Source organism: Vicugna pacos, chromosome 28 (genome assembly GCF_048564905.1).
Source record: "Vicugna pacos chromosome 28, VicPac4, whole genome shotgun sequence".
Lineage (NCBI taxonomy): Eukaryota > Metazoa > Chordata > Mammalia > Artiodactyla > Camelidae > Vicugna > Vicugna pacos.
In genome coordinates, this window is record NC_133014.1 from 3170136 (window position 1) to 3241217 (window position 71082).

Sequence of the window (71082 nt, forward strand, 5' to 3'; positions counted from 1 at the left end):
AAGACAAAACATGGAAAGGGGGTATAATTGCTATTGGCTTTCAGGGACTAGGGGACACCACTTCCCCCAAAACATTTAAATTGGTTTCTTTTTATTTTTACATTTTTCTAAGGCTTCCAGCCTTTCAGGAGGAGAAATGGTACCTCCCTCTTATAATGCATCGTGTGTTTCCCAGCCAGGAAAGCATCCTATGTGATTATGGGGAAAATTAAACAATTACATTTTCACTGGAGTCTTACAATGCCCCAGTGTGGTAGCTCAATATTATTTCCATTGCTTTGGCAGATGAGGAGCCAGCCAAGGTGTCAAATTATTTCCCCCCAAAGCATTCTGAGGAACCGTCTCAGGAAAGGATGGACCTCCACCTCTCAGGTGCCTGCATTAGAACACCGGGACCTAGTGTTAAATCACTCGTCCACATGGCTGACATGCCCAACCAAATCTTCAGAGGCATGGTGTCTGTCCTTTGGCTGAAGCCAGAGTAGGCTGGATCCAGAGCAGCCATAGGAGGTGACTCACCTGTAATTGCTGGCTGGCGTGTGTGATGAGGCCAGAGGAGATGGATGCTGGTTTTCCCTTCGCATCCGGCAGTGGGTGGCTGCTCCCAGAGGCTCAGGAGCCTGGAATTGCCTTTAGACACTCACTCCTTCCCCTCTCAGAAGGTAAGTCAGCCTGGAGTGCTGACATCTCCTCGTGGGCTAGTCTGAAACCATCTGAGATGAGGTGTGGAGTCCCCTGAGAGCACTGGGACCTGTTCTTGAGGAAGATGGGAACAGGGAAAGCTCTCAAAAAGAGCAGTGAAGATGCTGAAACAAGACCGACGGAAGACAAGCACCCTCCCGAACAGTATTCCTGCAAATCCATAGAAGGAAAAGTCACGGAGCCAGGGCGCCAGCTAAAAGAAGAATTTCTTTTCTTGGGGACTTTAGATTGTGCCAGAATGTGCCAGTGGGGCATCATAGGGACCTTCTAGGTACCTGCTTGGCAGGTGGTGCTGATGCTGCGTGCTCTGTTCGTGGTCCATCAGGCTTGACCAGAACAGCGCACCAGGCTCGCTTCCAGCTGTGATCACTCCTCCTCTGTGCCTGGAGACTTTCTCTGGCAGCTGGATTCTTCTCAGCCAGCATCAAAGAATTAACACCCCTCCCATCCCCATCCCCACCCCCACCCCCAACCCCCACGCACCCTTGAACAGAGACTGACAGGAACTGATGCATAAAACCCTCGCTGCATCATGCTCCGGGCTGAGTGTACGATGCTGGTACCCACGGAAGCCCTGCAGGACTGAGTTCTGGGCGCCCACAATGCTTATTTGCTTCACAATGTGCTCTTTATTGGCTGCCTCCACTTACTGGCCTTCCTTCCCCAACGCCCCTCCCACTGCTGTTTCCTGGGATCACCTCCAAAAACTTGCACTTGTCTCAAGGTCTGCTTCTGGGGAAACCAAACTAAAACACTTGGCAAAGTTATCTGTAAGCAGAGCCTCTCCTCTGCCTAACGGTTGCTGGCTCTGCATTGACAAAGGCTCCCTCTGTTCATAGCGCTCTCTCATTCTCCCAAGAAAGACCCAGGCAGAATAGTTATCTGGTCTAAAGACACAGCTGCCGTCTTGGCTCATGAGTTGATTGTTGACAGAGAACTACTTTTGGGTCTATCATTTTTAACACACCAGAAAAGAACGGCTCTACTCCATCAAACCAACAGAGTCGAGTTGACCCGTATAGGACACTTTACCTAACAATAGAAACAGATTATTTTCAAGCACCCCGGGAACACAGACCAAGACCCTATCCTGGGCTGTGAAACCAAGAGCAACAAATTTAAAATAATTCAATCAAACTAGAAATCAATAAGACATATAACCGAGATATTATCAAAACCTAGAAGTTTGCGACACACTAGTAAATCATCTATTATTCAAAGAGGACGTCTCAAGAGAAATGAAAAATGCTGCTGTGGTGTTTCTTTGTGCACTTGGGTACCAGGGCCCTGAAACTGCGGTGCCAGCCCTGCACCCACAGGGGCACCAACGCCTGAGATGCAGACAGAACCCATCAAGGACTGAGGCACAGAGAAGGTTACTTTCGTACACGAAGGAGAGTTTAACCCCTTCCAGTGAGAACAGTTTGAGAGGAAACAGACTATTTACATAGGCTCCAAGCACCTTCACACAAATGACTTCTTTTAAATCTTATTTTTTATTGAAGTGTAGTTGATTTACAATGTCAGTTTCATTGTTAGCACAGTGATTGAGTTGAGCACGTACATACATATATATTGTTTCTTTTCAGATTCTTTTCCATTATAGGTTATTACAAGGTATTGAATATAGTTCACCGTGCTACACAGTAGGTCCTTTTTATCTGTTTTATATATAGTATATATAAACGTGTGTGTGTGTATTATATATCCTTTCCCTTGATAACCACGGTTTGTTTTCTATGTCCATGAGTCTGTTTTTGGTTTGTAAGTAGAATTTCTATCATCTTTTTTTTTTAGACCCCACACACAAAAGACTTTTAATTGCAACGGAAGGAATAGTAACTTCACTGTGGAGAGAGCTGGCAGACGCCGCCTCAACCGAGCAACGAAGGCCCAGCTCCTCGGTGCTGGAACAAACGAACACAGTGCACAACTCTGAGACGATGCTCTCAGAAGGACACAGCACTGCGGAACTTCTAGCCAAAGAGAAGAAAAGAAAATAGCACAGTCTGAACTGAATTGTGAGGAAACAGCTGACAAGCGCAAATGGAGCGCACGCAACAAAGTAAATAGTCTGAAGTCTGTAAAAGTGTGCAAGCTAAAGAAGCACCCTTCCTGATTAAAGAGACAACTAAATAAGCAGATCAGTCCGGACTGGGTCCTGGGCCTCGCTTTGTGTTACTGTTTGCTCTGAAGGTCTTTACTGGGACAGTTGGTGAAATCTGAAAGTCCCAGATTACATAATATTATCACAGTCTCATTTCCCTAGTTACGTAAGACAGTGTTCCAGTACTAGGAAAATAAAGCAAAGCACAGGTTCCCCCGACTGTCTGAGAGCAGAGCATTCCCAAGAAAGCTTTCGTAGCTGAAATGATGTAAAGTGAAGGAGTTGCCTTCAGACCTGTGCTGCTAACGGGTGCAGAGAACCCAGGGTGCGGAAGCCCAGGTGCTCGCACACATGGTTCACAGCTCTGGACGCCGAGGTGCTGAGATGCTGAGTGTGGACCCAGAGGGAGCTGGGCAGGGCCCCGCCGGCTGCCTTGATAACCAACCGCTCGTGCAAAAACCACACTGAACGCAACTTTCCCTTTTCACCTTTTTTTTTTTTTTTTTGTAAAAATGAAAAATCGTCTTTTTGTTAGCGAAAACAGGTACTAATGTAGGTTTTCCCTAAAAGTGAATAGCTTCAAGTGAATCTATGGAAAGTGGGGGATCCCTGCATTTAGGGGGGAAAGAATGTGAAGAAAGCAGCTCTGTGTCCTCCAACAGTTCAGGGCGGACAGTGAGGGGCAGCAAGCCGACCCAGGCAGGGGCCGGTGTTTGCAGAGTCCGGGGGAAGGTATTAGTCACCCACTTTTGCTGTGAGTCTGAAATTCCTCCAAAATAAAAAAGGTTAAAAAGCCACCCTTGTCTTCTGGTACACTGACACACAAGAACTTTGAAGAGCCATCTATTTCAATAAGCGGTTTGTATCTATTCATTCCGATGATCACAGGCTTTTATTTGAAGTGACACTAGGGTCATCAAATAATGAGTGATGTGGAGAGACTGCTGTGGTGACATAAAAAAAGAATAAATATCAAAATCCTGTTTCTTTTTTTCTAGATAATTATTTAATAAAAATTACCTTCACACTCAAAAAAAAACCCACTCTTGTTATAAGTATTAAATGAACTAATATTTATAAAGGGCCTAGAACATAGCCTTTAAAATATGTCTTAATATGTCAGTAATATCAATATATTATTACTGCCACCCAGTGCAGAAGTGGCAGGGCCACCTCTAGATGGCCTTTCATCCGCTCATGTCTTCCCTCCCTAATTCAGAGTTGAGGTGGGAAAGCCTCTACATAAACTGTGAAGTGCTGTGCCCTGTGACTGTTGTGAGCTCGGGAGGTGACTGTAAACTGGGTTTCGTCTGCATTGCCAACAGTGTGGTTGGGGCGCAGGAAACTCAGGCAGCTTCACTAAGGTGACAGGGTCAGGGGACATCCCAGACCTCCCAGGCTTCAGTCCTGTCTTTTTGACATTAGCTGGTGGACCAGAAGGGAGAGTTCAGGAGAGGGGATTTCTCTCACAGCCAAACTTGTTTTCACCTGGCTCAGTCCTGCAGGTGTGCTTGTGACCCCTGAGCCCTCCTGAGGCCCGGCTTCCCCAGGAAGCTGGGGCATTCGGAAGGTGTGGTCCGGATGCTCCTGTGGGCACCAATCACATTTCAGTGTCTTCTCCTCTCCCTCTGATGCTGGAACGGTATCTTTTCTTCTATAGGATGCTAAAAAAGATCTTTTTCTCTCCATCTGAAAACACAGAAGGAATACGTGTGTGTTCACTCCACAGGCCCAGGATTCTGGTCCCTCTCTACAAGCATCCAAAATTCTGAGGCGGATTCTTCCCAGTAATGGTTGTCTCCCTTCTAACATTTCTATAGACTAAATGACAATTTTTAAAAATGGGTTGCCTAGGGAAAAAAATTGTTTCTTCCTCATCTAAGCATTGTTTAATGGGCTCCAAATAAGTGAACATCCACAATTCATGTTTGCAGTGACCACAGACAAATTTGTTTCACAGATTAAGTGTGAGGAAGAAATCTATAAGTGATTTTCCTCCCTGAAGCACTAATTTCACTTACAGAATGGCACTCTCAGGCAAATCAGGACCTGCAGACCCTATGCTTTGAGAAAACAGTCATATATACATGCACATAAAACTGCCAGCCTCAGTTTCCCCCTCTGTAAAGTAATCTGTGGGTTTATGGTGAGAGCTGAATGGCAGAATAATAGGAGAGAAGTGTTTTCTGTGAACAGTAGTTAACAAATACCCCAGATTCAGCAATGGTATAGCTAGAAAATCTCCACTTTTCACTTCTCACTCAAACCCAGATGCTTCTCAGCTAGGAGGCTCATGGAGCTTCCTGACGTGACTGCTCACCAAACACAAGCTCCCCCAAAACGGAAGGCATGTTCCCTGAGAACACAGCCATCATCAGCCGGCAGTGGGTGAGAAAGGACAGGGGTGGACCCTGAGTTTAAAAACAGAAAAGGAAATGCAGGTTATTAAAAGCACATGGATAACACTAAGCAGGTTTCTGGTGCTTAGGAATAAGGTGTTCTGCTTTTTGGTTTTGTTAGAGGAAAGGAATATTCAAGTGCCAGAGAGCCCTGGAATTTCTCACAGATCTGTAGACTAATAAAAAAAAAAGTTAAATAATCTGCTCCTATTTGGGGTGCCTCCAAGCAATAAAAGTAAAAGATGTCAGAGTATTTTCTTTGCCGTACACTTTTTTGACAGACACAATCACAAGTCGACAGCTGGATGTATGTCAGCTAACTTTCTGATTTCTTCAGGAAGCAATAGATTAAGTCAATTTAGCCCCACTTCACTGAGTACCCCAACCATAAATAGTAAGCTCAATCTACTTAAAATTTTACAACAAGGATTTGCATATTTGCCTTCAGGTGGTAATTTTTCTACAAGCATGAAGTTAATTGGTATTTGGCTGCTCTTATTTAATGTCTCATTAAAAATTCCTTAAGGTACTCAAGACAGCAACTTCTGCAGCATTTAAATGCATAGACACTACAAGAAGAATGTATGAATTACTTTTCTATCTCATGGTCAAAGTGTTTTCATAATGGCTACTATTATTTATTAATTATTACAGCTCATTATGTATCGTATTCCAGGCATGAGGGAGACATTTCAGCACTTGATCTTTACCCTCTTAGGACTAACGTTGAAGGTAGGACCTCTTACCTGCGTTACACAGAAGGGAAAACCAAGGCCCTCAGAGGATGAGACCTGCCCCGGACCCCTCAGGGGACAGGGGTGGATTTTTCTGCATTACTCCCACCCCCACTGGCCCCAGGACTCTGATACTGACACTATTCCTTTGTAGCCCCATTGTACGTATTTCACATTTATGAAACACTCTTGTTTTCTTTCAGTCCATGCGACACATTTTTCCTCCATGCAGTTCCTCCAAATTCCAGGTGTCGGAAGCCATCACCATAACCGGGGAAATGCTGAGTAAGCGCTTTCGGCCTGCACTTTCTGCGTACAGTGCATTTTGCCCAGAAGGTTTTAGTGGAACTCCTGTGATGGCTTCAATTTCTGCAAGATTCTTTAGTGTAGGAAAGAGATTCTGCTCACTTTCCCAAGTCTATCGCCCCTCCAAGAGTCCCCAGCACATACCAGGCACTTAATAAACACTGAATGAACTGGATGTGTAATTAATTGTTTTTTTCCCAAAATCCTCAATTAGGGCAATGAACGTACATACACATTTTCAAATAATGTATTTAGTGAAGGATTTGTGTCTCCCGCCGGGACTTGGGATGGAGAGGTAGGGGTAACTCGTCCCTCTGAGATGGACACTACCTGAACTTTGCTCGGCCTGGGGGCTCGCCCACCCACCCTGGAACAGCGCTCTGGGTCCGCGAGAGGACCCCGGGGAGGGAGCGGCCCACCGCCTCCCGCGCGCAAGCGGGGACTGCGTTGAAGTTCAAAGGCACATGTTAAACAGCAAACAAAGGGCGGCGTGGTCTCGGTCCCGGGACCAGCTGCGGCCGTCTTGGAAGGGCAAGAGGGTCGCGACGACAAATGGGCATTCCGCACACGAGCAGACGGACACCCGATCTGGTTCTCGGCGCGCCAGGCCAGCAGCCCCGGGGCCGCCGTCCCGAGAACTTTGACGGCCCTCGCGGGGCCCGGCGCCGGCCGGCGGTGGGGAGGGCCGGGCAGATGGATCTCTAGGGGACTCCCAGCGGCAGGTGGCCCGCTCCCGGCCCAGCCCCGACCCCGGGCGTCTCGAAGAAGCTCCCGGGAGCGAGGGCCAGGCGGCGGCGCGGAACCCGGCGGAGCAGGCGGAACAAAGGGAGCCGCGGGCCGGGAGGATGCTACGCTCCCCCGCGCCCCACCCGGCCGGCTCTCGGGCGCTGCCTCGCGCGCAGGTAGCCCGGCCTTCGGCGCCGCGGGAGGGTGTGTTGGAGCCGGGCACACAAAGACTCACTTCCGCGGGGCCAGGCGCCCCGACCCCCTCCCCGCCACTCACAGCCCGTCCTCATTCCTGCACCCCGGCCGCCGGCGGGCCCGGAGTGCCGCGCGGTGCCGGGCGGAGCCTGTGCAGGTGACCCCCGGAGGATCGGGGCTGGCTGGAGGCGGCGGCCGGGGACAGGCGTGCCTTTCCGGGCTGCCGGCGCCGCCGCGCCGCCCAAGTCTGCAATCACTCTCTGCCAGAAGCAGGGCTGGGCGCGTAGCCGGGGAGCGCCCCGCCGTGCACCCCCTGCGCCGCCGCGGCCAGGCAGCGGGGCCGGGGCGCGGGGAGCGGACTGGGAACTTCTCGGGGCCGGCGCCCGCCCGCTAGGTGAGAGAGGCCGGGAGGGGGAGGCCGCAGGCGGCCGCGGAGGCGGAGGGGCCGGGGCGGACGCAGGGGCGCGCGGGCTCGGGGCGGGGCGCGGCGCAGCGCAGGCTCGGCGCTAGGGCCGGGAGCCGCCGCCGCGCCGCCGGGAACAATGAGGCGCGCGGCGCGGGCCGAGCGCAGCCTCGCGCCGGCCCGGAGGCCGAGCCCCGCGCGCCTGCCGCTGCTGCCCGGCGCCGAGCGCTCTGGCCCGGGAGCGACCCCGCCGGCCGCGCGGGACGCGAGCGCGGGTCGCCGGGGCTGGGAGGTGGAGCCGGGCGGTCGCCGCGGGAGCCTCTGAGCCGCGCGCGCGTCGGGCGCCCGGGCCCCGGGTCTCCGCTCCAGTCGGGGCGAGTGTGGGAGCGCGTGGCGCGCGCCCGAGCGGCTGCCGGAGGCGAAGATGTGACACGCTCGTCTCCGACACGAGTGCCGCCGGGTCGGGCCCTGGGAGGCGCGGCGTCCGGAGAAGGTGGGCGACCGAAGGCGCGGGGTCGGGCGGTGCGGAGGCGGCCGCCGCGGGGTCTCCGCGGCCCTGGCGCCGCTCTGCGCCGAGTTAGACTCGGCGTCCTGGCGCCAGACCTGCTTGGGGGACGTTAAGGGTGGTTTTCGGGAGAGAAGCAGGAAATTCTTCCAGAGGTGAGCCCACCGGAGGGCTGGCGCTTTGGGGACGCGCGGACACGGCTGTGCCCAGGTGGCTTATATTCTGGCTCTGGAAGGGAATCGAGGTTTTTATTCGTCTTTCTCCACGCCACCCCCATGTAAAACTGCACTTCTTAAAGCTTCAAGTGCGTTCCATTGATTTCCAGTGTTCTGTGGCTGGAACGATTAGGGACAGAAAGGATCTTTAGAATCCTGAATACCCGGTGTTAATTCTTGCGCACTTGCGTCAGGAAAACTCCTGCTTTGGGGTGGTTTACTTTCCACCGTGTGTACAGAGGCTTTTGGATGCATCTTGGGGGTATGGAATGTAACATCCCTCTCTTGTTCGGATTTTGCAAGGCTGGGGGACGGAGTGGAGTTAAACTCAGGGCGGGAAGCGAGTGACGCTTTGCAAAGCGATCCGAATAGCTGTTTGGAGAAGCCGTGCTTTCCAGGAATTTAAATGAGACTTTTTGTGATCGCCTTCCAGGTCTCTCCTCCTGGTACCATCTTTGTTTTGTCAGGCTGAACTTTGAGAGCTCTTTCATAATCTGAAAAGCACTTGAGAAAAGAAATGCCTGGCTAAATTGTTTGGTGAACGTATTTTTAGTGGTCATGGTAAAAATTTGAGGAGAGGCAAACCATATTTGGTCGAAAGCTTTGCTTTCTGTGCGATTCTAACGTGAGGGGGCCGGCGGGTCCTCCACGCGGTTAGCTGTCTGCTGGTGAGGACATTGCTGGCGGACTCAGGACGCGTTTTAAGTACTTTCTGCACTTTTTAAAAGTCTCAGGCCAGTTAGTTGATATTTACATTTTTGGAAATTTGGGTCAACATACTTTGCCACATTGAAATAAAATTTGTGGCTAATAAGGAATTTCCAACATTGAAGAGCTGTATGTCATCCTGTTGTTGCAAACTGGGAGTTAATATGGCTCTTAAGAGGAAAAAATGATGCATGATCTTGAACTTACTTCTACCCACTCTCTTTAACCCATTATTTTTCTGAAACTGGCAACCAAAATTTACAACACTGGACGGCTTGCGTTTTCCACTAATGCATCAGGAAAACTGTTGACAGTAGGAGATGGATATTGTGATCAGAATAGGAGCGGCTTAAAACAGGGGGTGAATCACCTTGGATTTCACAGCTAGGTTAAAAAAAGTAATTCAAACATGCTGGAATTCTTGATCCAATTTTTGTTGTGAGTGAGATAAACTGTAGCGTTTCACCTTTTTGTTTGGCGCAGTTGAAGCTGCTGGAGCTTTGAGCTAAATCTCTGTCAAGGCTGTGGTGTGAGCCTCACTTTTAGTGGGGTTCTGAGCCCCACCACTTGGGAGGGGGAGGTGGTTGGGGAGGGCATTCAGCGTGGAGACCAGCAGAGGTGAGTGTATTCTGTGCTGCACGCGATCCGGGAAGCAAAGATGAAGAAATGAGAGCATTTAGCCTGGAGGGTTCAAGGCTGAGATGATTTAATATTTGAAAATATGTGAACGGATTTATTATGCAGAGAAAGGCAATCAACTGTGCTCAGTCTCTGATGAGGATAATTAAGAGGGAATGGGTTTACTCATGGGCTGAAGACTTAAGCTGGGTCCAGGGATACGTTAAATAGTGAAGTCGTTGCTGCGACATTCCTGTACATGTTTGTTTCTGCAGCTCTTTTTCTGAGACTCTCCTCTTTCCGAGATGATTTAAGTATGAGTCTCTGATCTGTTGCTTATACTGAAATTTTATACTCTAGCTCTAGAATTTATCCAAGTATTTCTCAAGTGCTCCCATTTTCCCTATAATGACAAACTCATTTCTAGGCTTCTGTACCTACCGCTTAGGTAAACAAATGGTGGTTCCTTTCCAGAAACTTGAGGATCTTTGCCCTTTGAGAAACTTTTAATTTTCAGATTTGGTGTCTTATTCTTGATTTTTTTTTTTGAATAAAAACATCTTAGGCATTGGTAATTGGGGCAGGTTTTTTTTTTCTTTAATATTCACCTTTCTTTAAGTAGACAGTGTTTTTATCCTTCCTGGATCCTCTCTTACATAATCTTAAATTTTAATTTTTAAATTAAGTGAAGTACTTTATTCGACTTGCTTAAATGTCTTAGCAAAAGATAGTGCCTTCAAGGTAGAGATACGTTAAATTTTGAGATTTTAAGCACTGAAAGCCTCTTCATAAAAAAGAACTATGGTATGAAATTCACGACTGACTGTAAGAGAAATAAGTACATGGATTTCGACGTTAACTGGGGGATCTGGACCAGGAACGTAGTATTCACCCAGCAGTTTTCAGTGTTCTTAGCAGGTTGGTGCCAAGGCCAAGCCCTGCGTGTCCTACAGAAGATGACCAGCTACTGTTAGGGTATAAATGTTGGACTTTTCCAGTCAATGCATCTGCCATTTTTTCTGAAAGCCTTCCTTCCTACTTTTGAGAGATGTATTTGTAAACATTATTAAATACACAGGGTATAGGCAGAAACAAGGATTTATTACGCTCCTTACCAAATCCCATCCTGATCTGAAATTCCAAGCCTCTCCTCCAGAACTGATGGAGAACAGCTGCATTTCAGAACACCTGGAACCCGCCTGGCCTGTGGGTGGTGTGGCGGCCCCAGGGTGATGGGTGTGGGTGTGGCCGGAGCAGTCCTGAGCCGGTGGTTTTGTCCAACACTTGCATCCGTCCTTGACCTGCCACTTGGCACAGCTGGGTCCCAGCAGTGGTCTGGCTACTAAGACCGTCTTGGCTTGTCCACAGGCAGGTTCCGGGCTGTCTTGCCCCTCTTGCTTTGGGGGGGGATCTGCTCTGTGGATGGAGATGACATCAGGGCAATGCTGCCCACTGCCAGGAAGTTCTGTCTGCACAGAGCTGTCCATGCCCCTCCTGGTTTCTGCTGCCCCCTGTGGTCCTCTCTAGGAAAGAACCTCCAGTTCCAGGCAGACGTGGTTTCTAAAACCTGTGAGGGCTGTGGTTGCAGTTTTGCACTGGACTTTCTCAGAGAGCCCAGTGGCAGGGAGAGCTCTTGGCTGGCGGCCCCGACCCGAGTCCTAGGGCTGCCACCCCTGCAGTGACCAGTTTCCAGGGCTGTCAAATGAAGACGCAGGTTAAATCCTCTCCAAGGTGTCTTCTGATGCTGGGATTCCTCAGAACTAATCACCGTGTATTCTGGGATCCCGTGCAGCTGATTCCCCTGCTCTGAAGAGAATGAACCTTTAGTTCACATGGTGGACACATCCCTTCAAACACCGCGTAGCCTGGGGAGAGCAGTGATTCAAAGGATGATGACAGCGACTGCTTCGAGGTTCGCTCGCATCCCGCCCTGCTGCTCGGTCTGCACAGGGTGTGGAGGGGCACCCTGGCCACAGCTGGGATGTATTATCATCACCCCCGTTTTCCAGGTGAGGATACTGAGCCCAGAAAGAGGGCGTGTCTGCCTCAAAAGTCGCTTAGCGAGGATGCGGCAGAGCTGGGATTGGAGGCTGGGTTTGTGTGAGATGAGGTCCCGCTCCCCAGGGGAATAGGAGAACTCCCCTCCTTGTTGTGGGACCAGAGAAGGACTGGCTGTAAGCATCCACGTCTCCAACCACAGCTGGGCTTGCTGGCTCAGGAGGGCTGTGCCAGGATGGAAGTGGATGGCGGGGACCCCACGCCTTCACCAGAACCCAGAGGGAGAAGGAGAACTGAGCTGACACTTAACAGTGGCCCCTGCCATTTGGAATATTCAAGCGGATGATGTTAGAATGAAATTCAGGCTCACAGGTTGTCACAGAAGTGAAATTTCCAAGGAAAAATTTAAGCTACGATTCGAGAACATTACCTCCGTGCTTTGAGTTATGGGGTTGGTGAAGAGAGCAAAGCTTAGAAAGTGGTCTCTTGGGACATTTAGAAATATATTGGAAAATACACTGTAAAGAAAACTCCTGCGACGCCTTGATTATAAGCCTCTGTTTTCAGAAGTTTATAATTCACACATTAAGTGTTACTCTGGGCTGCGTCTAAGGTTTGAGCCTGAGAGGAAGATGCTTTATTAAATTTAGAGCAATTGGTTTTCCATGTTCAAATTATTTTTAAATAAAGGTCCTTGCATGTGGGTAATTGTTGTGGTTTCTAAAATGACTTAGCTTTAAATTAAATTAGGGAAAGGGTAAATCTCTTACATAATCCAATCGCGCTCATTATTCAGAAATAAATGTGAATAATCGCTTCCTCGAAAGCGTAGTGATATAAGTGTATGTAAGTGTATGGTGTGTTAAAAACCTGTATTTGTACCTCTGGCTACAAATGGGTCGAAAAAAGTACAATTAATACAGGATTTGCCTTCCAAATGATACAGTTCATCTAATGACAATGCGAAACTCTAAGTACATGATTAAATGAATGAATTTGTTTTTACTATTAGAAGAGGGAGCTTACCATGTAAATTACATTTTACAATTGAGAAAACTATGTCACCTGAGAAATACCAATACAAAACAAGGCGGGAGGGACTATCTTCTGGTGCACCTCAAAACCACTCCCTGTCGAACCACAAGGCATGCATGGTTTGATGAGCGTGCTTTGCAGGGTATGTATTTCCCATAAGCCCACATACTCTTTTCTCTCGAGTGAAAAATTCAAGTTCTGTACGTGGGGAGAGGCAGACAGAACAGGACTTTATCAGGACGGTCATGTGTGCGTGTGTTGGCTTTATACTGCTTTGTTACACTTTCACTGGGTGAAAGGGGGTTGGTGGTGATGGTTAAATATTTCAGCGTTGCCCGTGTTTCCTCTGTGTACCTGCCAAGGACATTTTTTCGGAGATAAAGTCAGGTGCCTTGGAACGTTCCTTTATCCGTGAAATTTCACGATGAAGCCCCTTCCCTTGGTGCCCGCGGGTTGTAGGTGGACAGGGAGCAGCCACTGTCATGAGTCCCCCTGCCCGTGTCAGTGGAATGGGGGACGGGTGGGAAGGTTCACCTCAAGACCCTCGGTGCCCCGAGTGACTGTTGAACCCAGGTGCTGCGGTCACAGTGACACCCTCGAACACGGCAGGTCCAGGGCTTGTCTTTCTTTTTTCAACTTTCTTTTTTTAATTCACAGAACTGTCTTTACCCTCACAGGACATTATTCTTTTTAGCTCCATGTATGCTCACGTATCAGATTTTGTCAACCTCAGGTGCAAAAGATAGAGGAGGAACTAAGCCCCCAGCCACCCCCTGGGATCCCGGAAGGATACGGGGAAGCAAGCTTAGTGATCCCCCTTGCAAACCGGCCTGGAGGAGACACCCCCATTTCGTGCACGAGTCACACCTCTTTCCTCACTGGTCCTCAGAGCAGCAGTGGGATTTGGGAGAAGAAAGAGGTATATAAAGACATGACATCCTCACCTCCCGCCCCCCACCCTAGCTTCCCTTGCTTTTTCCCTCCCGAGAGTTCAGAACTCTTTCTTTCTTTCTTCACTCCTGGGCTTCTTGCGTCCATGTGTATTGTAGGAAGAAAGCATGTGTCACTTCTCCAGTGGTCAGTTTTACTCCTGTTTCTCCAGTTATATCTCTAACCAGAGGGTTGCCACAGAGAAAAGTTACTTATTAAACCCTTTGTCAAGGCCAGCTGTGCACGCACAGATCATAAGTATAAAGCTTGATGAGTTTCATAAACCGAATACACCCGTGTAGCCAGCTAGATCAAGGAGCATGTGTTACCGGCATCTCAGAAGCCGCCTCGTCCCTCCTCCCCAGGAGGTCACCACCGTCCTGATTTCTAACAGTATTGATTATTTGTATGTTACCCGCTTACATTCAAGTTTAAACAGGATAGCCTTTAACAATTCAGTATGTTTGTAGAGTTAAGGCAGAGAGGTAGCCGGGAATGAAATGGTGGTGGTGCTGTTAAGGCAGGAAGTCAGATATCTGAGAGTCCAGCTGCACTGGGAGTCCCTTGCTGTGTGACGTGCATTCAGCTGCTGGTAATGTGCGAGCTTGGACTGGCCATTTGCTGGGGGCTAGAGATCTTCCTTTCCATTCGTCTCAACCACAAGGTCGAACGTAAATTTTAAAATGTACTGAAAGCTGGTGAGTGCGTTACGCTCAAATCTTGAAGACATATTTTACCACATTTCAATTTATTAAAATGAAAGTGAATATATAACATTTATATGGAAAAAACACTTGAAGTTTTCTTTATTAACTGAATTTTATTTCATTTAGCAACTTGTAGCCTCATAATTGTGAATTTGGATACTTTAATTTTGCAAGTAGACGCAGATGGATCGTCCTATGAAATGCTTTGCACAATGCCATTAGACTCTCTTAGGAGACATTTTTAAGGAACCAGCTTACAGAAAATTCCAGCAGGCCATGGAAGATTAAAGTCATATAAATTATGCAAAGTTTTTGCCTTCACAGAGATCCTACATTGCCATTTGGAAATAATAAAGAAAAATCTGAAAACTAAAGAAATCTGAAACCTCAGTCCAATATACCAGTGGCCTGGGCTCTGCTTGGGGTGCCCTGACCAACCTTGAGGGAGGTTTTCACTCTGTAGAAAACTAAAGTTCAAAAGGCTACAAAGATAAGGCAGAATGGCATCGTAAAATCTGTAGAAAGGAAGGGAATGAGAAACGGAGATGTGACTTTTCAAGTAAAAAGCATACCAGGCAGATGGCACAATAAAGATCTGATGTACTCAGATTACGCTGTATAGATTCGGGGTTTTCCTCAAGCGGAGGAGGTGGGGTTCAACCCAGGGCCGGATGCCGGTGGAGCCAGGTGGGCGGGCAGCCTGGACTTGGCTTCTGTCCCCCGAAGAGGGAGCTGCCTCTCCCCGCCTCCCTCCTCCGGGCGCCCTGGGGCGGGTGCAGCGGAACTGGCTTCAAATACGCGGCAGTGCTTCGCGTTCCCGCCCAGAGTCTCTCCCCTGATGGAGACGGTGACAGAGTTTCCGGAGGACAGTGTGTCTGCGGCTCCAGCTCCTGAACTTCGTCATATTCCTTGCGGAGGAGTGGGGGCGCGCCCGCCCGGGGCCGTAGCTGGAGGCACATGTCCGTCGGGAGCTGGTTCCACGGGTGGCTCCACCCGCTGCGGCGCACCTCGTGCACCCAGTCCGGTGTCCAGACTGGCGGAGGGTCATTTTGCCAAACCCGAGGCTTGGTCATGTGACCTTGCCCTCTCCTTGGGGACACGGTCAGGGATGCTTAGAACATCATGGGCTTCTGGACTGGCCCCCTGCTTGTGGTCTCCACTCGCCCGCTTCCGTCACGCACACGCACGCGCGCACGCTCGCACACACATGCATATAAACATACACCTGCACACACGCACGGTGGATGGTCCCGTCTGCTGTTGCACTGACTCCTCCCTCTGTTACAGTGACTGTTCACTCCGCTCTCACCCCTGCTGAACTGCAAGGTCCTTGCAGGCAGCCCTGCAGGCAGTGTCCCAGCTGCTAAACACACCCCCGGGGACTGATCTCGGATGCTCAACTCACGTGGAGTGAGTGGAGCTAAAATCGTGCTTGACTGAAGGGACTACCATCTGCTCCCTAAATATGATTTCTGAAAACAGAGGGGAAAGGGTGGGATCTTTTGCCCTTTTTCCCAGTTGAATCCGGTGTACGTATGTCCCCCAGATCTGTGAACAGGTCGTTCGAAGGATGAGGGACCACGGGTCAGGTGGACCAGTCTGTACAAACCTTCTCTCTAGGGCTGCAGGTCATCACTTTGGAGAAACACATTTCCTCGCAATGTTAGGAAGTCAAAGTTAAAACATTCAACCTTTTCATTTTTACGCTTCTTTGACTCTCACAGAGAAAACCTGAAATTCACCTTTCTTTTCGTCATCTTGACAAACAATGTTCCTTTCTTTAAGGAAGCATCAGAAGTGAGGGACACATGCCATTGGTCAGACGTTAGTAAATAATTTGAGCAGGATCTGCCCAAGGAGAGTTTATAAAGGCACTCTGTCTCGGAGTCGTCAGTGTATGAGCGCATTAGAGCAACTTACATTCTCAGCACCTGGGGTGATGGTTAAGGCTGCTCCCTGGGGAAGGGGCTCAGCAGGGTCTGTGACGTGGCTGCAGCTTCTGCCTGCCCACGAATCATTTGGGAACAGCTATTAAAATTAGGAAAAGGTACCTCTAGACCAGGGAAGGTATAAAAAATCAGCTGTCCGCAAACAATTGTAAATGCGATGCCTTGACCCTAAGTTCAGTCCAACCACATGCAGGTCGGGAAGTTAACACACAACTTTACTTGGAAGCCAGGGAATGGCTAGCACACCTGGCTGTGTGTGTCTGATGTGGCCGTGACCTTTCTCTGCCAGCGGTCCTGGTGGGAGACAGCCACCTGGGCTGAGGGCGCCTTCTCTGCACAGAGGGTCAGCGTGCATTTGGGGTCATTAGAGTTTATGTGGACCTTCATGCATTTTCAAAGCATATTCCCGACTCACACCCTCCGTGCACTAAGGGCAGAGCATTTCTCGCTCTAAAGGTCGAGGGAGCGCCCGGGGCATGCCTGGGTGAGTCAGTTAATTAAAGGGACTCTCCCTTACTCTGAACACATACTAGAATTAAAATTAAAAAGGTTGCCCATGGTTTGAAGTTAGGAACTTCAAGTAATTCTCAGTGGTAAATAGAACATTACAGGAATTTAATCAAAGCACATGGAGTTAAAAAAAAAAAAAACACAGGGCATTTAAATAAACTGTTTCCTTGCTCCATTTCCATATGCTTCGGATATAAGGGACCATTTGCAAATAAAGAGAGAGGAAACTTAGTGTGGATTTCCTTTCAACCATGGAAATAATTTTAAATTACTTTCATCATCTAGTTAAGTGGATTTTAATGTCTGCATGTGTGCTGGCTGTTAGCGATCCTACTGCAGACTGTGGTACCCAGGCAGTTCCGTCCAGTGATTCCACCACCCCCTGGGGGTCTGGGCACCAACTCAGGTCTGTCCCAGAGTCACACATCCGGCAAAGGAGGCTCTTGGTAGGAAAGCTCCGTCTACTGTTAGAGGTCTGGGCTGCGTCCCAAAGCGTGCGATCTTGCTGTCATTTAAAGTAATACATTAAAATTTGAAAATCTGTGCAAATTATTTCATTTTTCTTAAGGACCTTAGCTCTCTGTGTACCCTCAAGCAAGCCCTTTTAATTTTCCTTGTGAGTCATGCTGTGCCGGCTTAATAAGGTTTGCATCACCGGTTGGTTTCTCTGCACTTTTTAATTATGTTGTTGTGCTGGACGAAATTTTGGATAACTGGGCATGGTTAGAAAATTTGTTACTGTGTTCTGGAATTCCGATGCCAGCCAGGAAGGCCTGACCCTCTGATACCAACCCGGCTTATGCACAGTCTTCTGGGAACTCAGAATCGATGGATATTGAAACTGGATTCCAGTTCATCCCAAGCTTTTGGGTGAGGGGGTGACCTTGGCCTGGGCCTTCGTACTGGCTGATGTTTTTGCTTGTTGATTGGTTTGGTTTTCTTTTTCCAGCTGCTTCAGGCTCCTTGAGAAAGTTTACTCTCTGGCAGGGAGCCTCAACCTAAACACGATTTTGTGGCTTTCTAGAAACTGGTGATGAATAATTTGGATGTAATCATTCAGAGGAATAGTTCCATCCTGCCTTCCCTTTGTTTAGGCTTCATGAATGTCTTGAGTGAGTGGGAGTTTCAGCCTCTGTGGCCCCCTCTTCGTGGGCTGCCACGAAGCATCAGCATGCTCACCAAAACGATCATGTCTTTTCTTTTTTTTCGGAAAGAAGGGCCCTCCTTGTCCTGGGAAGGGAGGAGGTGCATCCTGCAGGGCCGTATGCACCCCGACTTCAGCTCTCTGCCAAGGGAGAGGTGGGGAGATCTCACTGGGGGGTGATGGGCTGAGTGCAGGCCCCGCCCCCCCCAGGTGACCACCTGTGCAGGTGGCTCTCCCTGCCCCCTGCCACTGGCCATGTTGCAGGTGGGCCTCCTGGCAGTCACCCCAGGCATGGGGGCCACCTCAGGCAGAGCTGAACGTGGCTCAACACAGAGGTGGCCCTAGAATAGCCGACACTAACAGGGATCTGTCTCCCAGGCTCAGGGGCCGGGCGCCCCCTGGGCTGGGCCCTCTGTTCAGCCCTGCTTCGTGCAGGGAAGGGGTGGAGTGCAGGCAAGCAGGGAGGGGTCTCCATGGAGCTCGGGGTACCTCAACTTCCACCTGGACCCCTGCACTGCTGAGTGCGAGGCCTCCTCTATCAGTGATGTTGATGAGAAGGTCTTAGAAGCAGTCAGATCCTTTTCTCCCTCCCCCGGGTTCTCGCGTGTTCTGGAAGGGTCTGATTGACAGCTCTGAAGCCTCACTCTGCTGGGGAGGGGAGACCGCGGGAGGGGTTCTGCTCTGTGTATACACCAGCTTCTCCCTCCCTGACCTAGAAAACAGGCGGAGGGGTCCCTCTGGCCCCCATCCCAGCAGCCTTCCTGTGACAGGAATGGGTTGTCAAAGAGTCCAAGGGTTTGGGGGCTTCTGGAGGGAAAGACGAAAAGATGAGACGAAATGTGTTTTCTGTTTGCCGACGGAAATTAACAGTGGCCCTCGTCTGCTAGTTCCCAGAACATCTGAGTGGAGGGGGAAGCTCTGTGCCCAGCAGCCGCCGGAGACACAGCACGCCCTGCCCTGGCTACCTGGCCGCCCCTGCCAGACCCTGACCAAGATCCAGACGCAGATCCAGACCCGGACCCAGATCCAGACCCAGATCTGGACCCAGATCGAGAATCCCAGGGAGTCTGTCAGGAGTCCCTCCCCAGGACTGTCTCTGTGCTGCTCACATCTTGGGACTTGTGTATCTGGCTGCCCGCCACCCCTAAATCCTCTCCAGCACCCCCCCACACCAAAGATTCTTCTATATGGGAGTTTATCTAATTTATCTCGGTGTTGCCGGGGGCTCGAAAATTCTCCCTAGATATTTGCTGAATAAAGGACACGTCTTTCGTGGCAGACACGGGCAGCCAGGTCCTGGAGCCCCTCCTAGGACTTTTTACCTCACTGCTAAGGGATGGCTGAACGAACTGGATTGCGCCCCCTCAAGGGATCAGCACTTGACAGGGTTCTTTATTGCACTCACTCCCCGGTTCATGCTGTAATTAACGTTCGTGGGAACACGTACATTCTGAGGTTAGAAGTTTCCTTCTTGAGAAGAGAAACAAGTTGGTTTCTTGTAGTTGTCTCTGAAGCCCCCAGACTCTACACTGACGGTGGGTGGATGACATTTTTTTCGTCCTGGACTCTGTCTGTCTTTCCTCAGCCTCCGTCCCCAGCGCTCTCTGGTCAGTCAGGTCAGCGCATCCACGTGGACAGCAAACCCCGCTGGGGGACTCCAGGTCACCTGTCTTTGCTGTGGGACTTGGACACAAGATACTTAGTTTATTACGGCAGGTTCTAAAAATTTATGACCTGTGAAAAGTTTATTTGCAGTCTGCAACTGAGGTCAGAATTGGACATTTAATCTGAAACCCATGTGGCACTGCACTGCACAGTATGTGGGAGCTCTTTATAAACCGTAGAGGGTGGAGGGCCGCCTGCAAGGGACAATAGACTGAGTCTCAGATTCCAGGGACTCCAGTATTGGGGGCATTTGGGGGTGTCATTCTTTTTTCTTTTCTTCTTTCTTTTCTACTTTTTTCTTAAGACTCTTAGAGCAGCTTAAGGTTCTCAGCAGAGTTGAGCAGAACGTACAAAGATTTCCCACGTACCCCCTGCCCCCCATGCACAGCCTCCCCTCTAAGTGGTGGTACATTGGTTGCAACTGATAAACCTGCACTGACACATCATGATCTCTCAAAGCTCACGGTTGACATTCAGGTTCTCTTGTGGGCTCGTACATCCTGTGAGTTTGGACAGATGTATAAGGACATGTATCCATCATGTGTCATCAGCATCACATGCAGTAGTTTCAGTAAAAACCCTCCGTGCTCTGGCCCTTCACCGCCCACCCCCAGCCACCTGCTCCTGCAGCCACTGACCTCTTACTGTCTCCATCATTCCCCATTTTCCAGAATGTGCTGTAGCTGGAATCCTGGGCTGGTTAATCTCCTCAGACGGGCTTCTTTCACTTAGTCACATGCATTTACGTTTCCTGCACGTCTTTTCATTGCTTGATAGTTCGTTTCTTTTTAGCTCTGAATAATATTCCATCGTCTCGTTGTTACCACAGCTTACTTATCCATGCACCTACTGAAGGCTGTCTTGTTTGCTTCCAAGTTTGGGCAGTTCTGAATAAAGCTGCCAAATCTGCCAAAAACATCCATGTGCAGGTTTTTGTATGGACATAAATTTTCAACTCCTTTGAGTAAATACTGAGGAGCATGGTTGCTGGGTCTTACGTAAGCATCTGTTTAGTTTTGAAGGAAGTCCCCACGCCATCTTCCAAAGGGGCTGCACCGTTCTGCCTTCCCACCAGCAGTGACGGGAGTTCCCGTTGCTCCGCGTCCTCACCGGCACTTGCTGATGTCAGTGTTCCGGGTTTTGGCCCTTTTAGTCGGTGTGCGGTGGTGTCTCCTGTTGTTTCACTTTGCGCCTCCCTGATGACTGTGATGTGGAGGATCTCTTCGTGTGCGCGTCTGCCAGCTGTGTGTCCGTTAAGGTCTTTGGCCCATTTTTTCAATCAGGTTGCTTATTTTCTCACTGTTGAACTTTAAGACGTCTTTGTACGGCTTCAAGAACAGGCCTTGATCGGCTGTGTCTTTGACAAACGGTTTCTCCCCGTCTGTGACTTGCTTTCTCGTCCTCTTGACATTGCTTTCACACAGCAGGGGGTTTTGACTTTAATGAAGTCCAGAGCATATCAGTGAGTCCTTTCATGACGGTACCTCCGGGGTTATGTGTAAAATGTCACCATCACACCCAAGGTCATCCAGGTTCTCTCCCGTCTTATCTCCTAGGAGTCTTCCCGTGCTGTGTTTTACATTTTTGCCTGTGATTTCTTCTACTTTTTGTTATAACAAAGCAGGAAAAAGTTAACCGGATTCTGGGCTTCAGTGTCCTCCTCTGTGAAACATGATCTGGGTCTTTTTTGACCAACGGTGGTTTTCCATGTCAATCAGCACGTCTGCTCTGGGTCCCGGTGTGGCATCTGTTTTGATCAGAACACAGTCTCAGGACAGTGGTCGAGGGGAACTGGCTGCCCGACTGGCAAATGCTTTTTGGCCCTTGTTTACGCAGCCCTCCTGAAGGCTCCAGTTTGTTTTTGTCTTGCTGTTGCGTTACTGTCTTCCATAACACCTCGTCCTGGGATGTAACTTACGAATGATCGAATTCACAGCCCGCCAGGTGGTTGGGGGTCTTTGGGACACAGAGGCCATGCGTGCAGTGGAGATTCCTGGCGTTGAGGCCCCTCATCATCTGGCTGTGTTTAGTAAGATTCTTAGAAATGCCTTGGCCACCCGTTTCTCTGAAACTGTCCGCTTCGTTGACTCTCCATCGGGTCACAGATGTATGTTCCTGGGTCAGAGCGGCTACTCACTCAGTGAATGGAGAAAATACAGCTTAAACGATTCAGTGAGAATGAGGGAAAAAAGGAGAAAGAAAAGTCAAAGAGAATAAACACGTAACAGTCAGATGTGCAGATGGCTAATGGTGGAATAATGACAAAAATTTTCCGGAACCGTCTGAACCCTGTTGCTCTTCCCGGGAGGCTGGAGAAGACGGTGCAAGAGTGAAGGAGACGTGGCGTCAGCCTGGGCTCACGTGCTGACTCTGCCGCCTTGAGCCCTGTGACAGCTGGTCCCGCCAAGGGGCCCCAGGGGAAGCCAGATGGCGTGATGGGGCCCTCGGTCTATTGTGTTTCTTAGAACACTGGCCTCTTTCTGCCTTTGAAGTTGGCTCTGGTTCTGACAGGAAGTGTGGCCTCTGGGGCTGTGGGAGCCCCGTCCTTACAGAGGAGCCCAGCTCACCGCGTGCTCACTGCAGTCCTGCCGACCTGCGCGCACGGTGGGCTCGCTGGGGCCTGCGCGCGGGGCGCCCCGGCGGCTGCAGGAGGGCGGGAGGCCGGGGCTGCCGGGCACGCGTGGTCCGCACACGTTGTGCGGGTCTGTTCTGCTGGAGCAGCTGTTCCGTGGTCCTGTTCCCCGTCGGACCTCACTCAGAAAACCCAAACTCAGAGACACGACTATTAAGAACGTCAGGACGGTGAGCGGAGCGCATGGAACCAAGCATGGCCATTTGACTGTGCCCATGAGGCCAGCCCTCGTGATGGCCGAAGGGTTCTTTTTTTTTTCCTTCTTTTTAGAGATCATTCTAATTGACTTTTTTTAATCAAAATCTTGTGGGGGCGTAATTAGGTTTATTTATTTTTGTTGGAGGGGCTGGGGATTGAACCAGGACCTTGTGCATGCTGAGCACATGCTCTACCCCTGAGCCATGCCCACCCCTTAACTGACTTTTATTATCGCAGCCTGGGATATTTTCAAAAGATTATCATTTACTCTGTACAACTGTACGTAACTGATATTTTACCTTATTGTAGAACTAGACCACAAATTTGTACTAAAAGGGGAAGGGCAACCAAGTGAGAAGTCGTTTTTTTAGCGCATAATACGGAGTGGACCCACAGGAGCCCCGCGTGGCCCACCTTGCGCCTGACATCCTGAGAGGGTCGGACCCTACTCTAGGGTGTACTCTTTCCCCTTGAATTCAGGGTAGTCCCTCCACACTGCTCGGAAATGAAATCCAGATACAGATTTTCATCAAGCTCATCTGACATTGTGAATAAATTGTAGGCTGATGAATTCAGGGTTCCTGTGATAAAGATCAAAAACATTTCCCTTGCTCAAAAAGCCGTCTGGGTGCGTGTATTTGTGCTGGAGTTAATGCCGTGTTGAGTAAATGTAAGAGCTGCTGCAGACGTTTGCAGAGCAAAGGAAAAAGGCCTTTATTTACATCTTGCTGAGAGCAGAAATGAAAAGAGAAAATGCATTCGGGAGTGAGAGGCAACATAAAGATTGGAGCTGTTGTGGGGTTTTTTTCTTTTTCTTTCCCTTTTTTTTATTGGAGTATGGTTGATTTATAACGTGATGTTAATTTCTGGTGAACAGCAGTGATTCAGATATACATATACATACATAGCTTCCTTTTCATGTTTTTCATTACAGGCTGCTACAAGCCACTGAATATAGTTCCCTGTGCTGTACAGTGGGACCTTGTTTATCTGTCCTGTCCAGACTAGGTTGTATCTGAAGATTGGAGTGTCTTTATTACTCTGGGCCAGTGGTGTTGACATCTTGTTTATGTCACATATACTAATATCTTATGCCGCTAATGGTTTTATGTCCAAGTACTCCTTACGAGAGATGTTTGATGAGTGAATAAATGATGGAGCAGTGATTTTTTTTTTTCTGCTCCAGAACATTCATTTACTCAGTGCGGAAATTAGACACAGATACCCTCATTGTAACATTGTTTATGTATTTACATAAGAGTGAGAAAGAACAAATGAACATCAGTTCCACTCAATAATGGGATATTCTTGGCTGACACAGGTACCATGAGGGCAACATTAGCAGTTATTCTCACTACATTCTAGAATTACGAAGGATAAGACTGTGTTACATTGTCCTCTTTACCCCTGCCATATAGCACAGTGCCTGGACGTATAATAAATGCTTATGCCATGTGTGTGAGCGTGTGTGTGTGTGTGTGTGTGTGTGTGTGTGTGTGTGTGTGTGAATTCCCGTGGGATGTGGGGGCAGCTCATATGCCATGACTTACTTACAAATTGGAAGAAGGAGCTCCTGCAGGACAGAGAGGAATGGCAGCAGCAGGAGGGGGGCTGGGATGGGCGAGGGTGGGGGGATACCCAGATCACCTGTTTAGCGTAGATACCGAACCAGGATTCAGACGATGCAGGGAGTCTCCTCAGAGGCGCACAGCTTCAGACAGCATCCTTCATCTCCCGTGATGCACTGCTTTCCTCTCGTCCTGGTTGGCTTCTCCGTTCAGATTCTGGTGACTCGGCCATGGCCGTGGTCTTACCCGTCTAGTCCTCCTTGAGTTTCGGCCCGCGACCTTTCAGGAGCTGGGCGGGTCTGGTGCCTCCCTAGAGTTATAACTGTCAGCGCCCTGTCCCGCTGAAGCCCTGCACTTCTGCGCAGTCAGCCCAGGCTGGTGGCTGTGGATGTACTACCACTGTCACTTTTCTCTCGTCCTCCTTGACAAAAGGAACTTCCAGAAGCCATACTTGTAAGTTCCCCCGTCTCAGTTGTACATGACTCAGTTTTAGCCAAAACTATCTATGAGGGAAGGTTTTTACTGAGCTCTGACAGGGAGGCTGAAACCCACTGCATTTTATTAATGTCCTTATATGTGATGAAGACACTAAAATGACAGTCTTTCTCACACGTTCTTGTTAGTATATGTCACAGAAGCCAGTGTGTCCACATCACGATGTGTGTGTAGACTAAGTGACAAGTGCTTTGGACTTTCTGGAGTGTCTGTCAGATACCCACACACTTACCCAAATGTCACGACTCAGTGTGCAGGCTCCTCCTCTGTAGCACACCTGCCACCAAGTACCAGGTCCTCATCTTCCGTTTGTTCTGGGCTAGAATCTCACTGCCTGCACATGCCCACCCCAAGGTCCCCGGTCTGAGTCATGCCCTGAAGCTTCTGTCTCAAGTCCCTCACTCCCCTCCGTCCCCACCTCCTTCCCGGAGGGGCTGAGTTCTCACCATGTGCGTGGAGGAAGGACAGGTCTCCCTCCCAGAGCTCAGGGCCCGGCCCGCGGGAGAAGGCGTGAATGTCTCAGGTGTGAAAGCACCAACAGTGACAAGGGGCCCGCTGAGGGGGTAACAGGGACCAGAGGATGCAGGGATGCCTCTGGGAGCAGAGCTGAGTCCTTGGTGCACCAGGATTCCAGGTAGGGCCTGCAGGGGGCAGTTCCAGGCAGAGGAAGGGCCATGGGGACCCAGTGTGACCAAAGCCTCAGGGACCAGGGGGCAGTGGCGGGAAGTGAAGTCAGAGAGACATGCACAGTCGGTACCTCATGGAGGCCAGGACCGCATGTGTCTCATAGAGGAAAGAAGAAAGAGGGTTGGGAGCAAGCAACCGGCTCCACTGATTCTCCACCTGAAGTTCCTCTGTTCCCGGAGCATCTGCAGGAAGGAAGCAGGTGAAGGGGCCTGGGACCCAGTGGGCAGCAGACGAGGTGGTCAGTCCTGGCAGGAGGAGGCAGGAGGGAAGCAGGTGAGGGGCCTGGGACCCAGTGGGCAGCAGACGAGGTGATCAGTCCTGGCAGGCGGAGGCAGGAGGGAAGCAGGTGAGGGGCCTGGGACCCAGTGGGCAGCAGACGAGGTGGTCAGTTTTGCAAGTCGGAATGTGTTTTCAGTTTGGGGCCATCAAGGTCTGCTGGTGGTTGGGGCTGGAGTTGGTTTACATGGAAAGAAGCACCAGGAACTGCGCCAAAGCCTGTGACCTGGGCGGCTGGGTGAATGCGTTTACTGGGAAAGACTCAGGGAGGAAAAGAGGGTAACCCAGGTTGTCTGGACTTGCAGAGTTGAAGCCCCTGGAGCCGTCACGTCACACAAGGATCTGCAGTTCAGAGGAGAAGCCAGGGCTGTGGAGTCGGGTGCGGGAGGACTGTAGCCCAAGACGCCGCACACCCACAGCCACACGGTCACGCAGGGCGGTACCATCTACAGTCCACATTCGCAGGTGCTGGAGAAATGCGGTGTTACCAGAATCCAGCCATATTCTGGGGCATCTCACTCTCCTGTTTCAATCCCCTGTGCCCTTGTCCATCAGGTCAGAGGTAGTTTTGATCTCTCTTCGGGCAAGGGAAAACGGATTCAACCAGTCTTCCAAACATTTGTCCTCCCTTCTCGCCCCTTGAAATACAGCTTTTGAACTTTTAAAAGCTCCTGGTTCCTCTGTGATAGGTGTCCCTAGGCGTGGGGGGTCTTCTGTTTGTCGCTGTGAAGGGAGAGAAGCCACAGGGGGAGAAGGAATGTGGAAAACGTCAGAATGCACAATTTCCTGCAAGATTCGTGTGCTTCACGTCTGCCTTTCCCAAATCGCTTTAGGCTTGGCGGGCAGGATGGGTATCTTTGATCTGCTCAGCATCGTGTACCTGGAATCCAGCACATGGCAGGTGTCCAGGTATCTGTGGAATTTATGATTGAATAAAGTGAAGGAAGGTCCGTGTCCTGCTTGTATGTGCACATGCACCTGCTGTTCACGTGGGAACGTGACTAGGCAGCTGGGACCAGGGATGGTTGGGAATTAGTGGATATTAAACTTCAGAGATGGTTTCGTCATCTGGAAACTTTTACTGGTTTTGAAAACTGAAAGCTGGAGAAGCAGGCTAGAGAGAAAACACGTGAACTACGTCTGGGTGATTCTTCCGTCCGCTGGGGGCCGTGTCCTCGAGTCCCAGCCCCGAGGCTCCCGACCTCTGCGGAGGGGAGCTCTGAGCTCTGAGGATGGAGAACTTCCAGCTTTGAAGCTCAGGTGTCAGAGTTGAAAGTGCCACACTGAGAAAGGTCTTTGAAGTCTCATGTTTTATCTTGAATCTTTATCTTAAAATCTTCAGGTTGGTTTTGTATTTGACTCCATGGTATGGGTGTATATATATTTGTTTTAAAGTAAAAATTGTGGGAGGAGGGTGTAGCTCAGAGGTAGAGCACGTGCTTAGCGTGCACGGTACCTCCATTAAAAAAAACCTCTATAACTATATAAAAACGTTTTTAATTAAAATTAAATTCAAATTAAATTAAATTAAAATTAATGTCTCTCCCAGCCCCAGTCTTCCATGACAGCCACCACCTGGGAGCGTGTGGCTGGCTATCCTGTCACTCCTATGGAAGGTGTGTTCTGTCGTAAGGAGTGCAGTGCTCGGTCAGTGAGTAATTGGCATTTTCTCCTAAATAGGTTTCAAAAGGTCCATCCTTAACCGCAAACCTCAGGACCCTTGCAGCCACTGAATAGCCTTTCAAAGCAAACTGCCATCTTCCCTGGCCCAGAAAACCACTCCCCCATCTCCAGTTTTCACTGCACCTCTGCACCGGCCAAGGTGATTTTTGTGTATACCAGAATCATCTTTTCATTTACACTTATTTTATGAAAGACAAAATCGAGTAAGGTGGCTTTGATGTAATAATTAAATTTAAATATTGACAATTCCTCCTATCATGAAAACTGAATGAAGTCGTAGGGCGTCTAAATTTAAAATGCCCTTACAATTGCATTTTCCTTCTTGGCTATTTTCAACCAGCCTGGGAAGTAAGGAGAGAAAGTGTTATCGCGGTCCGCATTTTGACCGCCTGCAATCATAGCGGGCGCTGTCCTCGCCCCAGCGCGTGCCATTGGTGGAGAACTCATGAGGACAGGAGGCCTGCTTTCCCCAGGGAGGGGGTCTCCAGCCAGTGCAGAGGCCTCCTTGTAAGAACCACCTGCCGGCCACCTACACTTTCACCACCAAACCCACGTACATTTGAGGAATCAGAGAAGAGCTTTAAATCCCAGTGGCAGGTATGAACCCTCCTCCATCGTGACTGGTAAACACGAGGGTGAAGCTAATTTCCAGCTTTAGCCATGAGCCTTGGCACATCACTGGTATCAAGTGTAAATATTTGAATGTTAATTATCACAAAACAAACAGACCACTGTGTCCGGAGCAGACGGGCGCGTTTCAGGCAGCCAGAGACCCCAGCTGGCGGGCAGCTTGTGTAGCGTCTACGCAGCCAATAACGGGCATCTGCAGCCCTTCCCGCCTCCCCCCGCCCGACGGCACCTGCCGCCTCACTGCAGAAGGTCCTGAGAACTGAAAGCTGCCGGAGTCGCTCACCTGTGCATGTCTTTGCCTTTGACACCATTGCCTGACGCCCTGCCACACGAGGGAAAACCCTGTGCTGCTGGACCCATCGGCCCAGAAGGGTGGTCCTCTGGCCTTAGCAAGGGGGCACCTCCTCGTCCGTGCGCCCAGCATGTGCGGGTCCCGGCACCCCAACTGGAGCTGCCTGACTCTGCCCGTACTGCCCTGTCCTTCCATGTCCACCTCTGCTCCTTCCTCCTGGAAGCAGCCAGGGTGACTTCAGTCCTTGTCTCTCCTTGGTGCATCCACCCATCGTGGGACAGAGAAAGCAGTCAGAATCATTTTGTCTTCCCACTTAGATAGCAAGTCCCCGGAGATGACGGGCCTTCACGCCTGGGCCTCCCTGGAAATGGCAGTGAACCGACCTCCCGCACGGACGGGGCAGATCCCCTTGGCGGTGGGCCAGGCCACGCTCTCTCGGAGGAATGCCGGCAAGGAGCCGTGTGGCTTCTGAGCCGGCCTGGGAGGTCAGCGTCTCCAGGAACATGAACAGGGATGTTAGAGACGACGCGATGCTGGGGGCCCCGTGTCCCGTCAGGGCGGGTAGCTAGGCTGAAATCCATCGCGATCCTTTGTGACAGAGAGAAAAGAGAAATCTCATTCAGATTTTAAACATGGTGCAACTTCCCCCGCTTCGAGATGTGGTGCAAAAGACGGGTTTGGGAACCACGTACAGGAAGGGAACCACTCAGTCTTCCAGCTCCTTTATATGCTGAACGAGAATAATGATGTTTGTAGGAAGTTTGCTGTAAAGATTAAACTGAGAACAAAGAATTATAAGGAGAGTGTGGATGTGCTGCGCCTGGTATGCGGGCAGCTGGGGGAGGCGGCATCTGATCCTGGTCTGTCATCAGCTTGACTCCTGCGTTCATAACACCAATGCACCCCGACCTGACCTAACCTGACTGGGTGATGACACTGGTTACCTTTGCTGGGAGCCGCCCACCCGCATGACTTCAGGTAGGTCTGGCTCCTCCACACTGATGCTGCTCAAGCACCCATGCTTTGAACTGGAGTGGGGGTACTCGTTTTCATAACTTACGCCTTTGCTAAGCGAGCTCCCCCGAGTGGGCCAGCCCACACAGCATCCTCCATCCCTCCATCCCAGGGTCTGGGGTTACCAGGAGACTGGCCAGAAGCTGCGGGCCATGCAGCTGAGCTTCTGGAAGATGCACTGGAGGTCTGCAGGGGCGGAGAGGAGGCAGGGAAGAGGCTGCCCTCCCACCACCGCTCTCTGCCCTGCTCCACCCGCTAACCTTTCCCTTTCTGTGCTTCTGGGCATTAGCTTAAGAAGGGCTGGGATGGAGAGGGCATGGATTAGGGAGTGGACCCTTAGTGGCCTTGAGGATTCCTTCCATTTATAAAATATAAAACAAAGACAAGGAAAGAACCTGGGTCCTTTGTAAAAGGAGCCCCTGAGGTCGTGAAGAGGCAGGATGCCAGCCGGGCTGGCACCCTCCTGAGCCCTGCAGAATGAGTGTTTTCTTGGCTCTGTGACAAGAGCTAATTTTAGAAAAATGATTCTTGAAAGACGATGACTCCCAAAGGCTATGAAGATGCATGAGTGTCTCACGGCCGTTCACACGCTGCGTCTTCTTTATTATTATTTCAGTGTTAAATACTTAGGTTTCAGAACATCTAGACAACTTCTACACACAAAAAGGCACGAGGAAAGCTGGCCAGAAGGGAGTCAGAGCAGACGCAGCGATCAGCGTGTGCTTAAAAATTCTCCCCGTTCACGAACACCGCTGCTCATGCGCGCCCACCGCAGGTGTGGGAAGGGCATCTTTCCAGTGGCAGAGCCCAGAGGGACCTTCTCTTTACCTTTGGACAATATAAGAAGGTACTGACAACCCTTTGCTGCATCGTTACGTCTGCCTGTGGTGGTCCTTACATTTCATAATTCCACTGGGCATTTTGTCATAAACTGCCTTCTGGATAATGCACTTTCGTTCTGAGTGGCTTTTGAAGGAGCATGTAAATACTCTTCCGTTCTCTTCTGAACATCCCTGCAGAAGGGGAACTCATTCCTTTGAGAATTAGTTCCCAAGACACGGGCACTGGAATTCCTGAGTGGGTAGAATGATCAGAATTATTTCTAGCGCGGCCAGGTGGTGATGTTGGAATCAATCGTTGTGGGAAAGAAAACAAAGCCACGGGGCACAAATGATGCTTCTAACCTCGCCAGTCCTCCCGGCGACCTTGCAGGACCCAGGGGGCAGTCCTCCTCCCAGGAGCCTGGGAGTGACAGCCTCTGTCACAGAAGCCATCCCACCGAGGCTCGCAGGAACCTATGAGCTGGAAGCCTCTTTCCACCATCACCTGGGGACCGATGCTCTGCCCGAGGAGCCTCTGTTTCTGTCTCTCTGATGTGATCTAGGTCCCCACTAATGAGGGGACAGAGCAGGGAGGGCTGCAGATGCCGCCTGTTTGAGCTGCACCAGCACAGCACCGTTTCAGCTGTGCCGCGCAGAGGGAGAAAGTGGTTTTCTCCTGTTGCTGTCCAACATTTCTTCCCACACAGCTGGACGGTTATTTTAAGGAAAAGAATGGTCCGTGGCTATGACGTAGACAGGGGTCTCCTTCATCTCCGCGTCCTGGATTTTTGCAGATATGCCGATGACTGCGGTCGCCATCCGTGCAGTGCTTTCTGTAGCATTTCGCCAGCAGAATATTTGTGCTGCCTTGAGATTTCGTCATTTTGGAGAACGTTCCCTTTATTGGCAACAGAGGGTGGCAGCGATGGGGTGTGGGGAAGCCTTCGGATTGTTAGCAGTTGAAGCCTCCCCGTGAGCAGAGGCGGGGAGCCCGCGCCCCCCGGTGCTGCTGCGCACCGGGGCCGGGAGGAGGGTGAGGGGTCCCCCTGTGCTCCTGCCGCTCCCCTTTCTCAGCGCCCAGAGGCCTCGCAAACCCCGCCCTTTCCACCTCCCAGCGCCACAGTCAGTGATTCAATCATTGAAACGCTAACAAAACTGGAGGCCACAGCTCAGTGGAGCTTTGTGGCTGGTGAACACATCCCTGTCCCAAGAGGGTGACGTCTCCCGACACCATGGCAAGACGGCACGGAGTTTCTGCACTTGGGGCGCCCACCCCCCCGACCTGGACTCTGTGTCCCTCACAGGAGCCTGTGGTCATTGGTCCAATGCTTTCCTGAGTTCTGCTCGTCATTTTAGCAAATCCTCCAGCCCGAGGGCTGTCGTGGGAGCCCCCCAAGATTGGCAGTCAAATGGTCAGAAGTGCAGGTGGCCTGGGGACCTGACTTAAGGCTGGCGTCTGGCGTGGGGACAGGCTTGTGGGATGGTGTCCTCGCCTGGTGGGGGCCGGGCCACCGCGCTGGTTAGTGTCAGAGCCGTATGCGCTGCGCTCAGTTAGGGCAGACACGGAATAACTGTTATTAAGGGTGATTTTGTGATTTCTGATAGAAGTGCTGAAATCCTGGAAACAGCTTCCAGATCTGCAGGCTGATGACAGAGTGAAGCCCTTGCTCCTGAGTGGTCCTATTTTTTTTTTTTTTTAGTCCCTGAAAAGCAATGTTATCTTTTTTTTCCATTTTGTCTATTTTCAAAATCAAATTCTTTGCGGTATAAAGTACATGCAATAAATAAAATGGACCCGTTTTTAGAGCATCATCTGAGGTGAACTTGACAGAGGGGCTGAGTGCACAGGTTTAGAAAGATTGTTCTCAAAGCGCGGTCGCCCAGACACACGTGCTCGTCTGCACACTGCCCGTGAGCTGTTCTGATGAGCTGTGCTCGGAGCTTGGCAGTGAGCTTTGACAGCCTGGGGACACTGCCCAGACATTCTGGAACGGAAATACGAAAGTATTCAGATTGTAGCAACATTGGGGGAACATGATCCTTCCCCACGGACAGTGTAAGACTCAGATTCTTATGATCAGATGGAATCAGAACTTAGTGCTAAAAGTGTGAGCAGATGGGCTTTTATATGCTGTCTGCTGCCTGCTATCTCTGTGGCTTCGGGCAAGTTACCTAACCTCTCTGGGCTTCAACTTTCTGACGTGTGGAGTGGATGAAGCCGTGTTTCCTACCTCATTAGGTGCTGGGAAGACCAAATGGGATCATCCAAGGGAAGTGCGGGGCAGCACAGGGCCTGGCCCGCCGCAGGTCGGCTGCCAGCATTGTGTTCTGCAGGCTCCTTTCTCAGCATCAGCGTTTCCAGCTTGGTGGGCGCAGGCTCGTTAACGTGTATTCGACACACGACGTTCAAGGGAATCTAAAGCCCTGCTTCCAGGTGAAGGCAAGATAAAGAAGCACTTTTTAAGAAGCCACAGCTTACAGAAGCAGCAGCAGTGAACACTGCTTTTCCCGTAATGTCTCTGAGAGGCTAGACCCTCGTCTCAAGGACGCGCAGCTGTTGGAACCACGCTGGGCATTTGGCGTTTCTGTCGGAGCCTGTTCCAACAATCGCTTCTGGTGTAACGAGTCATCCAGAAACTTGGTGGCTCACAACAACGATCTGTCATTTTCATTCCTGGTTCTGTGGGTTGACAGGGCTCGGCTGGGTTCTCCTTTGGGGTCTTGCCTGCGGCCACAGCCAGAGGTTGGCCAGGGCTGGAACCATCTGAACACTCCACTGGGCTGGAGTCCAAGATGGTGCCGGGGCCGGAACAGCTGGACAGCCCGGGCTGATCTGGGCATCTCAGCCCACGTGGGCTTTCCATGTGGCTGGCCGCACTGCGTGGTGGACTCAGGCTAGAGAGACGTCTTTGCTGGTGGCCAATTCCCCCAGTGCGAGTCTTTTAAAGGCAGGACGTGGAAGCTACTGGATGTGGGCCTGCTAACTGGTCAGAAGGGGAGAGGGGAGACTGGGACCGACCCCACCGGGGGGAAAAGGCCAAAAGATCTGTGTCCATCTGTAACCAGCTGCAGGGCCACAAAGCATGTGGCTTCTCACCTTACACACCTACTTTTCCACCAGAGACAGGGTATGGCTTCCGCAGGTGACTCCACAGATGTGGGTCTCACCCACTCGGCGTTCAGGTCTCACCTGAGTAAAACCGAGTCCCCGCATCATTGCCTCTGCTCACACGCCCTCCCCCCACCGTCTTCCTGGAGGCCAGTCAGCCCATGGCCGGGGTTGGGGGGGAGCTCCCTCTGCGAGCTCCGCCCAGCAGGCTGGCTTCCTGAGAGTCCGACTCCTCCTGAGGCCCTCCTCTCCTCCCGCCTCACCTGCCCTGAAAGCCTCTGCAACCAGCATCTTACCCCTTGTCAGAGACCCCCCATTCCTCCCACAGACGTGGCTCAGACCTCCAAGTAGGCCCCCAGGCCCCCTATCCCAGGGCTGATGGGGCAGCTTCCCAGCTCAGTTTCCCCCAAATGGTCTCCCTGCCTCTTCCAACCCCATCACCATACACACAGCTGTGCACACCTGCAGACACACAGCTCCCACTCCCAGCACACACACATGCACACACATACATGCACACGTGCATGAACACATGCACAAACACGTAATGTGTGCATACACACATGCACACACTCACAGGCTTACTTCACACGCCTGTGCTTCCCCCTCTCTGGGACTTTGCTTATATCCCTGAAGCTCAGGTGCATTTATCAATGCCATGTTGTTGCCCTTAGTACCAAGCATTGGGCTCCCCGAGTAGCAACGTGGCCATAAACGTGGGCTGGGACACTGATGGCAGGGCAGGGTCCTTTGCTCCCACACTGTGTCTTGGGCCCTCCTCTCTGCCTCCTCCCTCGCCCTCTGTCTGCTGGAGGCTCACCTAGAGTCAATCTTGCTTCTTATCTCCCCCCTTGTTTAAAATTCTGGCATATGTCCCTGCCCATCTTATTCCATCAGGGGCGTGAGGGGGTTGCCCGAGCACTGTTTTGAGCTCCACAGACATCCCGGCATAACCGCCCCCCGGAGCCCCAGTCACGGAGCCATCGCTTCCTGGGGACCATCTGTGCGCTTCTGGCAGGTCCCCGGCAGTTTCCCTGGGAAACGCAGAGCAGAGCTGCTGTGCAGTTGCTGAGCTTTGAGCCTTTAGGGTCTGCTGAGCAAGTGAGGGAGGGGAACCTCTGCCAAGCCTTCCTGCCGGCTTCACCAGGTCGGAGGTCTGTAACCAGCTGCAGAGACAGGTTGCTGGGAGGGGCCCGGATGGAACAGCCCTCGGGCGGGGAGGCAGCCGCCTCGCTGAGGCGCCTCTAGAGAGTCTCCCTTACACCCACTGCACTTCCCCGCTGCCAGGGTTCTCAGCTGAGGTGGTGGGACCCCTTGTCTCACAGACCTCGCGGGCGGGTGGATATGACCCCTGAATTTAGCCGAAGCTCCTATGATCCTGGTTTCTGATGCGCCTTCTCACCCTCCCCAGGGACCCTCTCAAGACAGACTGTCCCCAGCGCTGTCCCACAGCGTCCTATGTGGCTAACTGTAACACCCCACTGTTTTTCAGGTCCATCCCGCCTCCCGCCGCCTTGGGACACAAGGTGCTGACCCCGCAGACCTGCCATGAAACCGCACTTGAAGCAATGGAGACAAGGCATGCTCTGCGGGATATTTGCGTGGGGGCTCCTCTTCGTGGCGATTTTCATCTACTGCACCGACAGCAACCCTGCTGAGCCCGCGCCCAGCTCCTTCTCCTTCCTGGAGACCAGGAGGCTCCTGCCGGTGCAAGGGAGGCAGAGGGCCATCATGGGCGCTGTGCAGGAGCCCGCCCTGCCCGAGGGCGCGGACGCACCCAGGCACCTGCCCGGGGTACCCCCGCCCGGCCCCCTGCACGCGGGGCCGGGTGACCTGCAGACATGGGCCCAAGATGGGTTGCAAAGTGAAGAAGAGTTCTTTTCACCTCAGACGGGGAGAAAATCTCAAGGCACTTTGCCCCGGGAGGACGCCGCTGGCCGGCCAGGGGCGCACAGCCGCGCTCCGGGCACGTCTGGGCCTCTGTCCCCCGGAGACCCAGGCCCGCCAGTGGGGGCTGAGCCGGGGCACCAGGCCCCGGGGAGGCGGGCGCAGAGACGGCCCCGGAGGCTGGGAAGGAGCACCGCGCCGGAGGAGGGCGAGGACGGCGACCGGCTGTCCTCGTCCATGTCCAGCGCCTTCCTGCGCCGGCTCTGGAGGGGCGACGCGTCCCCCCGGATGCTGCACCCGCGCCTGCAGAAGGCCATGCGCGCCTACCTGAGCGCCAACAAGCACGGCGTGCGGTTCCGCGGGCGGCGGGCGGCCGGGCGGAGCCGCGCGGAGCTGCTGTGCGCGCTGCGGGGCCGCGTGCGGGTGCGCACCCTGGATGGCACCGAGCCGCCCTTCTCGGCGTTGGGCTGGCGCGCCTTGGTCCCCGCCGTACCGCTCGGCCAGCTGCACCCGCGCGGGCTCCGGAGCTGCGCCGTGGTCACGTCGGCCGGCGCCATCCTCAACTCCTCGCTGGGAGAGGAGATAGGTGGGTCCCCCGCGGGTCTCCAGATCCTGCGCCCCCAGCGCCTGAGGCCCTGGATCCCCGCCACGCAGGGTGGCCGGTGTGGTCCTGCTGTTTTTGGAGAGTCTTAGATCTTTTTCCTTCGCTGGGACGGAATGAGTCTGGTTGGGATTCCCGCAGAGATCTCCTTTGGGGTGATTTTCAAGCCGAGGCGTTCTCCCCAGAGCCGGGGGCCAGGGGTAGGGGAGGCCAGCGGCCCGTCTGGCTGCCGGTCTCACGGCTCGTCTCCTGTAGAAGCCCCATTCTGCACGGATGCGCTCCCAGCGGGGGCGCACGCCTGATGAACCAGAAAGGTAGTGGGATTATGAGGGAACAAGGAACAGGAAGGACAGCAGGGGACCCGCACGGGGCAGCGACCCTAAGGGTCAGCTCCAGGGAGAGGTTTGTATGATGATAGTTTTAACTCTGTCGGAGACTGAAGCCCGATCCCTGGGCCCTGCTGGGAGCTGGACCACTGCTGCCAACATTGTCCCTGCGGGAACCCGAGTCCTGACCTCCCAGGGTTGGTGCGTGTCCAGGCTCTGGGCCCTGGCCCCGGGACCTCCCAGGGACCTTCTCCCGGACGGTGAATAACCCACCACGTCCTGGGCTTCCATCTCCCCTGCTGAACTGCCTTCCGATCCACGTCGAGCCCTGGAGCACCTCCGGGTGGTGGTTCCTCTGTTAATCTGGCCTCTCCAGAGAAAGGGACCAGTGGGATATTGATGGAGAAGGATGTATTTTAAGGCCTCATTCCCACTGTGGTGGGCGGGTGCAGATAAGTCTGGAACCTGCAGGGCAGGTGGGCAGGCAGGCAACTCAGGAGGGTTTCTGCTTCTGGAAACTTCAGTCCAGTCTAAGGCCTCTGACTCCCCTGGTGCCGGTCCCCATGCTGCGCCCTTTAGGCTCATTCACTCATTTGGCAAACACCCACGGAGCCCCTACTCTGCCGGCTTCTGTCCGGGGTGCCAGGAAGACAAGTGTGGACCAGACGCAGGCTTGGCCTCAGGGCCCGATGTAAGCCAACGCTGCCATACGTTCTCAGGGTAGAAGGCGTTCGCTCGTAGCCAACCTGGGTGTGACTTTTGGGGACCCTGCCCACTTGTTAGAAAGGAATCACCATGGTTCCTGGGGCCTCTTCAGTGTTCCATGTCCTTGAAGAGTGGCTGAGATTCCAGAGCCGTCTTGAAAGAGGGTGATGCTTTCTGTTAAAATCAGGCTGCCCCACCCAGACCTCCTCTCACAGGCTCTTGGGAATGAGGCCGAATGTGGAATTTTTGAGAAGCTGAAGAAACAAAGCCCAAGTCTGGGCTTGAGGCCTGGGGTCCCAGGGTCCCTGTGCTGACATTAAACAGGCTCACGGTAACACTGTCCGTGTGTCACATGGACTTGAAGCCAAAGCCGGAGCTGGCCGGCTGCAACCCATCAGGAGGGAGCCGTGGTGTGGAGGCCCCCGCGGTGAAGTAAAGCCACGCTCCTCCCTCCTTTCCAAGGACCGTTATTAACAACGGAGGAAGGAATTTAGGCAGCATGCTTTAAAGCAGGCAGTGGCTTGCTCCTGGTTTGGTTGGGCTTTGTTTTAAGCACTGCTGCATCGTAGCTGTGCCTTTGGGTTGCTCCTGCCTGGCAGAGAGAGGCCCCTTGCTCTTTATTCTGGCATGAATAGCCCCGATCAGAGTCCTGTCCACTCTCCTCTATTCAGAATTTGGAAGAGAGTCTGAAAGACACTGGCAGTTACACATTTCCCAGGAACGTGACATGTCAATCACATCTTTGTTAGTTTCTAGCTTTCACATTCATTGTACAGTGTTCACATTTTTTCCCGTTTTTTAAATAGAAGTCTAGTCAGTTTACAATGTTGTGTCAATTTCTGGTCTACAGCGTCATGTCTCAGTCATACATATACACACATATATTCCTTTTCATATTCTTTTTCATTACAGGCTCTTACAAGATATTGAATATAGTTCCCTGTGCTGTACAGTAGGACCTTGTTGTTTATCTGTTTTATATAGAGTAGTTGGTATCTGCAAATCTCAAACTCTCAATTTATCCCTTCCCACCCCCTGGTAACCATAAGTTTGTTCTCTATGTCTGTGAGTCTGTTTCTGTTTTGTAAATAGGTTCATTGGTGTCTTTTTTCTTTCTTTTTTTAGATTCCACATATGAGTGATATCATATGGTATTTTTCTTTCTCTTTTTGGCTTACTTCACTTAGAATGACAATCTCTAGGTCCATCCATGTTGCTGCAAATGACATTGTCTTACTCTTTTTTATGGTTGGGTGGATTCCACTGTATAACTATTACCATGGCTTCTTTATCCAGTCCTCTATCCACGGGCGTCCGGGTGGTTTCCGTGTCTTGGCTGTTGTAAGCAGTGCTGCTGTGAACACACACACTCGTGTGAAGCATCATGATTAAACTTGTACAGAGGTAACTGAAGAACAAACACACTCAGAATTTTTTTGATTTTCTGTTTTGCCTCGATCCCTTTGAATGCAGTTTTGTATCTAGCAGTTTAAGAATACGTAACAGCAGCATAATTCCGTTTGTAAAGACAAAAGGTCTTTCGTTTTTGTAAGCCGGCATCTCAGCTCAGCCCTTGTGCAAGCCAGGTGCTGGGTGTCCCCTTCCCGCTCACCTGAGCGAGCCCGTGCTTATCGACACAGCTGTTAGATTTCCTGAAGATTCCTTCAGGGAAATTTGGGGAGGTGGGCGTGCTGAACTATTTCGCAGAATTCATCCTGGCCCTTAAACGTTAACTTGGAAACTGGCTAAGAGGAGAGGACTTGCACGAGGTGGTGGGCGTGGGAAAAACTGAGCGCAGAGCTAGAAAAGCACCTGCGGTAGCCCCCTGCCCAAAGCCCCTGTGGGGGTCTCAGCCCCGTCCCTCTCCCAGGGAGGGGACCAGGGAGGCCCCGGGCTGCGTGTCCACCACCCCCAGCGCTCTCTGCCGGCCACTCTGCCGGCAGTGCCCCCCCACCCCCGTTTCCCCAGCTCCCTCAGACAGAGTCACAACTGGCCATTGTTTTTGAGAAGAACAGTGTAGCAGCTGTAAACACCTCCACTCTGAATATGTTATTGAAAAGCAGACTGAACTGTTATGGAAACAAGCGACAATCTTTTCTAGAAGAGTCATGAGATGCTCTTTTTTTCACCCATTCCTGTAAATAATAATCTCGCAGTGAGATCACCACCAACAGGCCTGTGGAAACACACTCCAGATGAGCAGGTCTGCTCTGAACTAACGGCAGTGGCCTTGAACGGGAGATCAGGGTCTGTGACTTGGAACAGATTCTGGGAAGCCTGTGGGAAAGGGGAGGAGGCCGTGTGGGAGTGGGGTGTACAGCACTCCCGGGAGAGCTGGGCATTTGGACTGTCTTGTTACCTTACCTCAAGGGGGGAGGGTATGGCTCAGTGGTAGAGCATGTACTTAGCATGCAAGAAGTCCTGGGGTCAATCCCCAGTCCCTCCATGATAAATACATAAATAAGTAGACCTAATTACTCCCCCCAAAACAAACAAATCAACCTTACTTTAAAAAAGCAAGAAAGTAGATCATATAGTCATTCAACAAGCATGGATTCCCCAGCTCTGCACCAGACACTGCACTTACCCTAGTGACAGCAGGGTGGATAAGGCACAGACTCTCAAATGCTCTGCTGTCTCATGGGAAAGGCAGACTGTAAACAGACCATTGCAATCTCATGATTAGGAGAAGGACAAAGAGAGATGTGGACTGACAGGGCAGGGGTGACACCCAACTCCCACCCCACTGCGAGGGCTGATGTCCGGGCAGAGAGCGGAGGTTAGCAAAGACCACTGAGAAGAGAGGAGTCCAGGTCAACCATCGCAGGGAGATGAGGAACAGTGCAGTATGCGGGTGACGAGGGCTGGGGTGGCCCTGGGGCTGGGGCTCAGAGAGAAGACAGATGAGCTGGACGGCTGGGCAGGAGGCCAGCCCCCACTCCGAGTTCTAGGGTGTCACTCCCTAGAAATCAGACCTCACGTAATGACTCTCATAACAGGGACCACTTGTAGGGTGTTTACTGCAGAGACGGTCCCATCCTAAAGGCTTTTATGTGTTGACTGTTTCAAGCCATGCGGTGCTGACGGGTGGAGATGCTTATTCCTGTTTTACGATAAGGAATCCCGGCACCCAGGGACCCCGAGGGCGGAGCCGGACTCAAATCAGTCTGGGTCTCAGAAACCCCAGCTCCAGCCCCTGGGTCTCATGGTGCAGAGGCATGGGAGTCTTCGAAGTAGAGGAGTGTTGGATCCACTTTCATTCTGGAAAGGTTGCTCCAGAGCCACACTGGAGGGCACCAGGGAATCAGGCAGATCGCAGGCGACTCCGGGAGAGGCCGGGGGCACCAGGGCAGTGGATTCAGGAGGGGGAAGGGGCATCTCCTTGGCAGCTACTCCCCCAAATGCTGGAGTATTTGGCTCCCTTGCTGGTGCGGATTCTGCTTTCTGGCTGAGCTCGGGAAAGGAGGGCGGGGGTGGGAAGTGGGGCCCTGGGCTGGGCATGGATCTGGTGCCAATGCCCCTTCCAGCTGGGAGCTCCTGGCAGGCTTTTAATCTTCCTCAGTGGATGCACTTAGCCCAGCTCTGTTCTCAAGGTCAACGTGAAATGGCTGCAGAAACGACGCCTGACTTTCTTCCCCATGCTTGCTGTCTGATCCGTTCCTTCTTCTCTGAATATGAATGGACAGCTTCATTTTGAAGGCACGTCATCTGGGAGAGGCCCAGCCAAGCTCACATTTACAAACATGTCCGCGTGATGGACACACGCAGCTGGTCCTCCCCACCCACCCCTCCTCCCGCCCTGGTCCATTCTGCTCCATCCACGGCAGCCCCATCCCCACCTCTCTGCCTCCTCCAGGAAATTGGCCTTTTAACTCTCCAGCTTCCTACCACTTCCAAAGGAGTGAAGCTAGGTTACCTTTCTGCGCCCTGTGCCTTGTGAAGTTGTTCTAAGTCTTAAAACACACCTCAGTGTAGAACACTGGCATTTAGAAGACGGTACATAATTTGGAGTTTCTACATAACTGATTAGAAATGCACCCTCTACCTAACATCCTTGGTTTGTTCACGTTGCCTCCAGACGGAGGCTGTGTCCCAGGGCAGCGTGCTTGGCGGTAGGACTGGTCCAGCAGAGCCAGCGTCACGCCTCCTGCCCTGGAGTGGTCCTGATTCCTTCCGAGTGCCTGGAGGCCACCCCATCGTCTGAGCCCCCCTCACTCGCTGCCCGTGGGAGGGTTGCCCCAGGCCAGCAGCTCACATGGTACACTCCCCCAAGGGCCCTCCAGACCCTTTCGGGGGGTTCATGAGGTGAGAACTGTTTTTCCACTAGTACCCAGAGGTCTTTAACTGTTGGCATCTGAACTGATGATTGCAGAAGCCATTGTGGATAAAACCGCGTCTTAGCACAGATCAGGGCAGTGGTACCCAGCTTCACTAGTCCTGAGGGAGCATCTTGCTGCCAAGCTTCGCAGTGGAAGGAAAGGTTCCAGTTCTGTGTACGGATGTCCTTGAGGAGGCAGTAAACGCGGTCAGTTTTATTAGATTTCAGTCTTTGAGTGCATGTGCTTTTAAAACGAAGTGTGAAATAACATGAGAGCTTGTCCGTGGGGCCAGCCCACATGGAAATGCGCTTGTGTGACTGCGTTGTGAGTGGAACTAGCCGCTTTTGTCACGAGGCACAACTATACGTGAAACAAATGGCCAACAGACATACTTTGTTTAGACTTGAATATTTGACAGACATTTTCTCAAAAAGGAAGGAAGCCAGCCTGTCACTTTTAGGGAAATAACTAAGAGTCTGTAGCCAGTGATTAGGTTAAAGCTTTCAACCACGAGCTTGGAAGCTTCCCAGGCTCAACGAGTGATGAGCTCTGTGGCAATACTGAGGACATTGGACACTTCATGACGAAATGCATCGGTACTTGAAGATCAACTTATTGAACTGATAGTTTCCAAATGACTGCTGTGCGGTGTTATGTAAAATATTCATGGGCGAATCATCCATTTTGAGAGCAAGACTAATTAATGGATTTTTAACACAGCAGGGCACAGAAAGGTCATTGACATCGTGTCACATGCCATATTGCCACCAACCTCTCAGAAACTCTTGTCGAGTTTTGGTGATGTATCAGAGGAAAATTTTCCCAGTAACCTAGAAAGACTCTTCAGACATTCCCTCCATTTTCAGCGATGTCTCTGCATCTCCATTTATTTCAACTAAAGCAATATATTGTAGCAGATTGAGTGCAGAAGCAGATTCGTGAAACCCACTGTCTTCCAAAGAGCCAGGCGTTAAGGAGATTTGGGAACACTTAAAAACAGTGCCAGTCTGCTCCCTGATTTTTGAAGCTTTTTTTTTTCACTAAAATGGGTTATTTTAAAGATAATATTGTATAATGATAAATATTTTAAATTCTTTTTTATTTTCTTTTTTTTTTTTTTTACTTACTAATGCGATTTATCTTGAAAGATAGAATCTAAACAAACGAAAGGTCCCTGGGTTGTCAGTCATTTCCAAGGATGTAAAGGGACCCTGAGATCAAGAAGTAAGAACCACTGTTTTGGGAGGTCTGGTTTTTCTGGCTCAAATATCACTTGAAATTTTATGATGAAACACTCTTCAATAATAATAAATCATATGGCAAATAGTTGCACCCCAAAAATGCAAAAGAGTGCCTAAATTGTGAAGGAAAGAAAATTGTAAACGTTTGGGTTTGGGGCATCATTTACGCAAAGCATAGATCACCTAAAATCTGGGGATTGGCAAACCTTTTTTTTTAAGAGCCGGGTAGTAAATATTTTAGGCTGCGTGAGCCTCAGGGCCTCTGTCACAACTCAGCTCTGCTGTTACAGATGACAGATTAATGCAGGGGTGAGTCTGCGCTGCGGGGGTGCAGGGTTGCTCCCTAAAACACTCTGTGGCTTGCCGGCTCCTGTGAAGTTTCCCCTAAAAGAACATTGTAGGGTTTCTAGATGGTATAGCCAGGTGCCCTTTATGCGTTCTTTGTCTTCCAAAAGTGTAGTAATGTGAGTGCTCAAAACTGGAATCCAAATTCTTCTGGAGAGGAGGGCACAGCTTAGTGGCAGAGCGCGTGCTTAGCATGCACAAAGTCCTGGGTTCACTCCCCAGTGCCTCCATTAAAAAGTAAATAAATAAACCTAGTTACCTCCTCCCCACAAAAAAAAATTAAAAATTAAATTTAATCTTCTGAGTTCTGGGCTTTGGAGAAAGGCTCACTGTTTGGTAACGTGGTTTTCGTGATGGTGCGCACACTGAGTTTCTGCTGTCTGGGGAGGACGAGGCTCTGTCCCCAGGAGACCACCCAGAGGGGATCAGACTCATCGGAGGAAGGCCAGCTTGTGTGGGGTATGGTCACAACACCTGCAGGCTGTTTGGCAAGTCAGAAATACCTGATCTCACCCCTCAGTCTCTCACAAACAGGCACTGTGGTTGCTCCAAGTTGAACTAGAAATGTGGGCGGGATTTTTGAAGCTAAAGAAAGCCCATAGAAATTACCTATTGCTGGTTAACTCTGGTTTCAGCCAGGGTTCGGGAAACACATGAGGTGGCTCTAGAAATTTCAGAACATATGTATGTGTCTCGACTGCTTTGTGGAAAGGGAGCGTGTCCCCACCCCACCCCTTAATCACAAGCCCGCTGTCCTCCACCTGTCCTCTTTGTCTCCATGAAATGCGAGGCTGGCTTTCCCCCGGGAGCTGAGAGAACATGGGTCTGACCATCAAGTCAGATGAAGAGAGACGCAGACTCCTGTTGTAGCTGCAGCTTGGTGAACCTCGAGGGCCGTTACCAGGAGCCCGTGCCATCGGCGGCCCTGCCCCCCTCCAGGGCTGCTGCAGGTGGTCAGACCCGGACGTCGCTGGGATGCAGGGTCTTCTTGGCTTAGCAGAATGTAACAATGCACAGAAATCAGAGCTGGTTTCATCTTAGGCACAAACCAGCACCCAGAAGGGGTAAAGCTGCTCTGAAGGCTGTTGTTCCCATTGAATGAGACACACCGGATCTTGGCGCAGGTGGCGGCTTTACACGCAGTGTGAGTGCCCCCGGAGCAGCAGCCAGCCCGGTTCCCATAGATTCCACCTTCCAGATGGAACCTTCCAGAGAAAGGCTGCATCTAATGGATGCTTTAAAGAATGTGAACCAAGTATCTACATGTCCCTTAGACGGTACAGGACCACTTGTAACGGATGTATATGTTTTCAAGCTTGCTTGCCCCCTAGCCAAGATCTCATTCTAAATAAACAGTGAACAGAAAAATGTATGTATGGTATTTGAACTTCGTGGGCGCCCAGTTAGCTTCAGGTGTCAAGAGATCTGCTTTAAGGTGTGTTCCTAGATTATGCTGACTCTGCAGAGAAAAAAAAATTTGAATTTTTCACTTGTGTGCCCTTAGATTCCCACGACGCAGTTTTGAGATTTAACTCTGCTCCTACGCGTGGTTATGAGAAGGATGTTGGAAATAAAACCACCGTCCGCATCATTAATTCCCAGGTAAGATGGACGGAGTGTTTTCATGGTGTACGTTTTATGGGGAAGTAGTTTAACTGGCTGCATGAAGAGGAATCACCCAGTTTTCCATGACCATGAACTTGCTTATTTTTATGGGTCTTGCAGTTATAAAGAATTAATGAGGAAAAATGCAGAGAAACATGGGTGATGCGTGTGAGTAGAAAAATGAGTACATAAGATCAAAAGGAAAAGTCGGGGTAGATGTGGGCAAATACCTATGTAGCATACCGCATTTTGTGACCTGAAGAGAAGAAAGTTGGAGGAAATCATGGGGTGAAGGAGAGAAAAACAAAGGAATAAAAATTCAAGGGTTAGCAAGGCACCTCGGAAACTTTGAAAATTTTTAAAATGAAAATACATCTTTTCAGTTGTTCTTAATAAGAGTATTTTCCAAAATTCATAGCCAAGTGGTTCTCAGAACAAACCAAAACAATTTCTAGAATTTCAAACTGTATCGGAAAAATGGGTGATGAGCGTTGTATGGGGGTCTCTTGCAGAACAAATATTAGCATTATCCTAGGTCCCGGGGCTCGCAGCCTGCAGACAGGTAAGGAACCAGCCCCTGTTTCCTGAATTCAGAGATGCTGATGATTGAAGATTCCTCCTCGGTCTGATGACAGCTTCTCAGAGAGGAAGAGCTAAGCCTAAGCCAATTAAAACTCATGTCACTTGTGAGATCCGTCCTGACTTCAAAAATATTAACATGCAAAGGAAAAACGTGCATCTTAAACACTGTGGGAAAATTACACCTTAAAACTGAGGCAAATCAGGGCATCATTTTCTCCCCAAACTGTACTTTAAAAAGATGATTGGCAGATGAGATTGAGGGACTCACCCAGGACCAACGAGCCCACAGGGGGACGGTCACACCGGGCAGGCCCAGGTCTCCTGAAGTACCCATCACTTATTTGAATATTTTTCTGTGTATCTGCAGATTCTGACCAACCCCAGCCATCACTTCATTGACAATTCGTTGTATAAGGACGTCATCCTCGTGGCCTGGGACCCAGCTCCTTATTCTGCAAACCTTAACCTGGTAAGTGTTTCCTTTGGTGTCCCTGCCCTGCTGGGTCAGACAGTGCCTTTGACCGATAAATAACAGAAGCTAGTCAGGGATTAAACTGCGACAGGCAGAGTGAAACCCATCCTGGGTGCTGACTTAATTCATGTACGTTCCCACCGTTTGAGTCCCAGTTTCAGCAGCATTTGTGGTGAGCGTAATCCATCTAGTGCTAAAGTGTTTTTGTCCTGAAGGATTTAAAACACAAAAACAAATGTCTAAATGTGGAGAAATGCCTAGTTACACCAGAGGTTGGGCTGATTAAACTCAGAACTTTTCCATTGTGAGAGAGTTACATCACCGTCCAAGTAGTTACAAGGTCTTTGGAAATAAATCGGAAGTTCTTGGCAGGGCAGTTTAAACTTTGTGAATCAACAGCACATTGTTATTTAAATGGAATCTGTTACAAGCTTTCCTTGAGTGTGCCATGCCTTGGCTTCTGCCTCCAAGCATTTTTAATCTTATATGATTTAGTATAAACAAGATTATTACTAACCACCAAAATACAAGTAAGTTACATTCATGGCCGATCTACTTTTGGTGAAATCTGGCATGAAGAGTCAATGTACTTGTGTTTTTTCTTTTTTGGGTTTTTTTGAGCTGTAAGGACCCTTCACTGTTTTTAATTGAAATATAGTCGACATAATATGTTGCATTAGTCTCTGGTGTACAGCATAGTGATTCTGTATGCATATATATTGGTTTTCATATTCGTTATCATTGTAGGTTACTACAAGATATTGAATATAGTGCCCTGTGCTGTACAGTAGGACCTTGTTGTTTATCTGTTTTATATGTAGTAGTTTATATCTGCAAGTCCTGAACTCCCAATTTATCCTTCCCCACCCCGTTTCCACCAATAACCGTAAGTTTGTTTTCTATGTCTGTGAGTCAGTGAACTTGTTCTTAAAGAGGGCTGGGAAGATAGGTTGTAATTTAGCCTCGTGAGCAATGCTGCCAGCTGTACCAGAATCTTGGGACTTGCTTTGCCGGCTTCCTAAGATGAAACAGATCTTAACACCAAGGGGCGACTTTCTAAGAGAGCCGCCCAAGGTCGGTGGTCCCTCCGGAAGGAGCGTTCTGTCCCCATTGACCCTGAGACTGAGGCTAGACGGGTACCAAGCACAGCTGTGACTGGTGCCCCCCCAGGAGCGCACCGCAAAGTCACCGGGAATGGTTTTCAGATGTACCTGCCAAAGCCCTGTTCCCAGGGATCTGGGCACATACAGCCTCGATGTGCATTTCTGAGATGCTGTCTGGTCGATTCTCAGACACACCATCTAGTGAGAATCAGCTTCCAATGGACGTTCGACCTTGTCAGCTTCCTTCCAGCCTGAGGTTCTGCGGTTGAAGTTCTGGCAGTTTTCTTGCTCTTTGTGGACCAACAAGAGCCTCCAGCTGTCGGGCCTTGTTTCTGCCTGTGTTGGGAGCATCCCAGCCCAGGGCACAGAGCTGTCCAAGCCAAAGGCCGCGGGCTGCTTTCCGTGGGTCTCGTGTGAGGCTCCAGGGGAGGCGGAGAAGAAAAGACCCCCACGTTCTCTTGCCCTCCTCTCACCACCTTGGGGTTTGGGGGCACAGTTCACTGAAGATGCTCTGGCCAGTCCTCAGAATTTGTAAAGGCACAGACCACATTCAACCATGGACTATTCTGTGGGATCCTAATGGACACCCACTCTGCCCAAGGTATCTGTTTGCAGGGACCGTCAGAGCCCCTCCCCCCACACCTCCAAGTCCTGTTTCTTGGCCGCACCCCAGACACTTCTGAAGACTTAAAAAAAAAAAAATCAACCTTATTGTTCATGTTTTCTTACCATGATTTATGTATAATCAGTGTGTGCCCATTTTGATGGGTGTACACATGTAGACAGTCACATAACCCCCACCACAATGAAAAGACAGAAATGGGGGAGAAGGATCGCGCTCAGGGGTGGAGCGTGTGCTTGCTTAACTTGCACGGGGTCCTAGGTTCAGTCCCTGGTACTGCCATTAAAAATAAATAAATAAATAAACTTAAAAAAAAAATTTTTTTTAAGTAGAAAAAAAGGAAATAGAATCTTCCCATCGCTGCTGAGAGCTCCCTTGGGCCCCCTCATCTGTCTTCCCAGACCCACCCCCAAACCCAGGCACTGACTGAGAACTTTCTAAACGATAGATTTGGAGAAGGTATTTTTGAAGTACAGTGATTGCCCCGGGGGTCAGCAAGCAGCAGCCGTGGCCCAAGTCTGGCCCCGTGTGTGTGCAGATAAAGTTTTACAGGAACACAGCCACGCGTACTCATCCCGTCCCCGCCGTGGCCGTTTCCAGGCCCACAGCAGAGCCCAGCGGCGGCAGCAGCGCCTCTCTGGTCCCCAAAGCTTTCCGTGTTTGCCATCGGCCCTTTACAGGAAAGTCCGCTGACCCGCCCTGGGCCCTTCTCCCGCGTGTAACCCGGGAGTAAGGCATCGGCCGCAGGCTGCACCGGCTCTGCCCCCGGCCCCTCCTCCAGCGAGGCGGCGCCTGCGCGGTGGTGCCCGCACCCGCCAGCCCGGCCCGGCCCCTCGGCCTCCAGGTGCCCCCGGCCTGGGCGCGCCCTGCTTCCCTCCCGCAGCGCGGCCCTCCGTCCCTGACGGCGGCGTTCTGCTCCTCTCCTCCTAGTGGTACCAGAAGCCAGACTACAACCTGTTCACGCCGTACGTGCAGTACCGGCGGAGAAACCCGGAGCAGCCGTTCTACATTCTCCACCCCAAGTTCATCTGGCAGCTCTGGGACATCATCCAGGAGAACACGGAGGAGAAGATCCAGCCCAACCCCCCGTCGTCTGGCTTCATCGGTGGGTGAACGTGAGGCTCCGGGGTCCCTGGGCAGGCGGGCAGGGTGGGGCTTAATGCTTAATAAACACACGTTCGTGTTACATAGTAAGAGCCACTCAAGGCGGCTTTGGAGGGGGGTTAACGGAAGGGATAGAAACACAGTGTTCCAGCTACCTACCGGCACGTAACAAACTACCCCCGAATTTCAGGAGCTGTTGTATTTCCTCTGGTGATGCGGAGGGGGTCAGGACGTGCTTGGCTGGGTGACCCTCGCTCCACAGGCATCACGGGGTCACTGGCTGGTATTCAGCTGCCCCCTGGGGTGGCCTCACTCTATGTGGACTCTCAGTGGAAGCTCAGGGCTCCTGGACGTGTTCCAATCACAGGAAGTACAAGGTGCAGTTTCTCAGGGCTGAGGCCCAGGACTTTCTGTGGGTTAAAGAGCCGCCAGATTCGAGGGGTGGAGACCCCAGGGCCACCCGTGAAGCACCAGCCACCCGACTGCACGGTGCGGACGTGGGGCGGGTTGGAGGAGTGGGCTTTGTGGCCACAGGACCACGCCGCAGGCTGCCAGCTTACTGGCACCTCTGGGCTTTCAGGAGTCAAATTCTAGGGCCGCGTTGCGCTCTCTGCTCCAGAGGCGACTGGCTCCAACCCAAAAATGGACTCCACGTAACGAGGGCCTCACACCTGGCATAGTGTGGTTTCTGCGGCCGGGCTTTGAGCCTCAGAGTCTGTGGTCTTAGCTCATTTCTTCACCTCTGTTTCAGCTTATTGCCCCATTTTTTCTTGATTTTATCTGAGTAGGATAATATTGCAGAATATTTTAGGTGCCCTTGGCGATGTGAAGGCTGCAGTAGAAACAAAGGATATTAATTTTGTCCATAAAACATTGATAATGTACTCGACCCTAATTTCAATGAATTTGCAACCCTGCACCTTAGCTCGGGCTGCACAGTAGGTCCCCGTGAACAAAGGGGCATTTGGGGAGGTGGTGCTGGTTTGGGTGAGGGGTGCAGGGCGCAGGAGGATCTGGATCGAGGCTTGTGGGCTTTGAAGCGGGTTTGGTGTACTTTAACAGCGTCAAACATTTTACACAGAATTCGAGCCAAAATTTCCGAGGCTGCAGGTTATTTCCCTTAAGCATAGCTCCCCCCACCCCTTTTAAAGCCATGCCTTTGACAGTCTTTGTTTCCGAGTCACTTTTTGAAATCCTCAGTCCTGTATCTTTTGTACAGAGTCACAGAATCCTGTTGACTTAGGGAAGAAAGTGGAATCTAGTGTGTGAGCAAAGGGTCAAGAGGATGGACTGATGCTAAGATGGGAAGTCCGATCAAGCATTTTCCGTGTGGGTGCCTCCCCGTGAATTCCTGAGGCTAATATTCGATTAGAGCTCAAGTTCGAGGGCCCGGGGGCGGGGGCGTCAGGTGTACTTGCTGTCAATGAGCAGTTGAAATTTTCCACTTACATAGTCACGCTGGAGAACGATGTTTCCCCATGTGTTTTTTGTTTGTTTGTTTTATCTTTTTTAAATTGAAGCACAGTCAATTTACAATGTTGTGTTAGTTTCTGGTGCACAGCATAGTAATTCTGTTACATCTATGTTCTTTTCATATTCTTTTTCATTCTAGGTTATTACAAGAGGTTGAATGTAGTTCCCTGCGCTCTACAGTAGGAACTTGTTGTTCCTCTATTTTGCATATAGTAGTTACTATCTGCAAATCTCAAACTCCCCATTTATCCCTTCCCACCTCCCTTCCCCTTTGGTAACCATATGTTTGTTTTCTGGGTCTGTGAGTCTGTTTCGTAAATAAGTTCACCTGACTTTTTTTTAGATTCCACATCTAAGTGATATCATACGGTAATCATTCTTGATTTATATGATTTTATTTAATATAATAAATGCTAAGAAGCATTATTATAATTATAAAAATTATTATTTTCTTACATGAAATATACATTTCCAAACCACCTTTGAATTGCACATATTTTCTGGAAATATCACTTTTTAAGTCCTTTTTGCTCCTTAAGTAATCTTAAGCGTAGTTCTCATAATTTTGCATCTCACGATGAATTTATGGGGCCCCCGCACGAGAGCTGCTAGGTTTCCCTGGGGCAGCGTGTTCCGCAGCCTTCTGCCCGCCCCCTCAGTCAGGCACATGTCCACAGAGTGCTGTGGTGGTTCTCATAAACGTCTGATGGACCTCACGTGTGGCGTGAGTTCCAGTGTGACCTGGAACTGACGAAAGCCGGTGTTTGCTGTCACTCGCATCATGTTCTGTTATGTCCATACCTTACTGCCACGTGTGGAGAGGGTGTGCTCATCACAGAGAAAATTCTGTTATTATTAATGATTTTGATCCCACTTTAAATATTTTGCCAGGTGAAAAGTTAAGACAATTTTAGTGTAATCACAATGAAAGTAAAGGCTTAATGATTACCCTCTGCTGGCCTCCAACACACACCTGCGTGTGCAAAGTAGCGTTTTACAGGGGAGCCTCATTCATTCCGGGTTTGCGATGATCTGCTCATGGGTTGAGGCTTGCTTTTTATCCAGGTTTTGGACAAATAAGTGTAGATAGTTCTTGTTAATACTGAGTTATATAACGCGTCATTTTATTAAGACCAGTGGAAATGCTTTTTAATTGGTTTGATAATGATACTGAATTATACAATATTTAAAACATGAAATTTGGCAAATGAATGCCTCTTGAGTCATATTTGCCCAGAAAAATTTGCACTTTTTTTCCCTTCAAATGACTCCCTAGTAGATACTCATTTGTAAAAACTGGCCAAAAAACCTTACCATTAATTGAGTTATAGTCAAAGATTTTTAAAACCTGGCCACATGCCCTTTTGACTGGCTGGAGAAATACATTACAAAGTGTCTAAATATTGATCTGCCTTTCAAAAAGGCTGGCTCCATGTTGAAAGCAGAAAATTTTCTTAGTGATGAAAGCAGTTACTTTTCAGTAGTCCATAAACAAAATTATGTAATATAAAAGCTTCTTCGGTGATTTCTTTTACAAATTATTTTACTGAATACCAGGGCATTCGATGCTTTGTATTTTTGTTTTTAGATAATCCTGAGTAGTCCTAAGAAAGGAAATGAAAAAAGAAACAAAACAGTTTTAGCATAACCAGATGTGAACTCCCCGTCGGCCGGGGCTTAGGGAAGTGATGAGGAAGGACTGGGATACTGTGAGTTTACACGTGTGTGGTGTCTGTGCGGATGGCTGATTAGGAAGGCTGGCATCTGGGAGCCTGGGCTCTCCATCAAGAGCTGGCTCCCAGAGTCTCTGCAGAGCTCCCCTGACGGTGGATCACAGTGTGTTGCTGAAGGAATTAGCCCATCCTTGTGAGTCCATGGGGAGAAGGTTCTGGAAGTTTATGCCCGTCTCCCCTGGGCTTCACCCTGTGTGCTTTTCCCTTTGCTGACTCTGCCTCGTACCTTTTTGCTATATCGTTGACTATATGTTGGGTCCCATGGGCGCTTCTGGCAAATCATCAAACCCAGAGGTAGGCTGGGGACCCAGTACCTTGTCAGTATGATTCACAGAGCATCTGAGAAATGTGTGGTTGGCGTCTGCGCTGTTTGTGGCTGGCAGGGCTCAGCATCACAGCACTTCAGAGGAGATGCCGGCGGCGGGGCTCAAACCTTTTTCTCGGTCCAGTCATTAAACATGCCTTCCTCACATCATCCTAAGATTGCAGCTTGTGGGCTTGGCCCCCATTTTTACGTTGCAAGCTTAGTTCTTTCGTTTAACGTACTTTTTTCCTTAGAGAAATTTTCCCTAAATCCCCAGTCATCAGAACTGTATCCCGTTCAAGACACGTTGCATTTATTTGAAGAGGCCTCCAAGAGGACTTGAAGGCTCTGGTCTGTCCCAGCTCTGCCCCAGCCCTGCCTCCCTGCGGGATATACTCCCCACATCCCGTTCCCTAACGCACACTCCCAACCGCGCGGGAGCCATTTACACACCTGCAGACACTGACGTCCACTGGTTCCTGTGTGCAGCCCACGAAGAAATTCCACCTTCGGGATTTTGTGTATGGCTCCATACTGTGAACCTGTAGGAAAACTGACATGTAGATTTAACCACGTTTAATTTTAATGATTTTCAGTGTTTATTATATGACAGGGTGTAAATCTAAATGCAAATATATGTATATCAGCCTTAATAAATTAAAAAGCAGAGTGTACAGACGCCAAAGGAAACGACCATGCTGTCAGAAAAAATTTAAAATAATAAAATATTCTCCACATTTGGTTTCATTAATCTTGTCCACTTTTCACACGTCTCCGGCGAGTTGTACATTGATTTTCCATCCGTTTGAAAGCGCTGCAGCACCAGTTCGATATCCAAATGACAGCTGGCCGTCATTTAAACGCTTAGAGTAGATTTGGCTCTAACTGAGATTTTGGGATGTGCCAGGCCAAGGCTCACGATTGCAGAACCCACAAGTTCATAAGGGAACATGAAACGAAATGCAGAAAACAGGAGGAATTATGCAGATAATTCAAGATAAGGACCACACTTCCCGAACCTCTGCTGGCCTTCAGTTGGGACTGTCATGAACTCCATGGCAAGCTTTTGTATTTCTGAAGCTCTATAAGTTATTTTTAAATCACCTCATACCGATCAGAATGGCCATCATCAAAAAGTCCACAAATGATAAATGCTGGAGAGGGTGTGGAGAAAAGGGAGCCCTCCTGCACTGCTGGTAGGAATGTAAATTGGTGCATCCACTGTGGAGAACAGTATGGTTCCTTAAAAACTAAAAATAGAGTTACCATATGATCCAGCAATCCCACTCCTGGACATATATCCAGAGGAAGCCCTAATTTGAAAAGATACACGCACCCCAATGTTCACAGCAGTACTGTTTACAATAGCCAAGACATGGAAGCAACCCAAATGTCCATCACCAGATGAATGGATAAAGAAGATGTGGTGTATATGTACAATGGAATACTACTCAGCCATAAAAAGTAATGAAATATTGCCATTTGCAGCAACACAGATGGACCTAGAATTTATCATACTAAGTGAAGTAAGCCAGAAAGAGAAAAAAAACCATATGATGTCACTCATATGTGGAATCTAAACCAAAAAAAAAAAAGAGAGAGAGAGACACAAATGAACTTATTTATAAAACAGAAACAGACTCAGAGACATAGAAAACAAACATATGGTTACCAAAGGAGAAAGGGCAGGGTGGAGGAAAGGATACACTAGGAGTATGGGATGAACAGATACACACTACCATATATAAAACAGACTTAAAAGACAAGAATTTACTGTATAGCACAGGGAACTATATTCAATGTCTTGTAATAACCTATAATTGAAAAAGAATCTAGAAAGGTATATTATATATATAATATGTATATGTAATATTATATATATATTATATGTATATATATACACGTAACATATGCATATACCTGAATCACTTTGCTGTACACCTGAAACTTACACAATATTGTAAATCAACTATACTTCAATAAGATATATATAAACACTTTTTAAATGAAGAATTACCACCAAACAAATAATAGATTAGGAACCTTTGAGTCTAGCATTGCTGAGAAATTATAAATAAGTCCAAGATTGTCAACAATGGCTTCAGAAAGGCAAGATGGAATTGTATTGTGCTGACAAGCATTTCAGGTGGAAATTTTTTACTGTGGGCTTACATTTTATTTACATTCTTAGAAGTGGACTTTCTTGCCAAATTTTCACAACTTATCACTTAAAAAGAATAGTATGAGGCTCTGCAGTGATTTGTTACTAATGAATCGAAGCACCAAATGATTTACTTTCTCGTCCTTTACTTGAAATGACAATCACATCTATTAATGACAGGGGTGCAGAAAATTCCTAGGGAAGGCCACAATCACCCTGGTATGAGGAGAGAGGGGAAAAAATGAGGAATTAAAGCAACTTTAATGTTGATAGTTCCAGTGAGGAAAATAATTTTGGGGTGGGGGAAGTAATTTGATTGATTGACTGATTGGAGGTACTGGGGATTGAACCCAGGACTTCATGCAGCACAAGCTAAACCACTGAGCTATCCCCTCCCTGGAGAAAAATAATTTGAATATGGATCTGAGACTCTATGCCTCCATCTCTTTCCTTTTAAGCCGCTATTTTACATCAATGTTTTTATGGCATGCGTTTCATGGGGACATCACAGTCCTGTTGCAAATCCAGTGGACCCGTGTGTAGAACGGAGTGGACCTGCGTGTAGACGGGGGCACCTGCGTGTAGACGGGGGGCACCTGCGTGTAGACCTGGGTGAATGAGTCAAACTTGGGGATGCAGTCTGTCACCAACTGTCCTCTCCTGAGTTCGAGCACTTTGTCTTCTCTCGTACTCGGGCCCCCAGGAGAGGACCGAACGAATGCGTGTACAATCGCGTCAGGTCCGACACGCCCCCGCGCCCCCAGGCCGCACACACGCCCCTCACTGGAAGCCATAGCCGCGGGGTACAGCGGACAGGAAGGGGGAGCAGCGCTGGGGCGACCCCACCCCCGCCCGCGTCGCTCACCGCTCGGTCTTCTGTCGCGCAGGCATCCTGCTCATGATGACGCTCTGCCGCGAGGTGCACGTGTACGAGTACATCCCATCGGTGCGGCAGACGGAGCTGTGCCACTACCACGAGCTGTACCGCGACGCGGCCTGCACGCTGGGCGCCTACCACCCGCTGCTCTACGAGAAGCTGCTGGTGCAGCGGCTGAACACGGGCGCGCGCGGCGACCTGCGCCGCAAGGGCAAGGTGGTGCTGCCCGGGCTCCGCGCCGCGCGCTGCCCGCCGCGCGCCTGAGGCCCCGGGGGCGGGGCGCTGGTCCCGGGGGCGGGGCGCTGGCCCCAGGGGGCGGGGCGCTGGCCCCAGGGGGCGGGGCGGGGCGACCGCCACCACCGGTAACTCAGCCGCGGCCTGAGAGTTCTTCTCTTCCTAAGCCTCTGGAAACTCACGACGGCTTTGAATATAGAAATGGAATTCAAAGGGGGAAAAAACAAAAACCAAGAAAGATGCAAGAAACAATTTTTAGAAGGATAGCGAGGGAAAAAAAATGTATATCAAATGGTCAATACCTCCAAAACGTCTTTTCTTTACCCCGCCCCCCATCAGTCAGGGAGGGTTTCAGCTGCAGGGCTCCGAGGTACACCTGCCAGGAGGGCGTGGCTTATAGCTGGGAGCGCTCACGCGGAGGGGCAGTACCCGTCACAGCCGGTGAGTCCCTTGACTGTGCATTGATCGTGAAGCATCCCAGAGTCGATGACGAACGTCTGGATTATCCCCTAGACGTGTCTGTGGCGACAGCAGCCCCCCCCCCCATATTCTATGAGGTGTTTCCAGCCGCGGGCAGCCCCACCTCTGGTCCCTGTTGCCCGCCAAATGCTTTGGTCTTCGTGGATCAGGCCACAAAGCATCCCCCCTGAGCAGTCCAAGAGAAAGCCCACCCAGGGTAGCAGCACAGACGATGCACTTTGTTTTCCTGCACTATTTCCTTACTTGACCAGGAATCCCTGGCCAACAGGAACTTCCCCGGCAGGTGAATGCAGACCCGGGGTCTGCAGGCGGCCCTGGACAGACCGTCCTCCACGCCAGCCCATCTGGTCTGTACCTCCTCGCCCGCCAGCCCTCCGCACAGCCCGGAAGCCATAGGCGCCGACAATTAGGACATCCCCCTGGGGGAGGGCTCCTTCCAGTCTAGAAGGGAGACTGGGGGGCTGGCACCCTGTGATTCCGAGGGTGCACACCTGTGTCTTTCATGTGTCTTTCTGGTTAGTGTCAGCTATTGGGATCCTGACAGTGATGCACCGATTTTCACTAATTCTTCCTACAGGCGGATGTTTCGGACCCCCGCCCTTGTTTTCACAGATGTGTTTTACATCAGCAACATGACAAAGCCATATAATAAGGCATAGTTGTGTGAAAGTATCGCCCTTTAACAGCAAGAAAAGTAACACGTGCTTCAGAGGGAAAGGCAGTGGGAGGGAAGACAGTCATGGCAGTGAGTGAGCCACATTCAGTTTGTTCTGTTGTAATCTCAGCCTTGTCACTGATACAGTGAAAACAAAATGTTCTTGCTGTGAATGCAGTGAAACAGAAACGTTTTGGAATACCTTCGTTAAACAGGCAACTTCAATCTATAATCAAAACGTATCTCAGTGGTATAGTGAAGACTTCTTGGCAGTGACAATAACAACCTAATTAAATGTGTTCTCCTTTGCAAGGGTGTGAACGTCAGGAGAGTTTAGTTTTTTTGTTCCAGGATTGGTTTCTTTTCCTGAGCAAGGATGGTTTACAGAAACTGGCAGCTTCTGTACCATTAGTCTACTCCACAGAAATAGGGTCGGGTCACAGGCATCTCCTGTGGCTTCTTGGAAGAGTGATGTGGGAAGAATGAAGAGTTTCCATCGTGACAGTATCCCACTTTGAGAGTTTTGCTTCCAGATCTGTGAGAAGGGATGGGTAAATTTGTCTAGCACATTGGCTTATGTCTGAGCAGACGTGGCCAAGACACTTTTCTTCCTGACTCCCTGAAAGAACATAATCTCTTCCAGTGCTGAGTGAGTAATGAGTTCAGCAGCATTGCTGTGGGGTGAGCAGTCCTCCGGCCGCTCTGTTCCTCCCCAGAGCCTCCAAGCTCTGACCTTCTGATGCCCATGTCACTGATGTTTCTTTAGTGGCCTCCTTCTGGATTTCTCTCCCTGTGTCCTTATTTCCAGGACAGCCCCCTCATGAGAACGTGAGTAGAGGAAAATGTGCTGGGGGTCGATGTAAATATTCAAGTTCAAAAGCCCTAGAAAACATTTCAAGGATTTTAAAATACACTTTGTTGTAACACATGGACTTTTAGAAAGGACTTTCAGTCTCATTGAGGTTATAAGAAAGACTGAAAAGCTTAAAGAAAGTTTAATGAAAACTTTTGGATTTATCACAGCCTTAAAGACTCTTGGGAATCGGGGTCTGCTAAACATTGAGGAAAATGTGGTACACATTAATATTCGTGTGGGCTGGGTGTGCTTCTGTTTGAAAGTTTCCATTGTTCAGCTGCTCAGAAGTAGCAGGCAGATGTAGTGGACGTGATGACCACCTCTAGTTTGAGTCAGGTTGGTCCTATGTGGCAGAGTTTTGCCAGATGTCGACTAAATCCTCAGATGCTATGTTTGCTGAATAAACACACAGCCCTTGCGCAGAGATGTTAACAGAAAGCAGTGCCCACTGCATTCTTCCCAGCTCCGCCCCTTCCAAACCCTCCACCCTGTTCCAGGACCAGATGCTCGTAAACTGAAGCTATTCAGTGTCCCTTTTTTCACTCTCAGGACGGACAAAGGTCACATTGCTTTACATCTCAAGATAACATCACTTCATCTTTTCTTGTTGTTGTTGTTACAATACAACAGTGTTGACCAGGAGGGACAACTCACCTGCAACCAGGTTCACCCAGCTTGGTTCCCCAGCTCCTTCCACCAGGTACAGGGTGAGGTCTGACAGGTCCTCATGGTCTCCGGGGAACACTAGTGCTGGCCCCGTGTCTCACCTCCCCTGCGTCCTTACAGGGGGCAGCTCAGAGCTGTGTGTAAGCCTCGTGCAACTTCAGGGCTGAGAACCGAGATGGGTGAGCAAGCGGCTTTTTCCCCCTTTCAGGTTCGGAGGGGCTTTCCTCGTCTGCTGGACACAGAGCTCAAAACCCTCAATCACAGCCCTCCCCACGTGTCCCAGGCCCTCGGCCGGTCGGCCAGACACTTCATCAGTTCTGGACTCTCCAGTCCTCTCCTGCCATTGTAGCCTCTGGACAAAGCCAGGCCGAAGTAATCGTTAGCATTTTCAAAATTGAGAAATAAAATTAACTGTTTAAAGCTGCCACAGGTCATCCTGTGGCAGGTTCACAAGCCAGTGCATTCTGGTGGGACAGATTAATATCTGATGCTGTGGGCTGACCCTTCCGGACAGGGATGCTGAGAGCCACTGAATTAACTGGGTCTGTTTGGCTGCATGAGGTGGAGTCAGGCTCTTGTGAGTAATGGTCGGTGATGTAAGACTCTCACTGCACAGATGACATGACTAAAGCTCTCTCTTCAGCCTTTTTTCTCAGAGATCAACGCACAGGGCGGGGTCGAGACTGGTGGCCAAAGTGACCTGGTCCCACTGCTGCTTAGCTGTGGGAAGGACAAGAGACAGAGGACAAGAGCGGTTCCACAGCTGCATTTAGAAGTTCAGTGCTTGGGCCAGTTGTGCCTGAGTTCAGACTTGCTGTTGATGCTCTGGCTATTTCGTGAAATTGTCGTATGTTTCTGTCTCTCAGACAGTATTTACACCAGTGGTTCATGAAAGGTATTTCTCTGTCAAGGAAATAAATTGTTAAGTTCTGGTTCTTGTTTTATTAGATGAATGAAGCCTTTTAGTAAGAAGAAAAACATCTATCAGTTTCTCTACAAGCTTGGGCTAATGGAATCTAAAGACTTAAAGGTATTGATAGAATTCTTACTCTTACTCTAAAGTGTGCATGTAGATATAGTTCTGTGTATATATACGTATCTACACACATGGCTGCTTTTATAGTGTCTTTTCTCAACAAACTTTTCTTCTGAAAACTTTACAATAAAGTTTGTTTTAATTATGCAAACACCAGTTTTTTCCAGAGAAGTAAGCAAATGTTATATGTCCTTCTGTTACAAAAAAAATAAATCCAGTCTTCCCACACACGCATATTTCACACATTCTGGCTACCTTAGAAAGTATGTCGGAAATATTTACAAGACACTCAGAGCGTGGAAACACTACGTGAAGACTGTATCCTCATCAGAAGCCTGACTGAACTCTGAACTTTGGGGGGAAGTTATCCTAGAGCTCACGGCTTTTGCAAGATTAGGGAAAGAAACATTTATTTGGTTCTATGGAAGATAGTCTTCTTAGTAGGTAGATTCCACACAAATTACCCGCGTTGGAACCGGTAAAGCCTAACGCTTACGATCCCGCACTGTCCTGTTTCACTCTTGATAAAATACTTAGGAAATTTTTCCAGTGGAAACCAGTGAACTTTTTTAACAGCTTTGGGAATTTTTTTGTACGCTAGTTTTTAAAATGCAGTGTCTACGCGTCAAACAAATTATGGCTTGAGGTTTTCCAGAAGTCACCTTTTAAAAGTGTTTGTACACATTTTAACACTTTGACCTTTTCTATTTTGGTTTTGTATATTTTTATGTGTACACAGTGTACAGATTTTTTTTCCTGTAAATAAAACACATTTTCATTTGTCTAGAAGTTTCTCTGTTTGAATGTATAGAATTTGCACAAACAAAGGAGCCCGGGGCGTAATAATGGGTCTTTCCTGGAAAAACCTGGTGCAAAGCTGAGATCTAACGGAAGCTGCAGAAGGAGTGACGCCTTCAGACGCTGATGTGGACAACGGGCCTGGAACAGAGATGGGGTCGGTGTTCCGTGCTCAGGGGCCGTCGGGCGCAGGGGAGCGGCCTGGCTGAAATCCAGCAGGAAAGACATATTTAGGCTCCAGGTCCTGGTGCTGGCTCAGCAGCCCAGCGCTTTTATTAACTGATTGCCTTGGGGGGTACTTCCAGTGTGACAGTGCTTTCAGTTTTGGAGAACACAAGTAAGTAATCAGAGAGGAGCCTGGGGACAGGGAATCCACCTCACCCACAGCCAGCTCACGTTAGCCTGGTGTTTCCATACTGTCCGCGTTAGGGGAAGTCAATTAGGCTCTGGAAAGAAACTTCCAAACGTGTATACTTTCTGGCTAGAATGTGAAGGGGTCCTCGAAGGGCAGCGTCCGAGTTTGATGTCAGGACTGGTGTGGGTGGCTGAGGACGTGGTCCCCTTTGACGGTTGTGCTGAATCAGACAGGGCTCGCGCACCTTGGCCATGGTTTTCCTTTCCCTGCAAGATGACTGCCTGCTTCCAGACAATTAAAATGCACGCCTGGTTCTCAGGGCCCTGATTTGGAAGGACCAGGGGTGGAGCCCCCGAAGGATGCTGGGATGTGGCTGCTGGGAACCCAGGTGCGTACCCAGGGAGAAGCGGGTGCGAGGGAGGAGGTGGGCGAAGAACAGGGGAGACAGGACTCGTGAGGACTGGAGGCACACGGAGGGGCAGCCCTGGGCACTCCGTGCTGTGCTCACGAAACCCCAGGTACACAGAATCTAGCAGGACAGCGGCCCTCTGGCACCAAAGATCTGCTGCCCCTTCATTGGAGCAGGGGTTGGCCAACTGCAGCTCACAGCCTGCTTTTGTCAGTAAAGTTTTATTGGCCCTCAGGCACGCTCGTTTGTCTACATCTTGTCCATGCTACTACGTGTGAAAGTGGAGAATTTGCAACAGAGAGCTTATAGCCCACCACTCCTGAACTGTCTCTTACCCAGTCCCTTACAGAAAGGGTCTGCAGAGCACCGAGGGGGTTTTGGGTTTTGTTTGTTCATTTCTGCTGGCTGGAGAGGACAAGGCTCTGCCCTCAGGAGACCACCCAGACGGGATCAGACTCACGGGAGGAAGGCCAGCTGCCTTAGGGGTTTGCCTCTTAAATACTTAATTCCTCTCAACAATATTTAATACCCCTGCACACAAAGTGGAGTGACCATTAATCAGTGGCTCTGTGACACTCACTCAGTGTCTAGACCTGAATAAAGACTGTGTCCTTCAAACCCCACGTCTAGTCCTTGGGCAGGAGGGGCTGATCAGCCAGGGGGTGCGGGAAGCATGTGGTCATTCTTCATGAGCCGTTGCCGGGGCTGATGGGAGGATGTTTCCAAGTGGACCACAGAACGTTGCTGCATCATCTTGGATAAACACCTCAAACTTCTAAAGTGTAATCTCTTCAGGGCGACTGCACTTAACGGGGAAACTGTCACGGGTGTGAAAATTGCACAGGCATCTGCCGCGCACAGTTTAACCAAACAATTTCCAGCCCGGTCTTTACAGTGGCATTTTTAACACCTTCACAAAGCAACACCATGAAAGAAGGACCAGTCTAACACCTGCTCAGAAAGACAGCCTGTTCTTCTAACAAAAGCACAGCAAGAAGCAGATTCCGTGAGTTAATATGATGCAGAGATAGACAAAAATGCCTGGAGTCACGAAGACAACAAAGTCACTACATGACATAGAGAACCAGTTGGATTCCTCAGTCAAGAAAGAAATAGAAATTATTCACCTGGGAAAGGTTTGTTTATTCAGAGACCAGAGGAAGTATATGTATTCTTTGTTTTCTTCCTTTCTTTTTCCTTCAAGTTAAGGATTCCTGCACTTAGGTAGCATTTCAAAACAGCTGATGATATAGGTCAGTACTTTAATGTTCAGTCAACAAGGGAAAAAGAACAGAAGAGAGAAAGTGGCAGCGGCTCTTACAGGCTGCTCCCCACAGATTCAAATTCCCAAAGGGAACTGGCTCTAAATCCCAAAGGAATTTACCAAAATGAGTGTGAAACAGAAATTGACACAGCGTTGTAAACTGACTATACTTCAATTAAAAACAATCGTAAAAGGGAGGGGGATGAGTGTGAAAAGGAAAGTTCGATTAAGTGAGAAATGCTCTTCCTAAAACGAAAAACAAAAAACTGACTCTTCTGTGGAGAACAATCACATTAAAAGAGGATTTACAGGTAAGAGTGATTGTTCTCAAAGCTGAGGTGACCAGAACTACTCAGTGTCCCAAAACAAAAGCCAGCGGGCATTGCCAACTTCATCCCTTAGAGACGAGAGAGTTTTTAGAAACCACAGTTCTACCCGTTACTGGATAAAATTCGACATGCCTCAGAGCGCACTAAAAGGTTGTCTTCACACAGTGGGAAGCCGGTAGAGACCCAGAAGCAAAGAAGACACCAGAAGGAGGTTGTCATCCTTTCTGTGGCCTTACCCAGAGTGAAAGTCTCCAGGTGGACTCGAAGATCGTCTCGGCCAACCCCTGCGCCACTCGGAAGCTTTCCGGCTGTGATGGAGTGAGTGGAGGGGAGTGGAGGAGGGAGACAGGGGAGAAGTCCGTTTCCAGTTTTGAGCAGGCACCGCGGTCCCCACTGCTCTGTCATTCCTCCAAGAAGTTGTGAAATCGGGGTCAATTACAGGAAAAATAAGTCCTTTTCCCCAGCACATTCTAGATTTTCATTAGCTCTGTTAATTTAGAACATTCCCTACCAATCCAGACTGCCTGGGCCAGCAGCCAGAAGGGGCAGCGCTGTGTCTTCAGGAGGAGACTTTCTCTGGGGACACTCCAGACAATGTTTGGGGACACGGTCTCGAGCCAGTACGTGGAACGTCAAACAGGCTTGGGCAAGTCCCTTCTTCTGAAGTCCAGGCTCTTAGCCGGTCCCTCATCCACCCCCCATCCACTGGGCCCGTAGCTGCTGCTAAACTCAGTATTGCAGCATGATGGCTGGTCACCTGCCAGTGAGCAGAGAGAGGGAAGTACATCCGCATGGTGGGTGGCGGAGACCACACAGGTGAGACGGCCAGGGGTCAGCCCGGAAGACAGAAGCCACTCTGGGTAATTGAGAGGGAGGAACTCAAGTCAGTGCAGCAGTTACGCAGGAGGTAAAAGGGCTGAGAGCCTGAAGAGTGGCGAGTAGGGCAAGCCAGGGGTCTGTCCCTCCTCGGGCCAGAGGGACAGGGGATGGGGTCTTTTTTCCTGTTGGAACACCTGGCACAGGGGGTCCCTGGCATTCACGTCTGAGCATCCGAAGAAGTGGCCCCGCTGACTCAGGTGGGACACCTCAACGGAAGAAGCTGTAAAAAGTCTCAGCACAGTCCTGAATTTTCCACTTCGTTTCCCTTTAACTGATCAACAGGCGTTTCTAGAGATTTTCAATTCATTTACTTCCAATTGCTAGTTTAAACTCACACCCTTCATAATTTCTAGTTTCTCATCAATCTGAAATAATGAGTTGATATGATTCATGTACTTTCCTAAATGTATTCCTGAGATAACTAGGGCGTGAGATGCTCTTGGAACCCTTTCACATCCGCCCTTTCCATGCCCGTCAGGGCAGGGGGGTGACGCCTGCAGGTGTGAACCCACCACCGTCGGCTTCTGGTCCAGCAGGTGCCTCCTTACGGCCATTTCCCTGTAGGAGGCTTCTTTGTGTCCAGAGCTTGCTTTCGTAAGACTTTTCTTTGCGATTCAGGATTTCCCAAAGAAATTCATCCTTCCTGGGACTTGCTAAGCCCTCTCCATGTGCAGACCCAAATCTCCCTTTTCTCTCCTGGAATGCTTGCATCCTCGTGTCAGACTTCCAGCCAGGTCCTTCCAATCACCTTTTTGCTCACAGTTTCCATGTCTTTGTGTTTTTGCTTTGTTTTTGACATATGACTATTCTCTCCTGCATTTTATGAAATAAATTATTTAAATTTAAAAAACCATGCATCTTAGCTCGAGAAATTTCCCTTTTGACCTAATCACACCCCCTTAATTTCTCCTGTTACACTTTGTTGTCTCATTGCTGTGACTCCTTTACCCCCTACATTTCAGGTTATTCCAGCCCCTGGGGGAGAAGCCCCTGCCTGGGACCCAGGCTCCTTGGTCGCCCCTCCAGGCTTCCGGGCCCAGAAGAGCTAGAACAGATCCCACCTGTGGGCTCTCATCCAGGGGTCCCTGGCTGAGGCCTGGCCCCTGTGCTCTGTCCTGCCCCCACTGCTGGCCTGTCCCCACTGCTGGCCTGCCCTGGCCACAGTCTGGCCCTGACGGCACAGGTGAGGAGTTTGGAGATGGAGGGGCCCAGGGATGAGGACTCGGGCACGTCCGCATCTAATTCTGCACTTCTCCGACCCAGCGCCCTGATGGTGCAGCTAATTTTGCTGTTCAGACTCACTGACAACACAGCTGCTAACTAGATCTCATGCTGAAAAATTCTGTCTTGAAAAGCCCCGAACGCCTTCAGATTTCCCAGCCTCACATCAAAGTCGCCAGCCCGTTCTAATTAACGGCTGGGCTTTTTCGGAGACGGAATGAAATGAGCTACTTGAGGTCTTTTTCATGTTCTCCCGAGCATAAATCAGCCGCTCAGCCCACCTGGACCATCCGAGTCAAACAGACCAAACCTCACATCCCAAACCAGCCACCAAGCGCTTGGGAAACAGAGAAGGGAAAGGGGTTTGCCTTCAGGGACCGGCGACATACAGTTTGAGGAATTCATGCAATTTCCTCCATTTCTCCTCTGTTTTCTGAAGGCTTTTTTTTTTTTTTCGCTTCCTCCTTCAATATAGAAAGGCTGAGTAACAGCTGTTTCATCTCTGGCTCTTATAAATTGGAAATGGATTTTTAGTAACGCAGCAAAATTCCACACCATGAAACTCGATAAAGGCCACAGACTGTGTTAGAGGGCTCTGACCTGTTTAAGGGAAGCACTGAGGACACAGGCCGGTAGAGAGAGGGCAGGACCACCTGCCTGTCCTTCTGGGGAGGGACTCGGGCGGAGGTAGCCCAGGAAATACCTGCGCTTGGAACAGGTGCTTTCCAGGATCCAGATCCTTGATGTTGGGCGTGAAGCCGGCTGAGCTTTGCCCCCGAGGGAGGCATTACCTTGTTTACTGGTTGTGGACAAATCTGTCCTTGGTTCAGAGGGAAACCTTGCACCTTGCAGAGGCGTTCACCACCAGACAGTCCAGAGCAATGGCCGTCAACGCCTCCTCTTGCAAGATGTGAGAAACAGACCCAGGAAGGGGTCTCTCCCAATACCCACTTAAATGTTACTCATCACTTAAAAAACATTCCCTTGACACCCTGTCTCCTTCGGTCACTGCCCTTTACTCTCCTTCCTTCTGCAGCTGCGTGTCCCCGAGTTTCCACTTGTCACCATGCAGTCACTCCCCACGCCATTGCATCTTGACTTTCACCACTGCTCCTGAATCCCGGGGACCCTTTGCCAGTCTCATCCGAGCTGTATGCTCAGCGACTTTCACACTCACGATGCCTCCTTCCTTCTGGAAGCTCTCTCTTCCCCTGGCTTCTGGAATTACAGGGCTGCACCTTCCTTCCTGACTGTCTGGTTGCCCCTCCTTAGTCTGCTGGCTGGTTCCTCCATGTCTCTGTTTTAACACGGGATTCCTCTAATGCTGGACTTCTCTCACAACTCCACACTCCATCCCTGGGTGATTTTACCCACTCCCACATCATCGCCATTGTCTCGGGGGTATTTCTTCCTGTCTTCATCTCTAACCTAAATCCCCTTTTGCCTTATTCAGTTTATTCAATATATTCAATTGCCTTCTTGGCTTTGCCACTGTACAGCTTTAACAGATCAAAAACTGAACCCAAGAACTCTTTTACAAATGTGTTCTGCCTCTAGGGAGCCTCATCTTGGTAAACAGAATCATCCCCTGGGTTGATTTAAGTAAAAAACAGATGCCCCTTCTGTGAGACACTTTATTCCCATCATTGGAAATTTTTCATGACAAATTAATTTTATAAAGACAAGACACTACCTCCACCAGCTGGAAAACTCTTGCCATAAAAATAAGAATCCATGCTGTCAGTGGTATGAATGGCATTCCTTAGAAGCATCACCAGCACTCAGCGAAACATACCTGGTCACCCTGATGGACTGAAATACAGGGGGTTTCCCTCTTAAGATGTCCTGCAGCATGTTAGCCGGGCGTTGGCTCTGAACATTTACTTGGCAGAGACAAATAATTAAACCACTGTCAGACGCTTTCATGTTTAAAAAAAGAAAAAAGATAAATAACAAGTTCATGCTGTGTATTCAATATCTGGTAGTAACTTATGCTGAAAAAGAATATGAAAATAAATATATGTATGTTCATGTATGACTGAAGCATTATGCTGTACACCAGAACTTGACACAACATTGTAAACTGACTATACTTCAATAAAAATATATATATATGTACACAAAAGGGGGGGAAGAATATAAGAAAAACGGGATATTGTAAAATCAGGCCTTTGAACTCCTCCGCAAGTGAAAAGGACCAGTGCCCGACATGCTTTTCACTGTGAAATTCAGCACGAAGAAAATGAGCGGTCTCTGAGAATCCGGGTTTTCCTTTCTCTCCTTTCCCAGCCTGTCTCTTTAAGATGTAAACGTGACACTGCAAACACAAAGTCAACTCTAAAAAATACAATAGAAAGAGAGAGGCTGAAATGTTCCAGGCTAAGAGAACGGTAGATGGATGGCTGTGGTGATGCGGCTGTAAGAAGCTGATTAAAAGGCAGCATCAGCGAGAGCAGCGGGACTTACAACAATGATCAACACCAGAGGCCCATAGCTCATCCGATAAATCACAGCTCAAACGGAAGCCTCCTCCTGCCCCTCTGGCTGGAGGTGCTCGAGTCTCTGGGAAATATTACAATGCAGATCTCAGCAGGTCTTGTCTAGCACCTGCATCTGCATGTCAGACGCTGCAAGACTTACTTTGAGTAATATGGAGTATTTCAATGAGGTGATGCCGTCATGGGAACTTCTCATCAACCCACCTTGTCACTGCCCCAGAAATTCTATCCATGTCCCACCCCTTTAAGGTTTTAATGCATCATTGGTTTCTGTCTGTATTAACATTAGGTATGTAATAGTATTTTCTGAACATGCACAATGACACTTAAATAATACTAGCATCACATATTGTGAAATACAACCATCCAAGAGGAAATAGTGTACGGTGTAGCTGACCTGCGGAAACCGGCCGATTTACACTTGGTCATGGTAAATGGCCACTTTCAAGCTGCCCTTTGCAAATACAGGAAATTGTTTGAGGCCGTCCAAGATTATTCTGACATGTCCATTCTGACAATGCTTTAGCCTTCCTACCTCAACATGAGGAGATAACCATGCAAGAAAGGTGGGGGACAGGCTCGCCTTTAAAATTTCAACAATGTCTCTGCTAGGAATTTATTATGGAATAAAAGGTAGAAAATAAACTAAGAAGAAAGAGGCTGCACCAAGCACCCTGTGGCCATCTCAGATTTTTTTTAAAGAATGAAATAAGAGCTACACACAAGGAATAAAGGACCAACGGGTCCCGGCCTCACGACTTACCGTGAAGCCACGTAGTCAATGCAGTTGTGTGCTGGTGAACAAGATGGGCAGATGGACGGGACAGAGCAAGGAGCCGGGACCCTGGCCCAGAGACAGTCAGTAGTCAGCTGACCCTTGACCAGAAGCAAAGGCAGTGGAACAGAGGAAGGGGTCTTCTCCGCAAATGTGCTGGGGCAACCGGACATCCACGGATCAAAAACCTAATAATAAAATAATTCTAGACACAGACCTTACACCTTTCACAGAATTTAACTCAAAGAGGATCACAGGTCGAAATAAAAATGCAAAATGATACCACTCCTAGAAAAGCACGTGGGTGACCTCGGACTTGGCAAAGACCTTTAGCTACAACACTAAACGCAAGGCCCAGAGAGGGAAAGCAGATAATGTGTTTCCATTCACAGTAAAAACAGGCCCCATTTCCTCTAAGAAACATGAGCATTATTTAAAAGTTCACTAGCCGTTGACACTTCTGCAGACTCCAGGAAAACAAAGATTGCGTTCTCACTGGCCGCCTCCTGCTTCCAAGGTCACAGCCATCTACTCAGCGGCGGTGTGCTCTGCGGACGTGTTCGCACCCGCTCAGGACAGGTGATCTGGCTGTCATTCCTCTCTGACTCCCATTCTCTTTGAAAAGGCCCAGATTCTGTCCCCTGGGCTCAGAAGCACCGTCCCCGCCCGCCCGCCTGAGCCCTCGGGACCTGAGCCGGCCGCCCCGCCGTCACTGCCCCTGGGGCCCCGCCGGCCCCCTCCACTCGTGTGTCCCCGGGCGGCTGCCCTGAGTAGGCGGCCCACCTCCCAGCCCAGCTGGCCCCGCCGCCGGCAGGTGCCGGCAAAAAGCGGCCTGAAGAAGCGCGAGCTCCATGTCTCTGTTGTCCACGCGTGTCCCTCGAAGGTGTCCCACCACTGACGGCCACAGCCTCTGCCGGACGGTCCTGTGCATGGTGCTGTGCTCCCAGGTTCCTGAACACTCGCCTTCCTCCTCTGGGGCTGCTGACAGTTTCCAGGCTGTCACACCCTTGCCCATTGGTTTCTTTTCCTTTTTTTTTTTTTTTAAATAAATTATGGTAAAACACATGTAACAAAAAAGTTACCATCTTACCCCTTTATAAAGGCACAGTCCGGGAGCATTCAGTACAGGCACATTCCTGTGAACCAGTGCTAACTGCATCTCCAGAAGGCGTTTCATCTCACAGAACTGAAGCTCTGCTCCCGTTAAACACGGCTCCTCATCCCCTCATCAGCCACCCCGTTTCTCATCCTCTCGCCCATCCACCATCCCCTCGCCCGCCCCGGGACCCACCCTTCCACCCTCTGTCTCTGCGAACCTGGCTGCTCCAGGGACCTCAGGAAGGTGGAATCATACAGAATTTGTCCTTTTTTCCTGCCTTATTTCACTTAGTATCATGTCTCCGGATGCATCCATGTTGCACCATGTGTCAGAATCCCCTTCCTGTTTAAAGGTGAGCAGTACCCCACTGAATGCATGGACCACATTCTGTTCATCGAGTCATCCATCCATCAGCGGATACTTGGGATGCTTCCACCTTTTGGCTACTGTAAAAAATGTCCCATTGATTTCTGAAACCCAGCCTCTGTGTTTGAGAGCAATTCCTATAGCAAACTTTCCTCAGTGACCCAGTGAGTGAGCCGTCTCTTTTCTGCCGGGGCCCTGACTGACCCAGAAGCCATGCGAGCAAAGTCAGCCCTCCTCACTGTCCTGCCAAGGAAGAGAGTCAGGAAGAGAGAGCTTATAAACTACAAGGAAATCACAATTCAGAGAGAGGTCAACAGGCTGAGTGATGTGTCCAAATCAACAAGATGAGAATTTAATACAAATAAAAGTTAAGTTCCTGCTTTATGCTAAAAAATTAATTGCACACCAATAGCAATTGCACATTCAATAGCATTTCACTTAAACAATTCCTGGAAAAGGAATCCTCCAACACTGTTGATGGGAATGAAGTTTGGTGCAGCCACATGGAAAACAGTATGCAGATTCCTTAAAAAACTAAAAATAGACTTACCATATGATCCAGCAATCCCACTCCTGGGCATATATCCAGAGGGAACTCTAATTAGAAAAGACACACGCATGCCGATGTTCATAGCAGCACTTTTTACAATAGCCAATACGTGGAAGCAACCTAAATGTCCACTGACAGATGACTGGATAAGGAAGCTGTGGTATGTTTATACAATGGAATACTACTCAGCAATGAAAAAGAAAATATCATTTGTAGCAACATGGATGGACCTAGAAATCATCATTCTAAGTGAAGTAAGCCAGAAAGAGAAAGAAAACTACCATATGCTATCACTTATATGTGGAATGTAAAAAAGGACACAAATGAACTTATTTACAGAGCAGAAACAGACTCACAGAGATAGAAAACAAACTTATGGTTACCAGGGGGGGATGGGGTTGGGAAGGGATAAATTAGGAGTTCAAGATTTGCAGATACTAACTACTATATATAAAATAAACAGCACAGGAAACTATATTCAATATCTTGTAGTAACCTGTAATGAAAAAGAAGATGAAAAGGAATCTATGTATGTGCATGTATGACTGAAGCATTATGCTGTCACCAGAAATTGACACAATTTTGTAAACCAACTATACTTCAATAAAAACTCTTTAAATTAAAAAAAAAATCCATATACCTAACATACATTTCAGAAGCCATTTCATGCCCCTTTTCCAACAACAGTTTCTCCATTTTAATGTAGCTCTGCATAAGCAGGCCTAAAGACTGGGTGGATTTTAACATGTATTAAATATTTACACACACACATTTCCATCTACATAACACATAGGGAACAACCAGGGTTCTCCACCGTGGACTGAATTTGAATTTGCTGAACTTCTTTGGAGCACTTTGCTTCTGGCTCTTACGTTAGCATTGGTTGACTATTTCTGGAATTTTCATTTTTAACTTATTTCTGAGAAAAAGAATCAACACAAGTGACATTTCACTGGGATGTTTGTAGGTTGACATTTAAAACTTTATGTTAGATCAGAGAAAATGCTACGTGGAAATTAAATAGCAGTGTTTTGTATGGCAGTAAAGCCAAAAACTGTATATAGCAAATTGAATCTTTTCATAGGAATTATCACATTTCCAATTTCAACTCCAAAGTCTACTTCTCTTCCTCCATCAGTTATGACACAGACAACGACTGGGACTCAGCCAACAAAACAAAACAGCAAATGATGTCCTGCACATGGACTGTGTTTGATTTCTTCAGTATCTTCGCTTTGTAGAGAACATGTACAGATTATAAGTATTTGCTTTAATATAAGTACAGGCTACAGATATTTGCCAAATATTAAGATCTCACCTTGCAAGATCAAAACAATTGGACAACATAAATTTCAGTTCCAAACGGAAGGCAATGATGATGTTGTTTCATATGCAATTCACCCCATAGAAGATCCAGCCATGGGGGCCGTGGATGTCTCTTCTGGACACGCCTGGGACCAGCGTGAACCGCCGTGTGGACATGAGTCTGTTAGAACCGGTTTGAGGAAGCAGAGGTGTTGTGTCTGGGATGCTGGTGTAAGACTCGCTGGTTGGAACACACCTGCACCAGCTGGTGACCCCAGAACCCCAGTGCTGAAACGCCAAGCCACGCAGTCTTCATCAGGTGAGAAGTTCTAAGAAAGATGCATTACATTTATGGTATTTGGCCCCTTGCCTTGATTCATCACATAGATTTTGTTGCTCCTGCCATTGCAGCTTTTCATTGATTTTTTAAAAAGTGTCCTGCAGAATGGATTTCCCAGAGGAGTTCTTTTTTCCCCACTGTCAGTAGCTCACAGGCTTCATGTTTGTTTTCAGATTGCTGGACTCTTTTTTCCGTATTATGATGATCCTAGACATTTACAAACATGGGCATGAGTTCTCCCTTGCAGGGATGGGACCAGGAGCCACCCACTCTGGGCGGACGGGCTGAGATGTGGTAGAAAATCTCCAGACCCAGGCGGAAAGGAGGAATGTGGTTTAGTGCAGGTGGAGGCAGGAAAACAGAGAAAAATACGCACTGAGAGGAGCGTGGCTGGGAAGAAGCTGCTGTTCATCATGTCGTAAGTAAAGGGAAAGTCCAAAAGGAAGGAAATTCTCCAAAAAAGCAAGAAGGAGGAAAAGTGAGAACAGGAGGGGGGTGGTTCTCAGTGGGACGCGCTGACATTTCTCTCCAACGTGACGCTGCCGG

At 49.6% G+C, this 71082-nt stretch overlaps 1 protein-coding gene across 2 annotated transcripts; it reads left to right on the forward strand.

Annotated features, from left to right (window-relative positions):
- Nucleotides 1-7436: 7436 nt before the first annotated feature.
- On the forward strand, nucleotides 7437-54688 carry ST6GAL2 (ST6 beta-galactoside alpha-2,6-sialyltransferase 2). Of its 2 annotated transcripts, none has more exons than XM_072951627.1 (6): nucleotides 7437-7563; nucleotides 34454-35434; nucleotides 43890-43987; nucleotides 44940-45041; nucleotides 47700-47874; nucleotides 54432-54688. In XM_072951627.1, exons 2-6 carry the CDS (start codon nucleotides 34510-34512, stop codon nucleotides 54683-54685), a joined length of 1554 nt encoding a protein of 517 aa, XP_072807728.1. In that variant the 5' UTR covers nucleotides 7437-7563; nucleotides 34454-34509; the 3' UTR covers nucleotides 54686-54688. The 2 variants fall into 2 exon arrangements, with proteins under 2 accessions (XP_072807728.1, XP_072807727.1); XM_072951626.1 differs by lacking the exon at nucleotides 7437-7563 and adding an exon at nucleotides 7721-8065.
- Nucleotides 54689-71082: the final 16394 nt, after the last annotated feature.

Bases quoted from the DNA above. Each gene is read 5' to 3' on its own strand.
- ST6GAL2 (XM_072951627.1), top strand. From the start codon at position 34,510: ATGAAACCGCACTTGAAGCAATGGAGACAAGGCATGCTCTGCGGGATA. The intron at 43,988-44,939 runs GTAAGATGGACG...GTGTATCTGCAG, and splicing joins TCCGCATCATTAATTCCCAG to ATTCTGACCAACCCCAGCCA. The intron at 45,042-47,699 runs GTAAGTGTTTCC...CTCTCCTCCTAG, and splicing joins ATTCTGCAAACCTTAACCTG to TGGTACCAGAAGCCAGACTA.